The sequence below is a fragment of the Silurus aristotelis genome (genome assembly GCF_946808225.1).
Source record: "Silurus aristotelis genome assembly, chromosome: 16".
In the NCBI taxonomy this organism is placed as follows: Eukaryota; Metazoa; Chordata; class Actinopteri; order Siluriformes; family Siluridae; genus Silurus; species Silurus aristotelis.
The window spans coordinates 24,608,622-24,679,381 of NC_139589.1; the positions used below are offsets into that span (position 1 = coordinate 24,608,622).

The 70,760-nt window shown below is 38.3% G+C and overlaps 6 protein-coding genes across 11 annotated transcripts in view; 5 read left to right on the forward strand and 1 right to left on the reverse strand.

Moving 5' to 3' along the window:
- The first annotated feature begins 14,291 nt into the window (after positions 1-14,291).
- Positions 14,292-22,334, forward strand: lman1 (lectin, mannose-binding, 1). The gene is made up of 13 exons (XM_083563518.1): positions 14,292-14,616; positions 15,987-16,141; positions 16,243-16,350; positions 16,440-16,501; positions 16,868-16,967; positions 17,126-17,249; positions 17,808-17,866; positions 18,240-18,372; positions 19,134-19,321; positions 19,414-19,484; positions 21,088-21,244; positions 21,545-21,669; positions 21,878-22,334. The coding sequence occupies exons 1-13, from the start codon at positions 14,307-14,309 to the stop codon at positions 21,912-21,914; spliced, it is 1,629 nt and encodes a 542-aa protein (XP_083419644.1). The 5' UTR covers positions 14,292-14,306; the 3' UTR covers positions 21,915-22,334.
- A 1,378-nt stretch (positions 22,335-23,712) lies between these two features.
- On the forward strand, positions 23,713-26,235 carry cplx4a (complexin 4a). The gene is made up of 3 exons (XM_083563557.1): positions 23,713-24,594; positions 25,378-25,465; positions 25,832-26,235. The coding sequence occupies exons 1-3, from the start codon at positions 24,431-24,433 to the stop codon at positions 26,057-26,059; spliced, it is 480 nt and encodes a 159-aa protein (XP_083419683.1). The 5' UTR covers positions 23,713-24,430; the 3' UTR covers positions 26,060-26,235.
- Positions 26,236-30,888: 4,653 nt separating this feature from the next.
- Positions 30,889-33,211, forward strand: rx3 (retinal homeobox gene 3). Its single transcript, XM_083565415.1, has 3 exons — positions 30,889-31,228; positions 32,196-32,431; positions 32,608-33,211. Exons 1-3 carry the CDS (start codon positions 31,102-31,104, stop codon positions 32,992-32,994), a joined length of 750 nt encoding a protein of 249 aa, XP_083421541.1. The 5' UTR covers positions 30,889-31,101; the 3' UTR covers positions 32,995-33,211.
- Positions 33,212-35,775: 2,564 nt separating this feature from the next.
- grp (gastrin-releasing peptide) lies at positions 35,776-41,319 on the reverse strand. Its single transcript, XM_083564278.1, has 3 exons — positions 41,118-41,319; positions 36,868-37,115; positions 35,776-36,097 (listed from the first exon to the last, which is right to left on the reverse strand). Exons 1-3 carry the CDS (start codon positions 41,257-41,259, stop codon positions 36,044-36,046), a joined length of 444 nt encoding a protein of 147 aa, XP_083420404.1. The 5' UTR covers positions 41,260-41,319; the 3' UTR covers positions 35,776-36,043.
- Positions 41,320-47,532: 6,213 nt separating this feature from the next.
- On the forward strand, positions 47,533-67,018 carry znf532 (zinc finger protein 532). Of its 6 annotated transcripts, XM_083563922.1 has the most exons (10): positions 52,017-52,366; positions 52,488-52,752; positions 55,509-57,804; positions 57,965-58,146; positions 59,607-59,783; positions 61,082-61,244; positions 61,503-61,817; positions 63,055-63,167; positions 63,839-63,980; positions 64,538-65,710. In XM_083563922.1, the coding sequence occupies exons 3-10, from the start codon at positions 55,534-55,536 to the stop codon at positions 65,054-65,056; spliced, it is 3,882 nt and encodes a 1,293-aa protein (XP_083420048.1). In that variant the 5' UTR covers positions 52,017-52,366; positions 52,488-52,752; positions 55,509-55,533; the 3' UTR covers positions 65,057-65,710. The 6 variants fall into 6 exon arrangements, with proteins under 6 accessions (XP_083420049.1, XP_083420048.1, XP_083420047.1 ...); XM_083563923.1 differs by lacking the exons at positions 52,017-52,366; positions 52,488-52,752 and adding an exon at positions 47,533-48,143; XM_083563921.1 differs by lacking the exon at positions 52,488-52,752.
- Positions 67,019-68,110: 1,092 nt separating this feature from the next.
- The window catches only part of oacyl (O-acyltransferase like), a gene marked incomplete at its 5' end in the record, with an annotated part of 7,642 nt that continues 4,992 nt past the window's right edge, over positions 68,111-70,760 (forward strand). The window contains 5 exons of the mRNA XM_083565410.1: positions 68,111-68,309; positions 69,413-69,546; positions 69,767-69,845; positions 70,243-70,378; positions 70,537-70,760. Of these exons, the coding sequence (XP_083421536.1) occupies positions 68,111-68,309; positions 69,413-69,546; positions 69,767-69,845; positions 70,243-70,378; positions 70,537-70,760 (772 nt within the window). The remainder of the gene's footprint in view (positions 68,310-69,412; positions 69,547-69,766; positions 69,846-70,242; positions 70,379-70,536) is intronic.

Here is a 70,760-nt window from a genome sequence, read left to right on the forward strand (position 1 = left end):
GATTTATTCAGTGATGATGGAAAGATTCTGAACAATTGGGATGTAAAGCAAGTAGCCAGAATGTGACCTTTATGCAAAATCATAAATTTACAAATTACTGGGAGTTTAATTACATTGAATTAACAATTATTTTCAGATTTTATTGTATATAATAGATCTGATTCTGACTGTGGAATGTTGGAGCGTGATGGTGGTCTGATGTTCCTTTCTCCTTTCTCCATATTACATACACACACACACACACTCACACACTCATACACACACACACACACACACACACACACACACACACACATTCCCACTGTCCTATAAGTCTTTTGCTTGTCCTGTAAATTATTTGCCCTTTTCATCACCTGTTCTGTTCCTTCCTTCATCTCCAGCATGTTCATCTCGACAGCGTGATGTGTGTTTGACCTTCTGCAGCTCAGCACTGACCTTCAGTATTTTCGCTGCATGACTTATGAGTTCCAAAAAATGTGAACATGTGAAAATTATTAAGACCAAAGAAAGCAAGAGAGAAGAATCATGAGGGTCAGAGTATCACTTTCCTATAATCATCATCATCATCATCATCATCATCATCATAATAATAATAATAATAATAATAATAATAATCTCCATGCAAACTTCTATTTACATTTATTTATTAAAACCTGCCTAATATTGTGTAGCTCCTTCTCCTCGTGCCTCCAAAACACCTTTGACTCATAGAGACCTGGACTCCACAACATCTCTGAAGGAGTGAGTGCAGATCCTTTAAGTCCTGTAGGTTCTGCGGTGAAGCCTCCATGGATCGGACTTGTTTGTCCTGCACATCCCAGGGCTACTCGATCGGCCTGAGATCTGATGAGTCTAAACCCTGAACCCTTCATCATGTTCCTTGAACCGTTCCTGAATAATGTGTTGCAGTGTGGATGTGCAGATCCATATCCTGCTGAAAGAGGACACTGAAATCATGAAGGGGTGTTCTGTGGTTTGGTAGGTGGAACGTAACATCAAAGTGACATCCACATGCTCACCTCCAGCACCAGGACTCCAGGTTTCTGAGCAGATCATCACCCAGAGCATCTCGTTTTCTTCCCATAGTGCATCCTGGTGCATCTCTTTCCTGGTAAGCCATGCCCACACACACACACACACACATGCACACATTCACACACACACACACACACACACACACACACACACACACACACACACACACACACACACACACACACACACACACACACACATGGCCATCCACATAATGAAAAGAAAATGACATTAATCAGACCAGACCACTTTCAACATGGGCTCTCTGAAACACATAAACACCACTTATTTTCAACATCCAGCATTGAAGAAAAAAAAAAACACTAGTTGATTTCCTAAATTTTTTCCTTCTTCCTCCACATTGTTTCACGCTCAGATGATCTCGATCCTGCAGAAATGAGGCGTGAGTCTCCTCAAAAATGCAGAATTCGTCTGAAAACCTTTTTTTCTTTTCCACTGGCTGTGATTTCTGCATGAGGGGAAAAGGCAACATTTTCATTTCCGTTATACAAACATGGGTGTGATTAGGATGAAAAAGAAACTGAACACACAGGATAAAAACGTGTGTTTGTGTGTGTGTGTGTGTGTGTGTGTGTGTGTGTGTGTGTGTGTGTGTGTGTGTGTGTGTGTGTGTGTGTGTGTGTGTGTGTGTGTGTGTGTTACACTTAATACTCGGTTTGGTGTAAAAACTCGCCTCACCACTTACAGTGTCCTCAATTTTACCTCAGAATTATTGGCACACTGAAACATTAAAAAAATTTAATAAAATTACACATCTTGATAAATGAGGGTGGAAAAAACAACCACTTCATTTGGCTATTCAAGGAAGATGGTAATTAATAAACAAACTAACAAATCATTTCTACTCATTCGATTTCTCGCGAGAAATTTGACAAAAAAATACTGTTAGAAGAAAACTAAATAAATCCTAATAGAAATATTTATAATATTTTTAACAATATTACTTTCAAATATTGTAAATGTATGTATTTCTTTATTTTTTGTAAAATTGTTATTAATATTAATTATTATTATTATTATTACACCATTATTCATATATTATTAATAATAATAAATAAGTTTGTGATTCGTTGTAACCGCTAGGTGGCAGCAACTACAGGCGATTTCTGCAACACATTAGGATTGGGAGAGGTTTGATTTCTGACCACAAGGTGGCAGCAAATGTCACCTTGAAAAAAAGTAAAAAAATATATATATATATATATTCTACTTAACACAGTAAAATAAAAAAAAAAGAATGAAATCTCACTTTAAACATGTGAAAATTTTAATGTAAAATTATGTTAAGCGATTTTTAAGAATAAAAAGAATAAAATAATTGTATTCAATTGTTATGAATAACATCACAGCTTCAATTGATCTAATCCTCTCATATCATACTAATTTATCCACAATTATATATTATATAATTATATAAATATAAATAAATATATATATATATATATGTATATATATATATATATATATATATATATATATATATATATATATATATATATATATATATATATATATATATATTTATTTATTTTATTATTTTTTTTTTTTATTCATTAAAAAGAATATATTATATTCAGCATATATTATAATCCTAAAATAATAATTAATGATGTGGAACGTCGAGTAAACTTCTGCTCTCATGTACATTATAGCAGCTAAAAACACTCCCTTGCTGGACTTTTCTTTTCTCTTTCTTGAAGTAACAAGAAAATAAAATGCAGCTTGTGAAGTCATTAAAAAAAGGGTAAGTCTGCTGTTGTGAACATGTCCTGATGTTACACCTCTACATCTGACTGTTCCAAAGTGCTACCCTAAAATGATAAGGCATTCGATAGAGTGTGTTGATGTTATATTAGTAATAAAACCTGAAGAAGTTAATCTCAGATTAATGAGTTACACAAACTCTTTATCCACAATTGAATATGCTGCTAATTCTGCGTTTTGAGCCTGTAATTAGCGTGATTTAGTCCGAGCTTGTAATTAGTGCTGTATGGAGTTGAGACGAGGTTAATGTGGTGTGAAAAAGGGGTGTGGGATTAGCGTCTTTTAGCTCAATCTCTGCTTTCACTGTTCAACACAAACACACAGTGTTGTAACACAAACAGCGCAGGCCGGTCTTATCCCGATCCCTGCTGTTTGGACGGATTTCTGAATGAAGGACTTCGGCTTTGCAGCGGCCCTCGGGGGCGTCTCACTCAGTGGGGTGGGCAGGGGAAGTGTGGGGGGGGGGTGTCAGGAGGAACGAGGACACAACACTCACTTTCAATCGCCCCTGCTGATCCAGGATAATGGATAATGAGGGACACTCCAGAGAGAGTGTTTGACCTCTGACCCCTGAGGTGAGGTCGCTCGATGTGTCGACCTGCTGCGAGTATCAGCTCGTGATAAAATAGTAGTGTGAACTCCAAAAGAATATGAGGACAAATCATTTGTAGAAATGATTGACACCTGATGCACACATTAAAGAATCCGTGATGTGGTAAAAACGCGGATCTGAAGTAGCCACTCTGTAAACCCGTGTTGAGCAGAAATGTATCCCAGATCAAAACATTTAATTTTAATACCATGTGTCATAATTATTGCCCTCCAACACCTTCAAAAGAGCTTTTTCTGTGGTTAGAAAAGCTGCTATAGTTTGTATAACCACTCTTTACACACGTGTTGAACAGAAAAGCATCTCAGAAAAAGCGTCTTGACGACAAAACTTGGAAAAAATATATATATATATACATATATACATCAAACTAATATAAATGCTGTCAGTTATAATTTGTAAAATTTTTACAGTAATTCCCCGTTACGCCCATTACACCTTCACCCCGGACTACTTTCCGTTTTCTTTCCGTTTGCTTTCTTTTTGTTTTCATCAGCTATTCATTAAGAAGTTAAGTCTCACAGCGAGGAGGAAATGTGACATTTAAATGACAAAGGAGATGCAAATGCTGCCTTTCTGCTTGTACACAATGCTTTCTATTGAGAGCTAATGGATTACTTAGTGTGAGAATAACACTACAAATTAGCCAGGGCAAATATTTGGCCAGCCAATTATACGACCACAGGCAGAGAAGAAACCATAAAGCCAATGGTGGATTTTTTTTTTTTTTTTTCAGGAAAATGAGGGATATTGGAGCGTAGCGTTAAATGTTCTGTTTATATGTGATGGTTTTCTAGAAGCCCTTTTTCTGACCTTACAACATGTTTTTCACAATCGTAACCCCACCAGGATGTGACTTCCTGTTTACAAATGGACGACGAATGTAACAGCACCAAATAATGATGACGTGACAACGTGAAAAATTACACATCATTCAAAAATTCTTTCTTCAAACAAAAATGTTTACTTTTAACGAGAATGAATGAATAACCGCGCTTTACATATGAGTTAAACAGAAAAGCATCTCAGAACAATCACAAGATATTAACACTAATACGTAATCACACACGTCAGAGTTTTTGACACCTGAAACAAAGACTTTAAAGGTGCTTCGGTCAGGGAATTACCTCAATTAACCACTGTTTACAGATGTGCTGTTTACAGATGTGCTGAGCAGAAAAACATTTTGTTCAAACTTGTGAAAATTTTATCCAACTTTTGTCAAAGTTGATGTTAGAAGCAGAAAAATGGGTCAGAGCGTCTCCAACATCCTGGTGGAATGTTCCTGGTCTGCAGTGGTCAGTAATTATCAAAAGTGCTCCAAGGAAGGAACAGTGTGGTCATATTGTTATTCCTGATCGGTGTTTAGCATAAATGAGAACATTATGTCTTCAAAAAAAGACATGACATGCGATAGAGAATGTTGGACAGGAAGGACAGAGCATTTATTCTTCATGCAAAGGAACTCAAAGGCAGGTGTCTAATCTCTTCCCAAAATCAAAGCTCTATCTGCCCTCTTCTGCATTGATGAGCTCAGAGACGGACGCCATCAGTGTGATCCACAAGTGAAACTGTTGATGCCTGGAGTCACAAACTGTCTTAGGGACAGAATGGGGAGTCTATTAAAGTATTAATGTCACATTTCGGTCATGTAAGTCGCTAATCTGGATCTTCATAAGAAACTTTTTATCTAACTTGAATCTAATCTAATTTACTCTAATCTAATCTAATCTAATCTAATCTAATCTAATCTAATATGAATATATAACTTCAAAACCTCCAAACCGGGTTTCTTATAAACCTTGTTTTATTATAATCGAGTGTGTGTTTTAACCTGACAGGGTTCCACACACAAAGGACCACCAGTGTGTGTGTGTGAGTGTGTGTGTGTGTGTGTGTGTGTGTGTGTGTGTGTGTGTGTGTGTGTGTGTGTGTGTGTGTGTGTGTGTGTGTGTTTCAGAGAAAAAAACCTTAGAGAGAGAGCGAATGTATTGAAACATTAGACTGGAGTGGTCCAACACAGTCCTGTGTGAAGCCTTTTCTCACTATTCATCCTCAATAAAGTGCATTCAGAAGTGTCCTCTCTCTCTCTCTCTCTCTCTCTCTCTCTCTCTCTCTCTCTCTCTCTCTCTCTCTCTTTCTCTCTCTCTCGCTCCCTTTCTCTCTCTCTCTCTCTCTCTCTCTCTCTCTCTCTCTCTCTCTCTCTCTCTCTCTCTTTTTTCTCTTTCTCGTTTATAACCACGGCAAAAAACTAAGGACCCGAAAAAACAATACAAAAAGGATTTCTTTATCTGGACGAGTGCTCACCTCTGTGCTCCTAACTCGCTTTTCAGATACCTGCAGGCAAGAGAAAGAGGGAAAGTTGAGAGAAAGCCAGAAACAAAGGGATATCCTCAACTTTCCTCCGTCACCCCCTCTTTCCCTCCATCCCCTTCATCGTGCTGGAAGAGGACTCTTTTATTCATCCAAAGCCTCTTATTAACTTTGCTCATGATGTCTCGCTCTATAAAGAAAAAAGCCACCAATTAGTCGCTCATCAGCTCCAATTAAAGAAAACAAAAACAAGGAGCAAAAAAAACTCGGCTCTGTAAGAAGCTGAAAGATTCAGAATGAATTTGAGAAGACGATAAAATACAACCTTCGGATGATATTACATATGTAAATGCATGTGTAAATATAGATGCTTCTAATATGAGATTAAAAAGGGGCTGCAAGATTTTCTTTCACTTCTGCTGTCTGTCTGTCTGTCTGATATTGTCAAATCAATCAAGAAGCTTTTATTGTCATTTCAACCATATATATAGTTGATACTGTACACAGTGAAACGAGACAACGTTTCTCCAGAACCCTGGAGCTACAAAAACAACATAGAGCTACATAACAGGACACAGAGCTACATAACAGGACACAGAGCTACATAACAAGACACAGAGCTACATCACACAACATAGAGCTACATAACAGGACACAGAGCTACATCACACAACATAGAGCTACATAACAGGACACAGAGCTACATAACACAACATAGAGCTACATCACACAACATAGAGCTACATAACACACAGAGATACATAACACAACACAGAGCTACATAACAGGACACAGAGCTACATAACAAGACACGGAGCTACATCACACAACATAGAGCTACATAACAGGACACAGAGCTACATAACACAACATAGAGCTACATCACACAACATAGAGCTACATAACACACAGAGATACATAACACAACACAGAACTACATAACAGGACACAGAGCTACATAACAAGACACAGAGCTACATCACACAACATAGAGCTACATAACAGGAGACAGAGCTACATCACACAACATAGAGCTACATAACAGGACACAGAGCTACATAACACAACATAGAGCTACATCACACAACATAGAGCTACATAACACACAGAGATACATAACACAACACAGAGCTACATAACAGGACGCAGAGCTACATAACACAACACAGAGCTACATCACACAACATAGAGCTACATAACACACAGAGATACATAACACAACACAGAGCTACATAACAGGACACAGAGCTACATAACAAGACACAGAGCTACATCACACAACATAGAGCTACATAACAGGACACAGAGCTACATACAGAACACAGAGTTAAGGACTAAAGTAAGTGTCCTCACCACATAAAGTGCTGTATACTGTATACAAAAGTGCACTTGTAAATATAAACACAAAACGTAAACACAAAAAGTTGTGCAAAACAGCAACAGCAGCAATCAAGTAGATGTACAAAACAGCATGTGAACATTTATAATATAGTTATAATAAAATAATAATATATAATGAGTGGTGCTGAAGACATGGATGTGTGTAAATACAAATGAGTATCGAGTGTGTGTTTGAGTTCAGATTTGGAGCAGATCAGTAACACAGTTGAGTGTGTGTGTGTGTGTGTGTGTGTGTGTGTGTGTGTGTGTGTGTGTGTGTGTGTGTGTGTGTGTGTGTGTTTCAGTTCCAGTTCAGTTCTGTATGTTGTGGAGTCTGATGGCTTAAGTGAAAAAACTGTAGCACAGTCTGGATGTGAGGCCCGAATGCCTCAGAACCTCTTTCCTGATGGTAGGAGAGTGAAAAGTGTGTATGTGCTGGATGATGTTTGTGAGGGGTGTGTGAGGGGTGTGTTTGTGTGTGTGAGAGATGTGTTTAGGGGTGTGTGGGGTCATACACAATGCAATTAGCTTTGCAGATGCAGCATGTGGTGTAAATGTCCATGATAGAGAGAAGAGAAACTCCAGTAATCTTCTTGGACATCCTCACTATCCTCTGTAGGATCCGGTGTCTGTTCCTCTTTGGATATCAGTATATTAAATGTCTGTCTATCTCTCTGTCTGTTTGATTCTTCACTGGTCTTTGTCTCATATTATCTGTCTTTCCAACAATTGATTCTGCTCTTTAGTAAGGTTGAATTCTTGCAGTTTGTCTGTCTGTTTCTGTATCACTCTCTCACTGTCTGTCTCAGTATCACTCTCAAACTGCCTGTCTGTCTCTGTAGTACTCTCTCAAAGTCTTGCATCACTGTCTATCTGTCTGTTTTCTTTTCTGTTCTGGCACAGAGGTGGTGGAATGAACTTCCCCTAGATGTCCAAACAACTGAGTCACTGCCAATCTTCAATCGACGGGTGAAGACCTTCCTCTTCCTGAAACACATGAACTAGCACTTTTTTCTCTGTTAGTTTTGTCTTCATGTAAAACAAATATTAAGCACCTTTCTTTGTTTCTTTCTTTCTTTCTTTCTTTCTTTCTTTCTTTCTTTCTTTCTTTCTTTCTTTCTTTGTATCACCTTCTCACTATCTGTCTGTCTACTTTTGTCCGATCTATCTCCAGATCCATCTGTTTTACAGTCTTTATGACTGTCTTTCTCTGTCTGTCAGTCTTTCTGTTGCCGTGTCTCTCACTTTCTTTCAGTCTGTCTCTCTCAAATAGTCAAATAGTTTGTGGTTCTCTTTTAGTATAATCCTCACTGTTCCGTAATTACATGTAGAAAATGTTTTTTTTTCTGTCAGAGAGAGGGGTGTTCAGGAACGGCTAATTTGCCGCTCGCTCTTAATCCCTTTAAGGGCATTTGATTAACACCTGATTTCCAGCAGGGGCTGTGGGTGGAGCCAGATGACCCTCGCTAATAAAATTACCTCATTAATGTATTTATTTGTTCACAGTAACTCGTTGAGCGTTAGTCTGATGCTGTTTGAGCAGAGAGGAGGGAAGAGGGGGGCATCTGCTTTCACTTGTTTTGTTCACTCCTTAGTGAGCAGGTCTAAATAATGAGGGCCACAGCCTGGGAGATAGAATTAGGAACGAGGGCCACTTCAACAAATATTCAAGCTCTTTTAAACCTGGCCCTTGTACACCAATCACTTGTCCATTAATTACTTCCAGATGGGATTTTGTAGAAATTTTCTTGCCAAACAACACACACACACACACACACACACACACACACTATTTACAACCTCTTCCTGTGATAAGGACAGGCTTCAGTCTTTTGTCTGTTCTTTTTGTCATCATACGTTAATTACGACACAGGCCCGGGTTAGCTTTATCCTACAAAGTGGCGATGTTCAGACAGACGCCATGTAAATAACGCTGTTTCTGTCCTCATTTGTTTATAAATTGTGATTAAAAAGGTCAAATTTGAATGGCCCAATGTCCCGTTTACCCCAAACGCAGTCGCTAAGCTTTCTTTGATTTGGCACTGATTATAAAACATCAAACTCAAGTCAGACGTCTCATTAATAGCAGAAATTAATCAGTAGGTATGGATGTAGTAACTGATTTTTAAAAAGCGATTAAATTACTTATTAAATTACTTACTCTCCAAACCTGGTGTCTGACAACAAACTCTAACTTTAACTTTATTAGACACAATAAAGGGTTAAACTGAAATCAGTTTGACCTTTATATTGTCTATTAAAGTTAAAGTCTATTAAAGTTTCCCATAACAAAATGTAGCCTATTGTTTATTTGTCTTATACAATAGCGATTTACTAATGAATCATTTTTTTATTAAAGAGTGATGTCATAGTTTTTATTCATCTAGAGTTATAATTAAAGTTGGGGACTGGCCAGAAAACCAAGTCAGTTCCTCCTGTAAAAAAAAGAACTAGTGTTCTTCACTAGTTGGAGATTGGGCAGGCTGTCCCATGATAGATATGTCTAAATGTTGGAAAGAATGAAAGCACACTTTTTTAATACATAAAGACATAAAACAAACATTAAAGTAAGTGTTAATTCATGTGTTTTAAAAAAAGAGGAAGGTTTACACCCGTCTTTTGATGATTGGAAGTGACTCAACTGTTCAGACATCTAGGGGAAGTTCATTCCATCACCTCGATGACAGAACAGAAAAGAGTCTTGATATATACCTACTTCTTCCCCTGAGAGACAGGTTTCACTCAGTCAAGCAGGGAAGATCTGCTAGAAGATCTGAGGCAGCATGGTGCAGTGCAAGTAGTGAGCAGAGCTTTGAGGTAAGAACGTGGCGGTCCATTTTTTGGCTTTGTAGGCATCAGTGCTTTGAATCTGATGTTTAAATGTAGCTACAGGAAGCCAGTGTAGAGAAGAAAAAGACAAGAGCGTGTCACATGAGGAACATGTGAGGAAAAAAACTGTTGATTGTCCATTGTTACCTCAAGGTTGTGAGCAGTGGCTGAAGAAGAGAACAGAGAGCTGCATAGGGACCAAAAGCTACATAAATGTGTCTGAAAAACTATCAAAGATCAGGTGTTTCCACACTTTTCACAGACATCATTTATTCCTCTCGCAATGTTTGCTGTTAAACTGACACTAAACTGTATGTTGGTAATAAGACGATACCACCAAGTGCCAATCAAAACAAGTTGAAAAGAATAAGTTCTACCCAAATTGGCAGCTTGCTGCATGTTTGACCAGTTTTTATTTGCTCATAAATAAAAAGGAACAACTGATAACACAAAATGTAGTTGAGTGAAAAGTAAAATATTTGACTTGCAAATGTAGTAAAGTTAAAGTCTCTCTATTTACATATACATTTACATTTGCGGCATTTAGCAGACGCCCTTGTCCAGAGCAACGTACAAAAGTGCTTTGAGTCTCTGGGAATGAATAAAATATATTATAGTGTAATAAAATATAGTGTAGTATAGTATAGTAAAAAATAATATAATATAGTATAGTGTAGTATAGTATAGTATAATATAATATAGTATAGTATAGTATGATATAATATAGTATAGTACAGTGTAGTATGATATAATATAGTATAGTATTGTATGATATAATATAGTATAGTATAATAAAGTATAATAAAGTATAATATAGTATAGTATAGTATAGTATAATAAAGTATAGTATAGTATGATATAGTATAGTATAGTATGATATAATATAGTATAGTACAGTGTAGTATGATATAATATAGTATAGTATTCCATCCATCCATTTTCTCCCGCTTATCCGTAATTCGGGTCGCGGGGGCAGCAGTCTAAGCAGGCATACCCCACCTTCGACTGCTGCCCAATCCACACAGCACCGTCCCTTACGGTCCCTCCTGCAGGTGGTGAGCCCACGGGAAGTAGTATAGTATTGTATGATATAATATAGTATAGTATAATAAAGTATAGTATAGTATAGTATAGTATAGTATAGTATAGTATAGTATAGTATAGTATAATAAAGTATAGTATAGTATGATATAGTATAGTATGATATAATATAGTATATTAAAGTATAGTATAGTATGATATAATATAGTATGATATAGTATAGTATAGTATAATATAGTATAGTACAGTGTAGTATGATATAATATAGTATAGTATAGTATGATATAGTATAGTATAGTATAGTATAGTATAGTATAGTATAGTATAATATAGTATAGTACAGTGTAGTATGATATAATATAGTATAGTATGATATAGTATAGTATAGTATAGTATAGTATAGTATAGTATAGTATAGTATAGTATAGTGTAGTATGATATAGTATAGTGTAGTATAGTGTAGTATGATATAGTATAGTATAGTGTAGTATGATATAGTATAGTGTAGTGTAGTATAGTATAGTATAGTATTATATAGTATAGTACAGTGTAGTATGATATTATATAGTATAGTATAGTATAGTGTTGTATAGTATGATATAGTATAGTGTAGTGTAGTATGATATAGTATAGTGTAGTGTAGTATAGTATAGTATAGTATAGTATTATATAGTATAGTACAGTGTAGTATGATATTATATAGTATAGTATAGTATAGTATGATATAGTATAGTATAGTATAGTATAGTATAGTATAGTATAGTATAGTATAGCATAGCATAGTATAGTATAATATGGTATAGTACAGTGTAGTATGATATAATATAGTATGATATAGTATGATATAGTATAGTATAATATAGTATAGTACAGTGTAGTATGATATAATATAGTATAGTATGGTATAGTATAGTATAGTATAGTATAGTGAGTATGATAGAGTATAGTGTAGTATAGTGTAGTATGATATAATATAGTATAGTATGATATAGTATAGTATAGTATAGTATAGTATAGTATAGTATAGTATAGTGTAGTATGATAGAGTATAGTGTAGTATAGTGTAGTATGATATAGTATAGTATAGTATGGTGTTGTATAGTATAATATACTATAGTACAGTGTAGTATGATATAATATAGTATAGAATGATATAGTATGATATAGTATATTAAAGTATAGTATAGTATGATATAATATAGTATGATATAGTATAGTATAGTATGATATAATATAGTATAGTACAGTGTAGTATGATATAATATAGTATAGTATTGTATGATATAATATAGTATAGTATAATAAAGTATAATAAAGTATAATATAGTATAGTATAGTATAGTATAGTATAATAAAGTATAGTATAGTATGATATAGTATAGTATGATATAATATAGCATATTAAAGTATAGTATAGTATGATATAATATAGTATGATATAGTATAGTATAGTATGATATAATATAGTATAGTACAGTGTAGTATGATATAATATAGTATAGTATTGTATGATATAATATAGTATAGTATAATAAAGTATAATAAAGTATAATATAGTATAGTATAGTATAGTATAATAAAGTATAGTATAGTATGATATAGTATAGTATGATATAATATAGTATATTAAAGTATAGTATAGTATGATATAATATAGTATGATATAGTATAGTATAGTATAATATAGTATAGTACAGTGTAGTATGATATAATATAGTATAGTATAGTATGATATAGTATAGTATAATATAGTATAGTACAGTGTAGTATGATATAATATAGTATAGTATGATATAGTATAGTATAGTATAGTATAGTATAGTATAGTATAATATAGTATAGTACAGTGTAGTATGATATAATATAGTATAGTATGATATAGTATAGTATAGTATAGTATAGTGTAGTATGATATAGTATAGTGTAGTATAGTGTAGTATGATATAGTATAGTATAGTATAGTATAGTGTTGTATAGTATGATATAGTATAGTGTAGTGTAGTATGATATAGTATAGTGTAGTGTAGTATAGTATAGTATAGTATAGTATTATATAGTATAGTACAGTGTAGTATGATATTATATAGTATAGTATAGTATGATATAGTATAGTATAGTATAGTATAGTATAGCATAGTATAGTATAATATGGTATAGTACAGTGTAGTATGATATAATATAGTATGATATAGTATGATATAGTATAGTATAATATAGTATAGTACAGTGTAGTATGATATAATATAGTATAGTATGGTATAGTATAGTATAGTATAGTGTAGTATGATAGAGTATAGTGTAGTATAGTGTAGTATGGTATAATATAGTATAGTATGATATAGTATGATATAGTATAGTATAGTATAGTATAGTATAGTATAGTATAGTATAGTATAGTATAGTATAGTATAGTATAGTGTAGTATGATAGAGTATAGTGTAGTATAGTGTAGTATGATATAGTATAGTATAGTATGGTGTTGTATAGTATAATATACTATAGTACAGTGTAGTATGATATAATATAGTATAGTATGATATAGTATGATATAGTATAGTATAGTGTAGTATGATAAAGTATAGTGTAGTATGATATAGTATAGTATAGTGTTGTATAGTATGATGTAGTGTAGTATGATATAGTATAGTATAGTGTTGTATAGTATGATATAGTATAGTATAGTATAGTATAGTATAGTATAGTATAGTATAGTGTTGTATAGTATGATATAGTATAGTATAGTGTAGTATAGTGTAGTATGATATAATATAGTATAGTATAGTGTAGTATAGTGTTGTATGATATAGTATAGTATGATAAAGTATAGTATAGTATAGTATAGTATAGTATAGTATAGTATAGTATAGTATAGTATAGTATGATAAAGTATAGTGTAGTATAGTATAGTATAGTATAGTGTTGTATAGTATGATATAGTATAGTATAGTATAGTATGATAAAGTATAGTGTAGTATAGTGTAGTATGATATAGTATAGTATAGTATAGTGTTGTATAGTATGATATAGTATAGTATAGTGTAGTATAGTGTAGTATAGTGTAGTATGATATAATATAGTATAGTATAGTTTAGTGTAGTATAGTGTTGTATGATATAGTATAGTATAGTATAGTGTTGTATAGTATGATATAGTATAGTATAGTATAGTATAGTATAGTATAGTATAGTATAGTATAGTATAGTATAATATAGTATATGGGATTGTCATTGTGCAGAAAAACCGCTTTTTTATACACAATTTATTCCGATCTGGTTTTTATCGCTTTGTACACGTAACCGTTCGACGGGGTTGAATGCGCGCGCTCGCCTCCGACCAATCACAGAGCGCCCTGTTGGCCCTTTCGAGTGCTTCCCGTCATGCCTTGCGCGCGGCGGCGATTCGTCAGCAGCCAAACGGGTCCGAAAAGATGGCGGTGTCCATGGCGAAGCTCCAGGCTGCACAGCAGTGTCTGCTGCTCGTTTCTGTCCTGTTCCATTGCTCGGCTCGGGGTGGAGCAGCGGGCGAGGAGGCGCCGCATCGCCGCTTCGAGTATAAGCACAGCTTTAAAGGTCCTCACCTGACTCAGAGCGACGGAATGATCCCGTTCTGGGTTCACACGGGCAGTAAGTTCAGCTCTTCTGGTCGGTCTAACTTTATCATGGCTGCTCTTCAGGAAGCAATGCATTCTCTCTTTTCGTCTCTTTCCAAACTGAGTCAGTTTCCTCCAAAACGGTCATCTTTCATGCTTGAGAACTTTCAAAAACAACTGAGCTGAGACTCAGTCAGGAAAGGATGCTGGACAGTTGTTAGCAGTGCGCATGCGCAGTAAGTTTAACAAAACTTAGCTCAAGTTCATCCTGAGTTCATTTTCTGCCTTTTTTATATTTAAAAGTTATAAGATATGACTGAAAAAGTAAGCTTTATAAATGGATTTAATAACAGCTTTCTTTTCCTTGTCAGGTGTCACAAATTCAATCACAGCACAGCACACACACACACACACACACACACACACACACACACACACACACACACACACAAAACAAATATAAAGATTTGTAAACATTGCTAATCTGTAAATCTGTGAGTCGAACGTGAGTGGAAGAAAAAGCACCGGGTTAAACATTTCAGTTTTACGGTCGTCCCCTGAAAGTGAATATATATTTTTTTATTGATTTAATTTTGTTAATAAACAGAGGTCATCCTGACCGTTACTGTTCGTTTTATCTCTCGCTCGCTTATCAGAGCTTCGTTCCCAGCTCAGGGTCAGTATTTGAGTTTTAATTTCTTTTTTTTTCTCAGATTAGTGAAGAGTTAAAAGCAGAGACGGCGTTCCTGTGGGGTAAAGGTCTTTGTTGCGACATGTTCGTATAAAGCTGAGTGCAAATCTCAGAATCGCTGGCTCGTCTCGACTCGTCTCGATTTGTACTACACTGTCGGGTTTGATGTCGTATCTGAGAGTTCAATGTTCCTAAATGTTCATGTCTAATGATCTAACCAAAGGTGACAGAGGTAGGGGGGGATAAGCTCTCAGAGACGATATAGTGAAGAAACCTCAGAAGGAACCATCCCAGGTCCTCATATAGACACAGAATATTCATTTATTAGATCTCCATCATGGTTGAGGTGCTGAACTGTTCACTGATGGAGACTCGAGAGCAAAACTGTTGTACAGTTTCTTCATGGGTACTGAGTGGAAACAATCACAGTAATCTTATGGATCTTTGACCTGTGGATGTGCAGAACTTTTTAAACCATCATTAACAAGCCCTCAGTCAGTCATGTGACTCAGTTAGGAGAAGAGGAGAAGAAAGAGAACATGTGGAGGTCTTGTGTTTTTGACGTGCGTTTGTCTCGTGTGTGTGTATTCGTCTTGTGTGCTTGAGTTTATCGCGTGTGCGGATGTTTGTCTGTCGTGTGTGTGTTTGTCATGTATTTGTTGCCACGTTTGTTTGCATCTGTGTTTGCATTTCATCCTCCTCCTGATTTTCAGATGCGATCCCGAGCGCTGATCAGGTCCGGATCACACCGTCTCTGCGCAGCCAGAAGGGCTCAGTCTGGACCAAAACTCCGGTGAACTTCGAGCACTGGGAGGCCGAGGTGGCTTTCCGCATCTCCGGCCGAGGAAGAACCGGAGCTGATGGACTGGTGAGGAAAAACACACGATGCACTGAGGGATTTGAGTTGTGGTGTGTGTTTGTTTGTGTGTGTGTGTGTGTGTTATAAAGCTGTGTGTGTTTTTTGTGTAGGCCATATGGTACACAGAGAATCAGGGTCTGGATGGTCCAGTATATGGAGCTGCTGATTATTGGAACGGTGTGGGAATTTTCTTCGACTCCTTCGATAATGACGGGAGGGTAATTACAAATTATTTATAATCAATACTGATTGATTTTTCCTGTAACATCACCATGTGTTTTCGCTTAATGCTATTTTCTCATTTTAGAAAAATAATCCAGCCATCATCGTTGTGGGAAACAACGGTAAACTGACCTATGACCATCAGAAGTAAGTACACAGCAGAGGAAGTGTGTGTGTGTGTGTGTGTGTGTGTGTGTGTGTGTGTGTGTGTGTGTGTGTGTGTTTGTTGTGTCTGTGTCAACACTCTCCTTCCCACATCACCTACATTCTTTAGCACTGATTAATTACATAACAGTCCGAGTAAATAGAGTTAAATAAACCTCGCTCAGATTTCCTACAGTCGTCACTCAGACGTTCTTAGACGTTCCTCAGATCTCGCTCAACTTTTGCTTAGACTTCCCTCACAGTTCATCCGATTCTCCATCGAACCTCACCAGGACTTCCCTCAGACCTCAACATTTAAATTTTTCGTCTTTGTTTATTTGATTTTATAATTTCCTTTTCTCCACACAGCGACGGTTCGACTCAGGCCCTGGGGACCTGTCTTCGGGATTTCAGGAATAAACCATATCCCGTCCGAGCCAAAATCACCTACTACAAGAAAACCTTAACGGTAATGATGTGAAACTGACCTCAGGTCAGAGGTGATTAATTACTCTGCGGTGCCTCTTGTAGGCGTGGCCTAGTTACTGATTCTGATTCTGATTCTGATATATGGTTGTAGTTAGAGATCTGGAAAACTCTTGTGTTCTTGTGGAATGTGTGTTCCAGTTGTGGATTAATTACGGATTCACGCCAGGGAAAGACGATTATGAATTCTGTGCCAAAGTGGAAAATATGATCATTCCATCCACAGGATATTTCGGCATCTCGGCTGCTACAGGAGGACTCGCAGGTCTGAGAAATTCAGTATTCATACATTTCTGTAAAATTAAAAGAAATTATATTTATAAATATATAATTACAAATTAAAAAAGATATATTTTTGAAAGCTGTTTACTGGAGTCATTTTTGTCTTTTTTTTTTTTTTTTTACCTTTTTATTTTGTATTTGAACCTCTAAATAATTTTTTTAATTATAAGACCTTAGATATTTTTTTTACTTTTAATCCTTATTTTATTTTATATAAAATATTTTTTTTATATAATCTTTCTTGTGCATCATATTAAATTTGCTTCTAAATTTAAACTTTTATTAATTTATTTACTTTTAAACATATATATTATGTAATACTCTCGTTTTAATAAATGATTAGTTATTATTTTACTATTTTCTTTTTCTTTTTTTTATTTATTTTACTCTTTATTTCACATTTCTTTGTGTATCATTTAAAAAATCTTTATGTATATCAGTGACTTTTGTGTGTGTGTTTGTGTGTGTGTGTTCACTGCCCATCTTTTTTATTTAGTTATTTAATTATTATATACAATTTGTTTTTGTGTATTTGCTCCAGATGATCATGATGTTTTGTCGTTCCTGCTGTTCCGATTAACTGAGCCTGGACAAAACCTGGTACGCTTTCAGTTTCTCACTCTCTCTCTCTCTCTCTCTCTCTCTCTCTCTCTCTCTCTCTCTCTCTCACACACACACACACTGTGCTCGGTTCTTGTCCACACACACTTCAGTGACGGAAAAAACTCTCGGTCCTTATTTCATAAGTGCTCACCAATTACTCCATTCCTTTGTATGCTGTAATTGGAGTGTGTGTGTGTGTGTGTGTGTGTGTGTGTGTGTGTGTGTGTGTGTGTGTGTGTGTGTGTGTGTGTGTGTGTGTGTGTGTGTGTGTGTGTGTGTGTGTGTGTGTGTGTGTGTGTGTGTGTGTGTGTGGTGTTCTAGGCCTCCCGTGAGCTTTGAATGTGTGTTTTGTTTCCTTTTTTTTGCGAAGCCTCCACCTGAACAAGAGATTCCCAAAGAGGAGCAGGACAAGTACCAGGAGGAATTTCAGAATTTCCAACAAGAGCTGGACAAAAAGAAAGAAGAGTTTCAGAAGGAGCACCCTGACGTCCACGGGCAGCCCAGTGAGAGAGAGACACACACACACACATTAACAGAAGCCTCTCACTGAGGACCTGATGGACAAATTAGAGAAAAATTAGGAACGTAAGCTTCAATAGTGGCACAGACCCCTTTGGGTCAAAACACACACACACACCATGTATTTGCTTTTGTCTTCTCTTCTTTAATGCGTCTTTATGATGTGCTCTTTCATTTATTTCAGGTATTTAAATAATAAATAAATTGGATAAAAAAATGTTTAATTAAAACAATTAAAGACGAGATAAAATATGTGCACCGTGACCAGAGCAAAGTTTAACATTAAACTATAGGATAAGAATAAATTATAAATGTTCATTAATATTATCATTCTTTTTTTATGACACAAATAGTAAAAAAAAATGCAATGTGTTTGTTTCAAACAGTTATTCCATGGATTTTGTGGAAGTTAAGGCTAAGGCACGATCTAGAGTCATAAAACTTACAGCAGAGAAAGTAAACTTTAGGATGTTGCAAAGAATAAAGAGAAATGCAAATTCCAGCAAAAAATGACTGGTGTCAATGCTGTTAAATGTCATATGGATAAACGTCATAGTGGCGTATCCACACACACTAAAGTGAGAGAGACATAAATAATCGTTGTTTGAAGTTAAATAAGTCCAAAGACAAGCAAAATGCACTCGAGACAAAACAGGATTTTTATTCAAGGGCAACATCGCCCTTTTTTTTTTTTTTTCTCTTTTTTTAAGTCTGAGATGTTTATGTGAGTTCTCCTGCTCCTCAGTGGAGGATCTCTATGAGAGCGTGAGCGACCGCGAGGTCCGTCAGGTGTTCGAGGGCCAGAATCGAATCCACCTGGAGATCAAACAGCTGAACCGGCAGCTGGCCATGATTCTGGACGAGCAGCGCCGCTACGTCTCCATCGTCAGCGAGGAGATCTCTAAACGCACAGGAAACACCCAGTCGGGGCAGGTAGGGACCGGATTACACTCGGGGGGGGGGGGGCCTGATGTCACACAATCTACAAGTCGGATAGTGAATTGTGGAGTTAAATGTTTGTCCAGGGTCCGAGTCAGGAATTGGACACGATCATGACGAATCAGCAGGAAGTCCTGCGCAGTCTGAACGAGTTGAGGTAAACTTCACAGCAAGATCTACACAATCCATATACAATTCACGACACCAGTTACCCAAAACACGCTTAACGCATAAGTAAACATTCAACATGGAAGGAGTCTCCAATCCAGGACGCATCGTCCTCTATCCAGGACGATGCGTCCGCCATTGGACCACGTCTTGTCTCCACCTAATACAGGCTTCTGATTGCTCTGATTTTTTGGGTTTTATTTCTGAGATGATGAAGAAGATAAGGAGGAGGAACTGCTTTGTCCCATTGCTGATGGTTGTGAGTTCAAATCCCAATAGTTTTAAAGATTTCTCTGATAAATTCCTTCCACCGCACCATTAGTTCCTGTTTAAAAGGAAGTTTGTAAGGAAGGTAAACTGTACGTAGCTGTAGTGATCTTGATCTGAGAACATCGTGCGTTGAAACTCCGCACAGATCTCGCTCGTCACTACACTTCAGCAGGGAGTCTCAGTGTGGAGGTTTCTGCTCTTTTTGGGTTAATCCACTTCATATTGTTCGAATTATGCTGCACATTTTTCTCTGATCTGGTCTAGATTAGCAAAATAATCTGTAAAGACAAGCTTCTAATGCCGGATTAATCTCCTGACTCAGGCTTTTGTTTCATATGTAGGTCATTTACAGCAAACGCAGATGAGATATAAGGTTTATTATGTCTGATTTGAGGAAAGTTATGGGATTTAATCCTCATCTGATCTTCTATGAATTTTGACATGCTGTTCGTCTTCTCATCCCTGAAGAACAACATAAATCTCTCACACCGGAGCCTCTTTTTATAACAGCTTTATACGATGTGCGTCTGCTGTTCAATTTCCTGGGCTGTTGCTATGGAAACGTATTCTAAGGAGCATGTTGATACACGCGTTGAAACTAATCAACAGCTTCTGACCAACCACAATTCAGGTTTTTTTTTTTTTTTTTTTTTTTTTTTTTTTTAATCTATCAGAAAGATTTAACAATATGAAGCGGTCATTTCCAGAGGTTCTCCAATCACTACTTATTGTTTTGTTTTGTCTTATTATTTAATTAATTATTTATCGCCGCTCGCATGTTACAACTCTGAAAACCTTTCGCTTTTCTTCGCCTTTTTTTTTTTAAATGATGCTAAATGAAAGCGAGTCTCCTCTTTACATCTCGCTCATTTAGTTGTAATTGTGTGCAATATGTTTAATCGGGAGAACACGGTCTTCCGGGGGATTAATTTAGTCGTCTCATTTAAAGGTGGATTGTGGGAATATTGTGACGAGTTGATTGGGTGAAGGATTAGAGGATTAAAGAAGGAAAAACATGCTGTAATATTTGCATTTTATTTAGATGTGAACAATTTCGCTTTGTGGTGTATTGAGGTTTGGGAGTTTAAGGTTGTGTTGCAGTTCCTGTGTTTTGAAGCTTTTCTATTTATCACTTGTATAAGGGGTCAAAGTGCATTAGAATGAACCTCTACATTAAATCATTAGTCAACAGATTTAGGATCCTACGTAAACTCTACATACATACGTTGATCATCTTATTCTGCGACTCCAATGTTCTCTGAATTGTTTCTACACAAGATGAATATGCAGCGATATTTAATATTGTTGTGTGTGTTTAATAGAAACAGCGTTTCAGCGTCGGTGCAGCAGCTGAGTGCAGCGCAACAGGGAAACACCGGCGCTTTGGGCGCGTACGAGTCGATCCAACACTTTAACGATATCAAGGAGCATCTTCACGTCGTCAAGAGGAACGTGGAGAACATCATCCAGAGGAATGCGGTGAGTTCACACTACACACTGATTCATACACACGGTGAGAAGGAGCAGGAAAAATACTTATGTAGAATAATTCATGGATATTAGAAATGTAGTAAATAAAAATAAAACATTTTGAATGCAGAATATTTCTGTACATATCCATGCATTTATATTTCTCTCCTTTTTCCACATGCTGTTGTATTTTTTTTTTTTTTTTTATCATTAATTATTGTTATTGTTTTTTTTTTTATCCTTAATTTTGCATGTTGTATGATGTCATCCTGAGTCTTTTATATGTTCTGTTCATGTTTTCCTCTGCAGGCTCCACCAGCTGAGAAGCAGAAGTGTCCCGATCCTCCTCCTCCTCCTCCCTGCCTATCCACTGTGCACTTCGTCGTCTTCATCGTCGTCCAGACGCTGCTGTTTTTTGGATACGTCATGTACAAGTGAGTTTTTTTCTGCGAACAAACACGTTTCCTCGACAAATAAATGCAGGCAAGAGTGGCAAAATTGATGTTGCAGAAATGATAAAACAAAATTAAATTTTAATGTGAGTAATTCTTGTGTAGTAGGTAAATTCTCTCTCTCTCTCTCTCTCTCTCTCTCTCTCTCTCTCTCTCTCTCTCTCTCTCTCTCCGTCTCTCCGTCTCTCAGAAGCCAGCAAGAAGCAGCAGCAAAGAAGTTTTTTTGATGAATTTTGCCGAGCTCAGCACGAGTCATCTAGTTTTGATGGGAAATCGGCGTTGTCGTTGTTCTAAGTTATTCTACTTGAAAACCTGAAGTATTTTTTTTAATTTGATCAGAATTGTACAGGGTGTAAATGAGTGATTTTTTTTATTTTATTTTTTTTTTGGTTTAAAGTCCCTTTAATTTCATGTATTAATATATTTGGTTTAGTGTTTAATGAATTTCTACTTCAGTCTGCCTGCCTTCAGGAAATTAACCACTGGCCCTCGGAGATGTCGCTCTGCTTTTTTATCACAAGTTGTTTAGAGGAGAAAAATGCTGTCTATTCCTGAAGCCTTGTAGCCAAACTGCCAAAAACAAAACAAAACATGGATTTCTTTTTTTTTTTTTCCTGAGCAATTTACATAAACAGAATACAAACCCATGTGTGTTCTTGTTATTTATTGCTCTTGTGACCTCTATGACCTTGACATGACTAAGTTTATTTCTTTCTTTAGATTATAAAACATTTATAAATGTATTGATTACTTTTTCTGTTTAAACCCACACATGGTACTGTTACACAACAGCTCTGTTCTGTTCCACATTCTAAATAGTAGGAAAGTGTTGATTAATTCTCCATAACGCAGCTTGTATAGTAATTCGTTAGCGTTTCCACGGTAACAGTAGCGTGTATATTCAGGGTGTCTCACTGTTCTCACATTTGAACCCAAGCACTGTATGTTCAAAAGTATTGGGACACCCGACTTTCCCACCCATATGTGGTTCTTCCCCGAACTGTTACTACAAAGATGAAGACCCACAATTGTATCGGATGTTTTTGGATTTGGTAACATGAAACTTTCCCTCCACTTGTACTAGGAGACCCACACCTGTTCCAGCGTGACAATGCCCCTGTGCACAAAGCCTGCTCCATGAAGATCTGATTTACATGGGATGGGGTGTAAACTTTACTACTACAGAGTTCCAACACTATTGAACACCTTTGGGTTGAATGTAAACACTGACTGCACCCCCTGGACTCCTCACCTACAAATGAATCTTCACAAAATCTAGTGAAACATCTTCCCAGAAGAGTGGAGCTCATTATTACAGCACATGGGGCTCAAAAAGATGCAAATACTAATCTTATGCTCGGGGGTCCACAAACTTTTGTGTGAATAGTGTTTGCAGTGTTTCCTTCAGAGTGTTGTGGAGAATGTTGGTCAGTCTCAGTGCCAGGTGACCGAGGGGATTTGTTTTCAGGTTAAGCTCTCAGATTTTTCTTGCACAGAAATAGTCAATAGAAATTGGCCTCATTCTCTCCTGCATGCGTTAGTTTGTGTTTTCTTTCAAATATAATGAATTTCTACAAAATTCGGTGACACCGTGGGATGTCTCACTGTCTCTATTTTGTGGTCTCTCCCTTGTATGTTATTTTCCTGGTGCTAAATGAAAAAAGAGGTTCCTGGTGAGGGATTTGTGTAAATGCTGATGATCACACCCCCTCGTCCTGCTTCTTTCACTCTCTGACTTCAGCACATTGTGCTAAGGATTAAGAGACACTTTCCCTGCCTCTGTGACACTCCTCTTCTCCTCGTCCTCATCTGCCGGTGTGGGATTCACTTAACGATTCAAACCAGCAGACAGCAGAGAGGTGGAAATCCTCACTGCAGGAGGCTCTACAAATATACACCCTGACACAAGTCCTGAGTCCATCAGCTGCTCAGAGCCGTGACATTTTAAAACAAGTCACCAGAGTGATAAAAAAACACAAGTGTGTAACCTGGAATTAATTGTAATAGGGATAGATTTCCAAACATAACCCCAGGATTTGAATTGAAGTATAATAAAAATGGTGCCGGTTCCTGTTACAGGTGCATTTTTTCGATTTCCCCGTCTGGTTCCATGATCTGGTCCTTAATCTCTTAAAAGAAAGATGTTTGAGCTCTGGAGATGATCTGCATCTTGTGTTGTCTTGAGCATGTTTCAATCTGATTAGCAGCGATTCTGATTTCTGAAATCCAGTGATGAACCTGAAAGAAAAACTGCAAAAAATCTATTTTATCTATTTGGACATTTCGGGGTTAATATCTGTGGTCAGATGGACGAGTCTGTGAGCTTTACTGCTGTACTGTTGGAAGAGAAAACCCCAGGACCATCTGCCGAACAAGAGCTGTAGATTAATCCAGATTACAGCCCCTCTCTCTCTCTCTCTCTCTCTCTCTCTCTCTCTCTCTCTCTCTCTCTCTCTCTCTCTCTCTCTCTCTCTCTCTCTCTCTCTCTCTCTCTCTCTCTCTCTCTCTCTCTCTCTCTCTCTCTCTCTCTCTCTCTCTCTCTCTCTCTCTCTCTCTCTCTCTCTCTCTCTCTCTCTCTCTCTCTCTCTCTCTCTCTCTCTCTCTCTCTCTCTCTCTCTCTCTCTCTCTCTCATTCCTCACCCCTGTCCTTGACAGAAGCTAGATTGATAACCTGGTTTGAAGCTGGTTTGAAGAACTTTCCCCAAACGAAACAAGGAACTAAGACGCTCAGGCCCAGAGGAAAATGGCATTTCTCATTAAGAGCATGGTGGGAAACCCGCTGAAAGGGATGGGACTCGGAGGAGGAGAGGAGAAATCCGAGGCAGAGACTCCGAAGGACCCGGCAGCAGCGGCTGGAATGACCAGAGAGGAATATGAGGAGTACCAGAAACAGCTGGTGGAGGAGAAGTGAGTTGATATTCTGTTACATTGACGTCAATACGTCATAAATCTATAAATGAATCAATAATTGTAACTGCAGACTGCAAGTAACTGCAAGTTGTAACTGCAAGTTGTAAAACATTAAAATCCTGTTCATCACATCTCCTGTGTTTTATATTCATATAAACTAAAACGGAAAATGAAGGCAAATGCGAATGGTTTTGCTGAAGGTCAGATTATTATACAACAGACCGTGTAAACACCATGACATAATCCCGTCCTCGCTAATCCTCCCCTGAGCCGAGGCCATCAGTCAGCAATCATGTTACATTCAGTCCGATCTTTAGTTACCAATAAAACCCTTGGTGTTGCGCTGGAACAGGAAAATAATGAACAATCAGGTTGTGTGATGACGTTCCATGTTGTACATTGTGCATGTTGAACACACTTGAACATCAATTTACTGATCATTACAGTCCTTTTTTATTTTTTAACGGCACGCTGTATTTTTTATCTATTTATACTTACAATACATTTTGTGGAACATTCACAAAACACATTCCTGTGGTGTTTTTTTTATTTCTCTCTCTTGTGGTGTTAAAAAGAAAAAATGCAAAACGTGAACTTCTGTTCCATCAGTTCAATTCTGTCTCTGGAGACTCCTTTAATCAAATAATTCATTACTTACCTATAAAACAGATCACCAACAAATACTGTCCAGGTCTTTCTAAGCTCTTGTAAGATGCATATTTTTTTAGAAGAGTTCACCGTATGATTCCAAATCTGACATGACCTTGTTATGACCTTCAGGATGGAACGAGACGCTGATTTCCTGCACAGAAAAGCCGAGAGGGCGAATCTCAGGGTTTGTCTTCGTGAGAAATACAGACTGCCAAAGGTAAGAAACATCATGAACTTTTCCTGTTTGCTTCCTTAATTGTTTTTTACCTGCTTCCTGGATCTTTTAGCTCCGCCTTCTTCACACCCATTCATTTAATCATGCTGAAGCAGGTTTGAGTCTCCTAGTTCAAGTAAAGCGAAAATTTTATGCTGCATCCAAAGCGTCTGATGCAATTGCATGTCTCCATCTTTGTGTTAAGAAGCACAAACGGCTGGAAAAGCCAAGCGTCCCAATACTTTTGTCGGCCATGTTGATTTTGACCTCACCTGCTGAAGTCTTTGCTGAACGCTTTAGTGTTTCATTCTGGCCACTTTCCTTTTTTTATCTTCTCTTATTAACCCTTTACCTCCTCCTTGTTGTCAGAGTGAGCAGGACGAAAACATGATCCAGATTGCCGGTGACGATGTGGACGTTCCCGAGGAGCTTTTGAAGATGGTGGATGAGGATGCGACGGAGGAGGAAGAGAAGGACTCCATCCTTGGCCAGATGCAGAACCTGCAGAACATGGACATGGAGCAGATCAGGGAGAAAGCAACGGCCACATTTAATGAGATGAAGAGCAAGGCTGAAGAGAAGTGCTGCGTCATGTGACCGTCCTGACATGATGCGACACTCCAGAGAAATACGAGCTCGATTATTTATTGATTATTAAATTACATGAATTTAATTATTTAATGTGTTACAATAATTAATATTATATATTACTGTATTTTATATAAAAGTATGTGGAGCTTAATTAGAGCTGAATTCAGCATTATGAACTAAAACATGCTGAAATGTATTCATTCATACTTGTGCTTTTAATAATAATAATAATAATAATAATAATAATAATAATAATAATAATAATAATAATAATTTTGTTTAAAGGCACCTTTCAAAACTGTTAAAATTCATCAAGAAGAAGCGAATCTGAACAGATGAGTTTTGAGGCATGATTTAAAAGTGATCAGACAGAGAAGAGGTGGAGAAGGTGGAGGAGTTCAGGTACCTGGGGTCAACAGTGTAAAGTAATGGAGAGTGTATTAGAGAAGTGAAGAAAAGAGTGCAGGCAGGGTGGAGTGGGTGGAGAAGAGTGATAGCAGGAGTGATTTGTGATAGAAGAGTATCTGTGAGAGTGAAAGGGAAAGTTTATAGGACTGTGGTGAGACCTGAGATGTTGTATGGATTAGAGACAGTGGCATTGAGTAAAAGACAGGAGGTGGAACTGGAGGTAGCAGAGCTGAAGATGTTGAGATGTTCGTTGGGAGTGATGACGATGGACAGAATTAGAAATGAGTTTATTAGAGGGACAGCGCATGTAGGACGTTTTGGAGTCAAGGTGAGGGAGGTGAGATTGAGATGGTTTGGAAATGTGCAGAAGAGGGACATGGGGTATATCAGTAGGAGAATGCTGAGGATGGAGACACCAGGAAGGAAGAAAAGAAGAAAACCAAGGAGGAGGTTTATGGATGTGGTGAGGGAAGACATGCAGGTAGTTGGTGTGAAAGAGGCAGATATAGAGGACAGGGGGGGATGGAGACGGATGATCCGCTGTGGAGACCCCTAATGGGAGAAGCCAAAAGAAGAAGAAGAAGAAGAAGAAGAAGATGAAGAAGAAGAAGAAAAAGAAGAGAAGATGTGATCACATTCAGTTTTATTCTCTAAAACCCTATACAGAAATCTGATATATAGCAGTATATGCAAAGCAAATATATTGCACACATGTTCATGTTTGGATTTCACAGATATAGAAATATATGTCAGATAATTTTACATATATTCCACATATATTTAAAAAATTACCAAAATGGCCATTTTTCTATATGTAACATATATGTTTCCAAATACACGACACGTGTGTAGAATACACGTCCGTATATGGGTAAAGGAAGTTTTATCTTGTATTTATAATACACACACACACACACACACACACACACACACACACACACACACAAATATGTGTTTTTGACAATGTTTCTATTAAATAAATGGTCAAAACATTTAAAACCTGTGTGCCAGGGAACAACAAGGAACCAAATCCAACATTAAACATAATGTAACATAACTGTAACATTGCAACATTATACAGTAAATACACGTTTTTAAAGTAACATCGTGAGATCATTGCATGGAAAAGCAATACATTTTCACTTTCTCCTGATCTGGAAGTTGAAACACTGCATTTGAGTTATTTTTCCAGTCAAAAACGTTGGAATAAAGTCACTCCCAAAACTCACATAACACATAAGTCAAGAAAAGAGAGAAAGCGATAGACATCGAACCTTTAACAAAGAAATTACATGAGTAAAGTAAGTTAAATTAATTTTTTTTTTTTAAAAAGGAAAAAACAAACAAACAACAACAACAAAAAACGTAGTTTAGTGAATGTCCCAAACTGAAGTCAAAAATGCAAAAATGTGGAATGATGTAACACAGATGAGGTTTCTAATAAAGTTACAACTCTGTTTCACTTCATCTACACAATTTCTTTTAACATCAAATCAAACCTTTAAATGTACATTAAAACGTTATCTGTAAAACGTGATGCATGCGGTCAGTCGACAGAACAACTTATAATGATCATAGTCACTATAAATACTTTATTTTATTTTTTTATTTATGCATTTATGTAAATTCCACATTAACATATTTGTGACACTGGTTTCACATAGTAACTAATTCCATTACTCAACATCAGGTATCTCACATATTACTGTGTACTTTCATGTGAACGGTGTTACACAATATATTAAAGTATATGTATGTATGTATGTATGTATGTATGTATGTATGTATGTATGTATGTATGTATGTATGTATGTATCTCGTACTCTATGTAAAAAATCATTTAGTTCCACGATCTGCACACACACTCGCACTACATAACACAGCAATGTAAAATGTTTATGTTAAAAAAATCCACATCTAAAATATGCACATTTCTTTTGAATTATTTTACATATCGAGAGATTTGTTTTATACAAAATACATTCCTGTAATGATGATTTAAATCAATTTATGTGATATTAACCTCACAGCTGAGATTTCTGGGGTGGCACTTGGGGTGGCAAGGGTCATTTTGGGGTAGCAGGTGTCTGGTGTGCTTATTGACGGCAAATCCTATTATTAATGAATATATTACACAACATGGGGTCTTGTCACCTGCCAAGACTCAACCAATGATCATGTAGTGAATTCTCTTTTTGTCTGCAGTCTGGTACATAAGTACCAATTGGGCATCATCATCATCATCATCATCATCATCATCATCATCAGCAGCAGCAGCAGCAGCATGTTTCTTAAAGGATTGAAGTTTCCAGTTAATATATCAGAGCCATTAATTAGAAGATGATGCAAAGTTTGTACTCATGATATTTTCAAAATCAAGAAATTGATTTGAATGATATATATTTATTATATTATAATAAATTGATTGTCAATAAGAACAAACAAGAGAATATCTGATATTTCCTAAACTTTTTTTTTAACTAGCAGGACAGAAATAAATACTCTATTAGTATTATGGATGTTCCATAGACATTTTATTGGAAATTTAAAAAAAGAAAGAGAAAAAAAATATTATCTACTTTAAATAATTCAAAAAAATCATTTAAGAAACTAATCACAGTATTTATTATAATAAAATTATTGTTGCTTGCTAATTATTATCTCGTTAACTATTAACCACAGATTTATTAATTGATGAAATTGACCACACATCAGTCTGGAGAAGAAGAAAAATATCCGTCAGTTAGATTTCAGGAGGATCAATGACGCAAAAAGAAATGCACAGAAAAAAGTTACAGTATCAAATCTTCTGCTTTTCCTCCCACCATTGTGTGTTTTTCTCTTTTCACTGAAGAGAATAAACACCGAGAAGCTGAAGGAGTCTAATGGAGCGTTATGAGCTGGAATAAGGAAATCCTAGCAGTGGGAATAAAGCGTGTGGTTTTGTCCTGAAGGAGGCTTTAATCCGCTTTAACCCTCTGCGCTGCAGCTCCGACATGTGAAGGAAACTTCAATTCTTCAGATGAAGTGTCGCGTGAATCGCAGGTTTCAGGACAGAAACTAAACCCGTCGTTAGGAGCGCGCGGAAGGAGGATTAGCGGCCTCCAGCTTCCTAATTAACGCCTTCATTAAAGCGCTTTTAATTGTCCTCTAAAACCCGATTGTTGCCACACACATGCAAACTGAGTTCCTGCCGGTGAAAAACTAATATATAGTTTTAAAAAGTTCGAAAATAAATTTAATTATTTTACATACTGAATAATATAATTGAGAAATTAAGCTAAATGCAAATATAAAAAATTATAATTTAAAAATACATATTTAAATAATAACATGTCCATGTGCAGAAAAATTTAATACATTCTTAAAACAATTTTTTAAACCTGTAATTAACGAAGACGTATAACGACATAAAGATATAAATGTGTTTAAAATATGTATAAATATATTTCATATATTCAGATACATATTTTTTTCTTATTTTACATTTTTTTTAATTTCATTACATTTAAGTAAATACATACACACGCGTTATCCATATTAAATTAAATGTTAGATATTAAATGTTATCCATATATTATAATAATAATAATAATAATAATAATAATAATAATAATAATAATAATAATAATAATAATAATAATAATTATTATTATTATTATTATTATTATTATTATTATTATTATTATATTGTACTAACTTGCTACACACATTTATTTCTGCTCAAATCAAAAAGTCAAGAACTTCAACTGCTGTTTAAAAAAGAAAAGGATTAATAGCGTTTATCAAAATGTTGAGAGTTTATTTTAATTATTTTTGTCGTTTAATATCAACTTTTGACTTAACTTTTTTATTTAGACTAATTTACTTTATTTCTTTATTTAATTACAACAAATGTTTAGTTATTGAGCTGAAACACAGTGAAATACATAATATGTATTAAATTTCATAGTGCTCATATTTAACATATAAAATCTGAGTAATAATAATGATTATTAATAAGATAACACAATAATACGATGAATTCTTCTTTTTATTGTAATAATAATAATAATAATAATAATAATAATAATAATAATAATAATAATAATAGTAGTAGTAGAAATTTTTTTTTTTATAGAAATGAATAGATCAGTGTGAAAGTTTGTTCTCGGAGTTAGTGATGACTTTGGTGATGAATAATGAAGGAATTTGTTTTGGGGATTTCGGGAAGCTCGTGCACGAGGATCTGAGCGCGTCCGTGTCTTCTTTCGACACTAAAAGGATTAAATAGTCTCAGGAGACTGGGGGTAAACTGGGGGCGGGGGAGGGGGTTGGTTGGGGTGGTGGGTTGATGGGAGGAGTTGGTGCAAATACAGAAGTTCCACCCTCCGACGTGTGCGGTGGTGATGGAGGGATGGAGGGCTGGATAGATCCTGCTGAGGAGGTCGGATATAAAACCCCAGCAGAAAGAGGAGAAACACCTGACACTGGAGTTACTGCAGCACATCTCCAAACACGGAAATAGACCCACCATTATCCTGACTTTTCTGACCGTCTAACTTCCATCAGATTTTTTTACCCAGACTTTACTTTTATTTTTTTTAGCTTGGACAGGTTTGCAAGAGTTTTTTTGTTTATTTCCTGGTTTTCTGAATTCCATGCGTTTCCTGGAATCAAGAAGGATGGAGGAGCGACTTTTAGGAAATCAGAGCAGAGTTCACAGCATCGAGGCCATTTTAGGCTTCAGAGAGGAGCAGAGCAGCGTGAAGATGCCGAGGATTGACAGTAAGTGTTTCATTTCACTCCTGAGCTGCGTGTAAACAGACTCCAGTAATTATATATAATAAATCACGAGATAATATATAATAATAATAAAAAAAATGTAATGTAACAGTAATAATAATAATCATGACCATGTTTAATGTCTTTTAAGGAAACAGTAAAAAAGAGTAAAACTTTGAGTCTGTTTAAATTTTATAGTTTATTTTATTTTATGAGTCTTAAAGTAAATTAGCAACAATATAATAATAATAATAATAATAATAATAATAATAATAATAATAATAATAATAATAATATCCTGTAAAAAAAAAAAGTTTTTAACAGTTCAGTGGGAAAAAAAACAAAATAAATACAAACCTGTGATTCTTCCTATCCGAACGGAACGGATGAATTTTCTTCGTTTTTTATTATTATTATTATTATTATTATTATTATTATTATTATTATTATTACACAACCCTTACTAAAATAGTTTTCAAAAACAACTTTTTGTTACTTTATTTTATTTTGTCACTTTTAAATGTTTCCAATCTAAAACTCCACATCAGGCTGTAGAAATAACGAGACAAAAAATATACACCGGACATTTGTTGCTATTTGTTAATTGTAGATAATAGAAATAATAGAAATTGGTTGGATTTTTATATGATATTTGAACATCATGTGAGGCAGTAAATATTTAAAAGTAAATAAAAGTTTTTGTTAATTCGGTAAATGTATATTACTGTAGTCAACATTCAGTGTGTCATGTGGCATTCAGTGCTGAAATCAGGAAATGATTTTGTATTAATTGACTAAAGTAAAAAAGAAAAAAACTTTCATGGCTGTTTGTTAAAATATTCGAATTTTGCAACAGATATAATCAATCATTCCACGAGTTCTTCTTCTTCCTATTATTATTATTATTATTATTATTATTATTATTATTGATCGCACGAATCCTGATTCTGACCTGTCTGCTTGCTCTCAGGTGTCCACTGTGACGTCAGATCCGGCAACCCGGTGAGCTCCGAATTACCGGAAGACGGAGACGGAAAGCTATCAGACGAAGAGCGCGCAAAAAAGAAGCACCGTCGCAACCGGACCACGTTCACGACGTTCCAGCTGCACGAGCTGGAAAGAGCGTTCGAGAAATCTCGCTACCCGGACGCGTGCAGCAGAGAGGAGCTCGCGCTGAAAGTTAACCTGCCGGAAGTGCGCGTGCAGGTGATGGATGGATGGATGGATGGATGTTAAAACCTTTATATTGGATTTGATTTTTATATCCATGTGCATTTGAATTATTTTTGCTCCAGCTGCAAAGCTCTAATGAAGGATGGAGTTGTTTATTATTGGGTTGGAGACATGTAGTAATTGTTGTTATTGTGGTCTTTCCCTCGTAGGTGTGGTTCCAAAACCGTCGAGCTAAGTGGCGTCGTCAGGAGAAGCTGGAGTTGAGCTCCATCAGCCCCATTAAGCTGCAAGACTCATCTGTTCTCTCCTTCCCCAGATCTCCTGGTCTGGAACCCTGGTTGGCACCAGCATGTGTCTCGTCCTCAACATCTCCGCTGCACTCCTTCCCACCCTTTATCACGTCTCCATCCGGTTACGTTCCTCCTTCGTTCCTCGGAACAATTGGAGCTCCTCCTCCTTCTCCTTCTGTTCCCTTTCATTGCTCAGGCTTTATGGACACCTTGTCTTTGGAGGGCTCAGACCCTCGCAACTCCAGCATTGCTTCACTCAGGATGAAGGCCAAGGAGCACGTTCAGGCCATGGGGAAGACCTGGTAGAGAAAAGAGAAAAATGGACTGGTCCAGCAACCACAGATCAACTGTACTTCCTGTCGACACTGTGAAAGAGAAGCAGGTGTGGAAATAACACATCTAAAAGCCTTCATGAGATCTCTGTGTACATAAAGAAACCCAGGGGAGAATTTCAAACCCTGGAATAGATGTGTTTGTTCGTGGCGTAAACGAGCTATAAAACAATAAACAAATCAGTATTTTTCATCTTTTTATAGCAACTTTTTACACACTGAAGAACCTCAACAAACTTAAAAAATGATAATCACAGACTGTAAAAAAAAATCTAAATATTATAATAATTTAATATGAATACATTAATATTCATTTTATTATATAATGTTAGCAATTATATAATGTGATATAATAAATAGAAAAGATCCAATAAAATATCACAAATCACACAAAGTCAAGTCAAATAAAAAGAAGTCCGGGTTCTAAAGAGCACCTAGAGCCCAAACTTGTGGAACCCTAAATCAGTGTTTCTGCAAAAATAAAAATAAAAGTTTTTTGGGGCTAAAATCCTTAAATTAACTGAAACACACTTAAAGGAAAATGTGAGGGATATATATTTTTTTTAACAATAGGGATTTTGGCTAAAAAATTATAAATATGGTTATTATTCGGCATGTTTTATGTCATGTTTTTTTTTTTTTTTTACAAGTAAATAAATAAAACAAATACAAAAGTTTTTACATCATGTAGAATAATTGCATACGTTATGTAAAATATAAAAAAAAAATTGTATTTAACAAAAAGTTGCCAAAAAGAACTTAAAAAAAAGGAAATAAATCACGTTTCTGTTAAACTGTGCAAATGTAGGACAATCTATTTATTCTTCTCCTCTGACACTGTGTGAACTGTGAAGCTTATGGTTTGATCAGGATGTAAATAAAATGGGGTTTTTTTGTAGATATTTGAGTCTATTTTCATTTTTGCACAACATGTAAGGTGATAATCCAGCTCTAAGTATGAGTGTTCCAGGATGTGGAGGTGAAGCATTATAACGGTGTAAAGTCTAGAGGAAAGTAAAAACCAGTGCATTCACTTAGAACGATGATTTTACTGCCTGAAAAAAGCAATTGTGTGTTTAACGCTCTATACGCACGCCTTCCAGCCAATCACAATTCAGCATTCACACTGACCATGTTTCCCTAAACCCCTTAGAGTTGCACTGGTTTTTACTTCCCTCTAATGGTCAGTCTTGGAAAATCAAAAACAACGACAAAGCCGTGTTGTAGATTTACTTTACCGCCCTCTAGCGGTCACACATTCACCTGCAGCATTCTTTTTCTCCACAATTAGTTTTTTTTTTTAAAAAGGACACTTCTACAAATAAGCAAATCTAAATAAACTGAAATTATTTATTTTCTATTTATGATTATTGCATTATTCGGTTTATCCCTTGAATTGTTTCATTCAACTGTAGGACAACATGTGATCATGTTACACTCTGAAATTGCGGCTTAACGTTAATAATAATAATAATAATAATGAATTTGTTAACAGCAGTGAGTGGAAATGAAAGACTTGGACACAGAGCGAGCTGAAGAGTGAAGGCCTGCACAAACAGGACAAACTTTAAACCACATTAAAAAACCCTCATGCTCTAACGAACACGTCTCATTTTTTACTTAAATTGGCTCATTGACGTTGGGATGACAGACAGATGAAAGAATAATTATGACTCGTCTTTTGATGACTTTTCTCTATCTGACATGGTTTTTCTCGCGTCTTCCATTAGGGAAGTGACTGTCCGACATCTCGACAAGCAACAACGTACATTCATAGAGAACAAAAGTGGACATTGATTTATTATCATGTTTTTGAGGTATAGTTTTGATGTAACTTAAATTGATAAAAAAAACCCCAAAAAACTGATGTTTCTTTCCAGAATAAATAGTTTCTTGATATGGATAGAACAGATTTGCTGTTATTTTAGCACCAGAATCTAAACACATTGTTGGTTACTTTCCTCAGGGTTTAATTCCACCATACATGGTGACTCATTCACTGGATTTACTGGATTCACTGGAAACTCTCATCACTGAAACAACAAAAGAGCACTAGGACCCAGATATTAACACAAAAGGATGTGAGACCAAATTTCTGCTGACATTGTTTGTTTGGCTGAAATTAATGGGACACCTGAATTTTACAGCCACATGTCCTTCTTTCCCAAACTATCAGCACACAGTTGGAGGCACACAATTGAGTTCCTGCACTTAAACTAGGAGACCTGAACCTGTTCCAGCATGATGATGCCCCTGTGCACACAGCCAGTGGAAGAGGTCCTGCTATAGAACACCTTTGAGAAGATAGAGATGCCTCCTCACCGCATCTTCACCAGCACCTGACTTTATTAACACCCTTATGGCTGAAGGAATATCCACAAATATCTATTCAAACATTTTTTCATTAGAGTGGAGCCGATTGTCCCAGCAAATGGAGAATAAATGTGGAATGGGAAGCTCAAAATAGGGGCACATACCAATTTTATTCTCAGGTGTCCACAAACATTTAGCCATATAGTGCATGTGGACCAAAATAGACCTGATTTCTCAGATACAGGAACAGTGTGAATGTAAAAAATAAAAATAAAAACAGGTCTCTTTTTATTTCATGGGGTTCAGTTCTCAACTCTGAGGTGAACAGAAACATCTCACACTGAGGTGTTTTATAATGATGTGAAGCTGCTCAGGGGTGTGTAAATCAGTGTCAGTAATTCACACCAGGTTTATTTCAGTTTGTTTCAGTAATCAGGATTTATTGAGTACATGTGAGGAAACATCAGTCACACAAACAGCTCAGAAGAACAGGAGTATATACTGTACGCATTTCTGTAAAACAACACCAGAGAATTGGATTAACTTACAAAAAAGAAATGAAAGTTATCTGTGAGTGATGTGCAGAATGAACACACTGTGAGATGAAGGAGTTTATTTTCCTACAGAGTTGACTGTTAGGCAGCGCCGCTGCTTCTCAGCCGCTTCCAACTGCAGGATCCAGATCAATCACCTGGCGTAAGTGTTGTCTTTCAGCTGGCGTCTGCATCCCTCGTGTTTAATGCCAGTAGCAAAATCCTTGCTGCCTGGATCAGGAAACATTAATAAATGAGAAGATTTTAAAATGGAATTTTTATTATTATTATTATTATTATTATTATTATTATTATTATTATTATTATTATTATTATTATTATTGCAACAATTTCTTTATTATTATTATATATAAAAATTTACTACAACCTGTTTTTCTAATTCGCTACCTAACTTATACAAATTGGCCACAAGGGGGAGCACTTATCATCACGTCACTGTATACAATATAGAGTTCGCTGTCGTACTAAAATGACCGACCGTGATAGTCATGTTTGGTGGCTAAACGTACTTGGGGTCAACGTCTGTTAAAATACAAACACAAGAATTGCTGTTAAACAGAATAAGAATAAAAATGTTTGTTGTTAGACATTCTTTTATCTGTTTCTCACACATTTTACTCTAATGACTAAAATCTTCTCCAAATTCATCCAGAATAAAAAAAGAAGGCCGGTATTGACAATGTTGCATACTGCAGCCTTCTTCTGAGGGAAACAGAGGATATTTTTTTTTAAGTACACAATGTAGAGGTGTGGAATAAATCAGCTAATTTAGCACCAAGAGCTCCCCCTTGTGGTCAAACTTCGGACTGCTAGAAGTGAAGAAATGACGGAAATGGCTTCCTATGCTAATTTACTTGAGCTAGCATGTATCATTTTTCAGTTAATTGATGGTTTGTGCCGATGTGTGACTATTGATATATGAAATCATCGCTCACAGAAACTCATTTGGACACGTTTTAATGAACTATAAATATGTAAACATCATAAGCCACCTGGTCTCTCTGCTCTGCCCACCGCCTCCTCAGCATCGACCAACGCTCTTGTCTGTCCCTCTCATCTTCTGTCTCTCTGATCGGTCCAGCCAAAGCCTTGAAAAGAGCCTTCAGGACAGACAGTGATGGCTGTGTTTGTGTGTCTGATTCGGCTGTTAGAAAATAAGCCTGAGCATCGACATCACGCTCGTCCGAGTTCAGCATCTCATCTACGCTCTTCTTCCCCATCAGGTGTCCTGTAGACAACAACCATAGACTGTAAGAGGACACCAAATTAAAGCTTTGTCCACTGAAGCTCTAAATGCTGGATGAAAGAAGAAGGAATGGTTGTAGACCACAGCAAAGTGGGTTTGTCTGGTCATATTTAATTTTTTTTAGAAGGTTTATGGTGCAACTACTCATGAATGAGAGCACGGTTGCTAGGCAACCAGAAAACACTGTGAGTAAATGTAAACTTGTTTATCCTAGCTATTCTCTGAAGCTAATGTCTCAGCCACTCTGTATGCAATGCAAATCTACTTAATTGCTGCTGTTGCTGTTTTGCACAACTTTTTGTGTTAACATTTTGTGTTTATATTTACAAGTGCAGTTTTTTTTATAATTCTCTTTTTTGCACGTTGTACTGTATAACACATTATACAGCAGGTTAACTGTTGGTGCTTTTGTGTGTTTTGTGTATTTTTACAAGTCTAGTCTTGTCTGGTTGCACTCGGTTGAATACGATGCATTAAATGTGGCTGTACAACTTACTTTAGTCCTTAACTCTGTGTTGTGTTATGTATCTATGTGTTGTGTTATGTAGCTCTGTGTTGTGTTATGTATCTCTGTGTTGTGTGATGTATCTCTGTGTTGTGTGATGTATCTCTGTGTTGTGTTATGTATATCTGTGTTGTGTTATGTAGCTGTGTGTTGTGTGATGTATCTCTGTGTTGTGTTATGTAGCTCTGTGTTGTGTTATGTATCTCTGTGTTGTGTTATGTAGCTGTGTGTTGTGTGATTTATCTCTGTGTTGTGTTATGTAGCTCTGTGTTGTGTGATGTATCTCTGTGTTGTGTTAATGTAGCTCTGTGTTGTGTTATGTAGCTCTGTGTTGTGTGATGTATCTCTGTGTTGTGTTAATGTAGCTCTGCGTTGTGTTATGTAGCTCTGTGTTGTGTTATGTAGCTGTGTGTTGTGTGATTTATCTCTGTGTTGTGTTATGTAGCTCTGTGTTGTGTTATGTAGCTGTGTGTTGTGTGATTTATCTCTGTGTTGTGTTATGTAGCTCTGTGTTGTGTTATGTAGCTCTGTGTTGTGTTATGTATCTCTGTGTTGTGTTATGTAGCTCTGTGTTGTGTTATGTAGCTCTGTGTTGTTTTAATGTAGCTCTATGTTGTGTTATGTAGTTCTGTGTTGTGTTGTGTTATGTAGCTCTGTGTTGTTTTAATGTAGCTCTATGTTGTGTTATGTAGTTCTGTGTTGTGTTGTGTTATGTAGCTCTGTGTTGTGTTATGTAGCTGTGTGTTGTGTTATGTAGCTTTGTGTTGTGTTATGTATCTCTGTGTTGTGTTATGTATCTCTGTGTTGTGTTATGTAGCTGTGTGTTGTGTGATGTATCTCTGTGTTGTGTTAATGGATCTCTGTGTTGTGTTATGTAGCTCTGTGTTGTTTTAATGTAGCTGTGTGTTGTGTTATGTAGTTCTGTGTTGTATTATGTAGCTCTGTGTTGTGTTATGGTGTTGTTTTAATGTAGCTCTGTGTTGTGTTATGTATCTCTGTGTTGTGTTATGTAGCTCTGTGTTGTGTTATGTAGCTGTGTGTTGTGTTATGTAGCTGTGTGTTGTGTGATGTATCTCTGTGTTGTGTTATGTAGCTGTGTGTTGTGTGATTTATCTCTGTGTTGTGTTATGTAGCTCTGTGTTGTGTTATGTAGCTCTGTGTTGTGTTATGTAGCTGTGTGTTGTGTGATGTAGCTCTGTGTTGTGTTATGTAGCTCTGTGTTGTGTTATGTAGCTCTGTGTTGTGTGATTTATCTCTGTGTTGTGTTATGTAGCTCTGTGTTGTGTTATGTAGCTCTGTGTTGTGTTATGTAGCTGTGTGTTGTGTGATGTAGCTCTGTGTTGTGTTATGTAGCTGTGTGTTGTGTGATGTAGCTCTGTGTTGTGTAATGTATCTCTGTGTTGTGTTATGTAGCTCTGTGTTGTGTTATGTAGCTGTGTGTTGTGTGATGTAGCTCTGTGTTGTGTGATGTAGCTCTGTGTTGTGTTATGTAGCTGTGTGTTGTGTGATGTAGCTCTGTGTTGTGTGATGTATCTCTGTGTTGTGTTATGTAGCTCTGTGTTGTGTTATGTAGCTGTGTGTTGTGTGATGTAGCTCTGTGTTGTGTTATGTAGCTCTGTGTTGTGTTATGTAGCTGTGTGTTGTGTGATGTAGCTCTGTGTTGTGTGATGTAGCTCTGTGTTGTGTTATGTAGCTGTGTGTTGTGTGATGTAGCTCTGTGTTGTGTTATGTAGCTCTGTGTTGTGTTATGTAGCTCTGTGTTGTGTTATGTAGCTGTGTGTTGTGTGATGTAGCTCTGTGTTGTGTTATGTAGCTCTGTGTTGTGTTATGTAGCTCTGTGTTGTGTGATGTAGCTCTGTGTTTTGTTATGTAGCTCTGTGTTGTGTGATGTAGCTCTGTGTTGTGTTATGTAGCTCTGTGTTGTGTTATGTAGCTCTGTGTTGTGTGATGTAGCTCTGTGTTTTGTTATGTAGCTCTGTGTTGTTTTATGTAGCTCTGTGTTGTGTTTGCAAGGTTACGATCTTGTCGCTCATCAGTACTTCAGGACAGACTGAATTTAGATCTACTGCATGTGGAATTACAGCATGACTTTAATCACACGGAATTTTCATGTAGGAAATCTGAAAGAAAAGTCAATGCCACTGACATCTTACATGAAAAAAAAACCAAACGTTTAGAAAATGGAAACAAAAAACCTTAAATGTTAAATGTTTTTATGTCTTTATCTTTATCTCTGAGGTGTCAAAGCCTCTAATGAGTGTTTATAAAGACATTATGCTATAATTTGTCCTTTGAGCACTATTATCCATCACAAACCAACAAACAGTACACGAGCAAACATTTAATCTGTGCAATTATTTAGTGGCACCATGGCGTTTAATTACAGCAAAACCCGTCATCTGGAAATAAACAAACTGGAAGTACTTTATTGTGCGTGTGCACGTGTGTGTGTTATTATTATTATTATTATGATGATTATTATTATTAACTAGTTAACAAGGAATTAATTTATTATTATTATCACTATTTTGGTGTTCTGTTGTTTATAATGTTTTATGGTGCAACTTTGAAATGCAAGAACTTTCCTACAAAATGCCAAAGCAATAAAACTTAAAGCTCAGACTTTACAATTACAGAAGCAGAAATTATAGTGAGATCCCACAAATCATTAAAAGCACTGATCCTGATAATGTGAACTTTTTAAAGTTTGTTTACTGCAACGTCATCAATGCTTTCAGTAATTCAGCATCAGATTATGAAAAGATGTAAATGTGTGTTTCTCTGTATAATCCCATGATTTCTACACTCCATGATTGACCTTTAAGAGTTGTAAAGGTGAATCTCCAGACACACTTCTAAATAAGCATGTGTGGTGTGAGGTTACTTAAGTCTCTTATTGCAGCTCGTCACACATCCTGGATCTTCCTGACTGCTTTATGCCGATGCTCGAATTCTGTATTCTCGCATATGAAATCCAAAAGATTTCCAAAGCAGGTTTATTCCAGAATCTCATCCTAATTTCTGCTCCTGTAATTGTAAAGTCCGAGCTGGTGCTCCTTCTTTATTATATACAGTCTGTATTATTGCACTCAGCTCAGCTCCTGATAAATACTGATTTATATTCATTGCTGCTGAAACATTTCTATAGAAGAAGATGATGAACACAGGGATTCCCTTGATTCAAGGTTTCCTCAGGTGTTCCTAATCTTTTGTCTTTAAAACAAAAGAAAACCAATCATAACTTTATTTTAACATTTTTTATTCGCAGGTGCCTCAAAAAAAAAAAATAATCTATGCACTATTAGTTTATATAGAGCATCTCTAATCCCCTGACCGCATTTCAGTGTAAAAACTTTTAGACTTTTAGACTTAATTCAACACTTTATACAGAAAATAAATACAGCATGCTGCTGTCACGGTGGATCTGCATTACTAACACACTCTTATTATGTTAAGGTAAAGAAAGTCGTCCTGCTCACCCACAGCCCAGTGGTTTCCTCTGGCGTAAACTAATTTGCCGCTTTGTGCTTCGTTGTGCAGTTGGGCATCACAACCGAGGAAACACTGCAATAATGCCGCCGACATCGACATCACCAGTCTGTATCTCCACGGGATGCACATGCTGATGAAGTGTGACTTCTACTACTCTTTCTGTGCGCTGAAGTGGAGTGTGTGTGTGTGTGTGTGTGTGTTTCAGAAAATCAGTGCATTTATACCAAAGCAGGACACAAAGCAGGTGAGCAGCCTGAAAGCCTGATGACGCCTGAATGAGTGAAGTGTCAATCAACACACTGAAAAAAAAAACGTTTTCAGCATTCATGGCAAAATGTCAAAGACTTAATATGGTGATTATATCATCATGGCCAGCCCCTGATGCCCCCACCCCTCCGCCATCCACCCCTCCGCCATTTACCTCCTCCCTCACCCTAATGACCAATGAACCTTTCATACTGATGGAACTGATATATGGTGGTTATTTTTAATTCAGCTCTGTTGTCAGGTTTTATTCTGCAATCTACACAATGTGCCACCATTCCTTTTCTCTCATCCCTCATTTCTTTGTTTCCTTCATTTCTTTATTCTTTCTATCCACAGTCAATTTTCAAATGTCCTTCTTTTCTAATCGCCTCGAAATTCACACATTTGGTTCAATGAAATCATTCAGTGTGAAATCCAAGTGTCACAAGATCTCATTATAAACTGATATAGTGAGATACCCATACTTTAAATGTTATTAAATGCATTGTTTATTGTATATTGTTCAATCGTGAAGAAACCATGTATCAGGCATCATACTCATAGGAGGATGAGTGTCTCTGAAGAAACTAGAGAGATCCATAACCATAGACCTGAGATTCCACAAAACTGGGTTAAATTCCCATCTGGAGTTTGGGTAAAGGAATGGGTGGACATGTGGACAAGTTCTCTGTTCTTCTAAGACCACATATAACTAACAAACCATGACACAACATCAAGCTGAGAACAGCATCCTCATTGTGAAACACAGTGGTGGTAGCATCATGTCGTCAGGATTTAATCACAATCTGATGAATGAGGACAAATTGATTTAGGGCTTCAGAACTTTGTTAGCTCTTATTAGAACGAAATAATTAGTGTAACGAATTATTGTAGAAAATCACTTAATGCACAAAACTGACCAGCTGAGAAAAAAGTTCTGAACATGAATGATGGGTTTTGTGCATTAGGTGGTTTTACTCTCTCTCTCTCTCTCTCTCTCTCTCTCTCTCTCTCTCTCTCTCTCTCTCTCTCTCTCTCTCTCTCTCTCCCTCTCTCTCTCCCTCTCTCCCTCTCTCTCTCTCTCTCTCTTACTCTCTCTCTCTCTCGTTCTCTCTCTCTCTTACTCTCTCTCTCTCTCTCCCTCTCTCCCTCTCTCTCTCTTACTCTCTCTCTCTCTCTTTCTCTCTCTCTCTCTCTCCTACTCTCTCTCTCTCTCTCTCTCTTACTCTCTCTCTCTTTCTCTCTCTCTCCTACTTTCTCTCTCTCTCTTACTCTCTCTCTCTCTCTCTCTCTCTCTCTCTCTCTCTCTCTCTCTCTCTCTCTCTCTTACTCTCTCTCTCTCTCTCTCTCTCTCTCTTACTCTCTCTTTCTCTATCTCTCATTCTACCTGTTTCTTTATTTTTGTCATTGTTTCCCCTCCCTCTCTCTATCTCTTTCTTTCTTTCTTTCTTTCTTTCTTTCTTTCTTTCTTTCTTTCTTTCTTTCTTTCTTTCTTTCTTTCTTTCTTTTTCTCCCTCAATAACACTCTCAACTCTGACTGAGTGGAATAACAGAAGTCAAGAGAACAAACATGAATGTAGCTAAAGACTAAATTATAATATTATATGAATTATTTAAATTCTTTGTTATGAAGGTGATGTATGAATTCTTTGTTATGAAGGTGATCAGGTGTGTCCTGGTGGTGAAACATTGGGAAGTCCCTTAAACGAAGCAGTACAGAAGCGGCCTGTTCTGTGTTTCTGTCGCACTTATCAGCTCTGAGTGTTTCTGTTGCTAGGATTCTCCCGTCTTTCACTCAGTGTGGAAACAATAGTGTAACAGATGAAGAAGCGAATCGAATCAGAGAAAGCAAACATCGTCGCTCAGGTTGATGAAAAGATATTACACACTCGGATAAGTCACAGAAATATCCCTATTGTCATCACGGCGCACTTCAGGGAAGTTGGAGTGGAGCTGATGGAAAAACAAACCCACACACAAAAGCAGCCGATTAGGTGAGCGTTCATCCCTGAAGACCCGACACACACTCCGCCTTTATCCTCCTCTAATACCATCAGAAGCACTTAATTATAACTCACACACACACACACACACACACACACACACACACATAAACATACCTTATTGGAGAGGCAGGTAACCTTTTGTTGGGGATTCCTCAAAGGCATAGTTTTTAAAGTAACAAAAAATATCACACACACACACACACACACACACACACACACACACACACACACACACACACACACACACACACACACTTTGACATGGTTTGTTCATTTAAAATTACATTTCAAGATGTATAATTTTCCTTTTCTTTCTTTCTTTCTTTCTTTCTTTCTTTCTTTCTTTCTTTCTTTCTTTCTTTCTTTCTTTCTTTCTTTTTTTCTCTGTCTCTCTGTTTCTTTATTTCTGTCTCTCTCTCTTTCTATCCCCACCTCTCTCTGTCTCTCTGTCTCTCTGTCTCTCTGTCTCTCTCTCTCTCTGTCTGTCTGTCTGTCTGTCTGTCTGTCTGTCTGTCTGTCTCTCCACCACCCTGACTTGCTCCCAGTACATTTAGTGTAATTCCCATTATATCCACTAGATGGCGGTCGTTACCTCAAAGTCTAGTTTGTGCCAAGACTCATTCATACCTTAAACTATTTTTCTTCTCCTTATTAATAATTATGTAGATATTTATAATACAGTTTAATCAGCTGATACAAGCAGAAATATAGTCACATTTAAGTTTCATTTTAATGTTGTGTTTGAATTTTTTTATTATAATTAAGGCCTAAAGGAAGGCATTTCAGTACAACTCCAGAATACTGTAATACACTCCAGAGCTTTACATATGAATGTTCCTCACTGCAATGCACGTCTAAAATTAGACACACAAACAGGATATATTTTCAAAGCAGTCTGTATTGCAGTGATGTATGAGGCAGGAGTCTGATATTACCCTGAACCTGAGGCTTAAAGAGCAAGTTCTCTGAGTCTCTACATTAAAAAGAAAATGTATATAAATTATGAAAAGGTCAGGCATTATAAGACACTAGATGTAAACTAAAGAACATTGTGGAGGACGTGCCCAAGGTTGCATGTCACTAAAGATCCTGTCAAAAACAAAGCTTTCTTGCAAAAAGAACTCAGATTATTAGGCTGAAACATATACCTGTCTGTGACAATCGTAGCTAGGATGGGGATTTCGGGGGATTTGACAGAAAGAGAAGAAGCACAGGGGGATTGTATGTCGTGTTAATAAGGTCTGTATCACTTTATCTTTCTATTCTGTGTTACATTAAAGTAACAAATAGAGTTTATTTCGTGGGATTAATATATAGTGATTTTATAGCCAACCATGTCACTAAAGCGAGAGAGAGAGAGAGAGAGAGAGAGAGAGAGAGAGAGAGAGAGAGAGAGAGAGAGAGAGAGAGAGAGAGATGTGATCTGTGATCTTAAGTGGGTTTCATGATGTTGTATAAACCAGTGTGTATGTGGTTAACCATTTAATTCAGTATTTTGTCAAGCACAAAGTAGCATATCTAATGCACTCAGGAATTCCCATAATGGGGGTCTTCTATTTATGTGCCTTGATAAATATTATTTAGATGATGTGGAGAGTATGGAGTAGAGTGTAAGAGAAGGGTATAGGGAATGGGGAGAAGGGAGGAGAGTGTAAGGAGTATGGAGTAGAGTGTAGGAAGAAGGAAGTATGGAAAAGGTTGTAAGGAGTATGGAGTAGAGTGTAGGGAGTATGGAATATGGAATATGGAGTAGGGTGTAGGAAGTGCAAGAAGGGTGTATGAATAGGGTCTAGGGTGTGGGGAATATGGAGAAGGGAGGAGGGTGTATGGTGTAAGGTGTAAGGAGTGGGGAATAGGGAGAAGGGAGTAGAGTGTATGGTGTAAGGAGTGGGGAATAGGGAGAAGGGAGTAGAGTGTATGGTGTAAGGAGTGGGGAATAGGGAGAAGGGAGTAGAGTGTAGGGTGTATGGAGTGGGGAATAGGGAGAAGGGAGGAGGGTGTAGGGTGTAGGGTGTAAGGAGTGGGGAATAGGGAGAAGGAAGGAGGGTGTATGGTGTAGGGTGTAAGGAGTGGGGAATAGGGAGAAGGGAGGAGGGTGTAGGGTGTAAGGAGTGGGGAATAGGAAGAAGGAAGGAGGGTGTATAGAGTAGGGTGTAAGGAGTGGGGAATAGGGAGAAGGGAGGAGGGTGTAGGGTGTATGGAGTGGGGAATAGGGAGAAGGGAGTAGAGTGTAGGGTGTAAGGAGTGGGGAATAGGGAGAAGGAAAGAGGGTGTATGGTGTAGGGTGTAAGGAGTGGGGAATAGGGAGAAGGGAGGAGGGTGTATGGTGTATGGTGTAAGGAGTGGGGAATAGGGAGAAGGGAGTAGAGTGTAGGGTGTAAGGAGTGGGGAATAGGGAGAAGGGAGGAGGGTGTATGGTGTAGGGTGTAAGGAGTGGGGAATAGGGAGAAGGAAGGAGGGTGTATGGTGTATGGAGTGGGGAATAGGGAGAAGGAAGGAGGGTGTATGGTGTATGGAGTGGGGAATAGGGAGAAGGAAGGAGGGTGTATGGTGTAAGGAGTGGGAAATAGGGAATAGGGAGAAGGAAGGAGGGTGTATGGTGTATGGTGTAGGGTGTAAGGAGTGGGGAATAGGGAGAAGGGAGGAGGGTGTAGGGTGTAAGGAGTGGGGAATAGGAAGAAGGAAGGAGGGTGTATGGAGTAGGGTGTAAGGAGTGGGGAATAGGGAGAAGGGAGGAGGGTGTAGGGTGTATGGAGTGGGGAATAGGGAGAAGGGAGTAGAGTGTAGGGTGTAAGGAGTGGGGAATAGGGAGAAGGAAAGAGGGTGTATGGTGTAGGGTGTAAGGAGTGGGGAATAGGGAGAAGGGAGGAGGGTGTATGGTGTAAGGAGTGGGGAATAGGGAGAAGGGAGTAGAGTGTAGGGTGTAAGGAGTGGGGAATAGGGAGAAGGGAGGAGGGTGTAAGGTGTAGGGTGTAAGGAGTGGGGAATAGGGAGAAGGAAAGAGGGTGTATGGTGTAGGGTGTAAGGAGTGGGGAATAGGGAGGAGGGAGGAGGGTGTATGGTGTATGGTGTAAGGAGTGGGGAATAGGGAGAAGGGAGTAGAGTGTAGGGTGTAAGGAGTGGGGAATAGGGAGAAGGAAAGAGGGTGTATGGTGTAGGGTGTAAGGAGTGGGGAATAGGGAGAAGGGAGGAGGGTGTATGGTGTAGGGTGTAAGGAGTGGGAAATAGGGAGAAGGAAGGAGGGTGTATGGTGTATGGAGTGGGGAATAGGGAGAAGGAAGGAGGGTGTATGGTGTAAGGAGTGGGGAATAGGGAGAAGGAAGGAGGGTGTAGGGTGTAAGGAGTGGGGAATAGGGAATAGGGAGAAGGAAGGAGGGTGTATGGTGTAAGGAGTGGGGAATAGGGAATAGGGAGAAGGAAGGAGGGTGTAGGGTGTAAGGAGTGGGGAATAGGGAGAAGGAAGGAGGGTGTATGGTGTAAGGAGTGGGGAATAGGGAGAAGGAAGGAGGGTGTATGGTATAGGGAGAAGGAAGGAGGGTGTAGGGTGTATGGAGTAGTATGTATAGTAGTATGTTTGTTGTATATGGAGTCATATTGAACATACCCCATACATGTAGGGTATAAGCTGTAGGCAGTAGTGAGTATAGTGTAGTGTGTATGAACTCATTTTCAACATGGTAAAAAACAGTAAAAAATTTATTGAATTTTGAAAAACGGCGAACATAGTTGCAGAATCAGAAGCGTAATACAGCTTTAAGGTGTTTAAACATCCTGTTAGTTTCCGATAAAGCGATTATTTCGCCAGGGAAAAAAATCAGTCCAACAAATAGATATTTGTAAACAAATTGGTTTGCGGTACTTCCGGGTTCGTCGCTCGCTTCCGGTCAGCTGCGGACTGGAGTGCGCGGTGGCTTATGGGTAAGAGAAACGCATAGAAATATATTCATTAAAGCAAAATAAATATATGAATTTACTGTTTTATTCGCAGAATATTAACATTTCGTTTCAAGTCGGGTTTCCTTTTTATTTCAACGTTTTCAATGCAACACGAACACAAAGTTATTAGATTTTAGAAGCAGGATTTATATCTCGGTATAAATAAACTGTAAATAAAAATAAAACGCAGTTTATTTGTTATTATTGTGTGTTTTATTCTTGTTATTGGTGAACTGCGGAGCGAAAGGGATTGTGGGTAAGCCCCCCTTTGGGACTGCTGGAAGATTTTCCAGATCGCAGTGAAAACAGAAGGATGAACAGATGAAATAATTCGGCGTGTGCACAGAAGAAACCTGATTTCCGAGGATGGTGTGGTGACATGAGCAGAAAGTGGTTTTCTTTGAGCTTTTTAACGCGAAAAACGCATCAATAGGATGCACTTGGGGAGTCACGTGACTGCTGGGACATGCTGGGGGTGGGCAGCATCAGCATCATCATCATCATCACCAGGAGCAGCATCATCCTCTCCTGCAGTGTCTCTCAATGCCTTTTACAATGAGAAAGCAAAATGTGTCCATCACCAAAGCCTTTTTTGTTTGTTTTCTCTAGATTGCATTTTGTTGCATAAAATGCACTGATTGTTTTTTCCCCTGCTTTTTATCTTCCATGCACATCATTTAGTCCTGCTGTGGTGATGAATGGTGCAGCAGGAATCATGGCTGGCCTTCTTGCCACAGCCATTTATCTTTTTTTTTTGCTTGCCATCTAAGGAAGAGAGTTCTCCCATCTGAACAAAAAAAAGCCCTGCTTTACACTAGCGCTCAGGTAGGTCACGGTCTGTCTCCTGTTTGCTCTTTGATTTAGATTTTTTCTTTTTTTAATCAGATTTTACATTCTGAAGTTGTCAAGTTACACACGGCCTGAGATTACATAATAGACTGTTTTTGTGCTATATCTCACACACACATGCACAAAAACCATTTTCATATGCATTTCAGTTTTGGAATGAGATTAGACATTAAGATCGTGAGTGAATGGGTTTATTCTTTTATTCTGTAGAGGTTAGAGGTTACTAACTCGCTTTTGATTGGCCGAGGGATCTCAGATGCCTGCGCTCTGTTCATGTGTATTTACTGATACAAAAACAGCTTTGTAAGAACATCCATCCAGGGTTGATGTATTGTTGATGTAATGTATTATGGAGTTTCCTCTGCAGATGTGTCATATCCACTATTCAGCCCTATTTGGATGGGGTTACTTTTGCATGATGGTTTAATTGGTGTGTACTTATATAAGTTCAGTCCTGTCCCAGTTCATTATGCTGAGTTTAACAGAATCACTGCATGTGGAAAGAACAGAACCTAATAACACAGTTTGTGTATTAACTTCAGGTGGTTTACTGTAGGAAAGACTTACAGTATATTGTATATTATATTGTATTATTACAACACACCAAGGCAGCATTTTTATTTAAAAACTTGTGTGGATGAGAAGACTGAGACGACGTGTAGTGTGAATGAGACGACCCACGTAGTGTGACTGAGACGACGTATAGGTTGAATGAGTCAACGTGTACTGTCTGAATGAGACGACGTGTAGTGTGACTGAGACGACGTGTAGTGTGAATGAGACGACCAACGTAGTGTGACTGAGACGACGTGTAGTTTGAATGAGACTACGTGTAATGTGAATGAGACTACGTGTAGTGTGAATGAGACGACGTATAGTGTGAATGAGACGACGTATAGTGTGAATGAGACGACGTATAGTGTGAATGAGACGACGTGTAGTGTAATTGAGACAACGTGTAGTGTAAATAAGACTACGTGTAGTGTGAATGAGACGATGTGTAGTGTGAATGTGACGACGTATAGTGTGGATGAGATGACCCACGTAGTGTGACTGAGACGACGTGTAGTGTGAATGAGACTACGTGTAGTGTGACTGAGACAACGTGTAGTTTAAATGAGACGACGTGTAGTGTGAATGAGACGACGTATAGTGTGAATGAGACGAAGTGTAGTGTGATTGAGACAACGTGTAGTGTAAATGAGACAACGTGTAGTGTGAATGAGACGATGTGTAGTGTGAATGAGACGACGTATAGTGTGGATGAGATGACCCACGTAGTGTGACTGAGACGACGTGTAGTGTGACTGAGACTACGTGTAGTGTGACTGAGACTACGTGTAGTGTGACTGAGACGACCCACGTAGTGTGAATGAGACGACGTAGTGTGAATGAGACGACGTGTAGTGTGAATAAAACGACGTGTAGTGTGAATGAGACGACGTGTAGTGTGAATGAAACGATGTATAATGTGGATTTTTAACACGTATTTTTAATCACGTAAAGGAATCAACTCGAAACAAATGCTGTTGTCCTGCAGTTTGACATCGGTTATAAAGATCAAACCCGTGAGAGAAATAAAGCAGACTAAAGCTTCTATAGGGACAGAAGCGTTTTCAGAGGTTTCGGTGTGAGATGAGTGACTTTTGGAAATCGTTTGAAGTTTTCAGATGGCTACCCAAGGAAATGGATGTATTTAGCTGCTAGCTGAAGCTGATGAAAGCCCTATTTGGGCAGGATTTGTTTGACATGGTGAATTCAGGATCCCATCTGTTGATAAACATTCCCCTGAACATCCTGTGGGAAAAGAAGGTTTGGTGATTTTTCATGAGATTCTTATAATCTTTTTATATTCTTATAACTGAGAGACTTTGTTCGAGCTCAGGATGTAAATGCACAGACTTTTTTTCTTTTTGCTCTTTTTTTTTTCTTCTGATCACAGGTTCAGGAAGTGTGCGTTAACTTCGCGATGATGATTCTCATCCCGTCACGTCGATGATGAGGTTTTTGAGCTGAATAGCTCAGTGTGTGTGTGTGTGTGTGTGTGTGTGTGTGTGTATGTGTGTGTGTGTGTGTGTGTGTGAAGTCAAAGCTTAGACGCTGAAAAGTCATCAAAGTGTGTAAGGTCAGAGGTCACAGTGCAAGAGCTCTTCCTCGGCGCAGCTGCTGTCTGAGAGATTAGAGCGATAGGAGAGCCCTGAGTGTCATCTGATGCCTCGAACTGATCCGATACAAACCAAAAATAGCTCAATGACATCACACACACCACCATGCACATCATACTGCAAAATGGACATAGTAAAACAAACGGCGTTCTGAACGGGTGGTTTGTCCTGGATACAGACTGATCTGTGTTTGTTCGTTCACTTGTTTATTGATTGAAGATTGGAGCAATGGGACAGTTTATTAGAGCACTGATCTAGAATTCTCTAGATGGTTCAAAAAAGTTTTAGTGCTCATTGCCATAGAATACATGCAATATCTAGGAAAGGGGTTCCTTCTGTTATACAGTGACTGCCTGCAGAGCATCCTGAGCTCAAGTCAGCACCATCCTGATCTCCTTCAGCAGCACCATTGCACAACTGATCCTGGAAAAGGAAGCTCTGAGGTTAAAATGTCTGACTTCTGATTAGAAGGTGGTGAGTTCAAATCCCAGCACCATCAAGCTGCCACTCTGTGACCCTGAGCTCAGTTTATAAATGAGATCATTGTTCACGTATAGAAATATGACAGCCAGCCAATCAGAGACCAGCATCTGTTCAATGGTTGCGTTTATTAGCTATGATTTGTGTTGTTATGTCCAGAATTTCAGGTTATTTGTTAAAAGGTACATTTTAAAATCTGAAGTATTAAGCAAATGTGTTTAGACCAGGCGTCATCAACGTCTTCTAGAAAAAAGCATATCATTATATATATATTTCAATTTTAGGGCGTGGCTGTGAAGGTTAGTTTAAGTTTAAGATTAATATGAGCGTTACTTAGATGAGGTTCTGAGGTCTGGATGTCAAGGAGGCCCTGGTTCTAGATTCAGTTCATCAGAAATGTGTTCACTTGGGTTTTTCCACATCAACCCTAACATCAATAACCATGTTTTCATTGAGCTCACTTAATGTGCACAAGAGCGTCATTATTCTGGAGCAGGGTTCTGGTGTTTTAGTTTCAAAGGAAGATGTACAGAGACGTTCTAGACTATTGTGTGCTTCAGACTTTGTGGTAACCGTTAAGGGAAGAAACACATATGAGTGATAATCAGGGGTGCACATATTTTAAGCCTTAAAGTGCAAAAAAAAAAAAATCCCCCAGTATCCAATCAGCTCCTTGTTTCATGAGATTATTCCGTGTGGTTCAATTAAAATGAAATATGCATTTAATTATTGTCACTTTTGTTTTATCAGATTGTACATGATCACAATCTCATCTTTAAAAAGAAAAAAACAGAAAATATATTATTAAACGTTTTGCTTCAACATTTCAGGAATCGATTCTGGTGTTAAATTCGTCATCATCGTCATTATTAAATTTTTTTTTCTCATGGTCTCTGACTCACGTTACACTCAAATCCCTGACTGCAATGACTGACGTGTGATTATATATTATTATCCAGCACCTTGTTAAACATCGAGACCAGGCCCTGATTACACACACACTCAGACACACACCACCCCTGCTGCAGAGCATCCCAGCCACCATGATGTCGGGCCTTTGTTCTTTTTTTTTCCTTTGAAATTCCTCCGAAGGTACACGAGATCCTATCTCCTAATCCTTTCGTCCTTTTTTTTGTTTATTTCTAACCTCTCCTATCGCCCCCTTTAGCTCTCTGGCTTCCGCAGCTGGTTGCATTTGCAAGCCAGTACTGTCTCTTCTGACACACACACACACACACACACACACACACACACACACACACACACATGTAGACAAAAGGCCAGAGCTGCCTGTCGAACACTGCCCCCTTTTTCCTTTGCATCTGCGAAGACACCGGGTGACCCACAGGACAGGAGGAAGAGAAGAAATGAAAAAATTTAAATAATAAATCACAGACACTTACACACACACACACACACACACACACACACACACACACAGAGGTACACACATACAGAAACAGAATGAGGCCTGGATGGATCGGGATGCTGCATTTGCATGGATCATGGGATCACAGACGATTCCCAGTAGACGTGGGAGCAAAGAGATTTAGGGTAGGCACCGGTTTGTGCATGTTTGCACTGGTGTGTGTGTGTGTGTGTGTGTGTGTGTGTGTGTGTGTGTGTGTGTGTGTGTGTGTGTGTGTTTATGGCCTTTTGTTTCTCTCTCCCTCAGTTAGAGAAGACATGATGCTTGGGTTGCCCAGGACTAAAGGACAAGACAGCTGACATTTTTTTTTCTTTTAATCTCTTTTTTCACTCCTGGAGAAGACAAGAGGAAAGAGAGGAAGCAGGGACATGGGATAAAGGGAGAGGAGCATGAACCGGAGAGTGTGAGAGAGTGAGTGAGGGGGGGAGGTAAAGCAGGAAAACGGAAAAGCAAAACCGGTGCTGCAGAATGGGGGTAGAAACAGAGAGGCAAGAATCAAAAACGAGGCCAGGTACCGAGCCGTGTTTACTGTTTCCTACTCCTGCTTCATCTGCTTTTTTTTTATTTCTCAGGAAACACACAGGGAGACACAGAAAGAGAGAGCGAGAGAGAGAGAGAGAGAGAGAGAGAGAGAGCGCATGATGCTTGTTTTTTTTTTTTCTCCGGCTTCCATTTCCATCTTAATGCCATCCATCCATCCCTCCATCCCCGAGCCTGGTGTGTGCATGTTCACTTTCCACGAGCGTTCATGTCTCTTTTTCAGGCCTAGTCCTTTCTTCAGAGGAGCGCTTGAGGTCTCGGGCCATGAAAACTCTACCAGTGTTTAATGTAGATGACGTCAGGGATGACTTTTACTCGCTTTTGCCTGTATTTCATCGTTTATTTTGCAAGCAATTGTGAGTAACCCTGTCTACAGGTCACACCGGGATCATCCAAACTCCAGGTTTTAATGACATCTGAAATAAAAAAAATCTGACCTAACATGACTATCTTGACAGGAATGTTCCAGTTCTGATGGAAACGTGTGTGTGTGTGTGTGTGTGTGTGTGTGTGTGTGTGTGTGTGTGTGTGTATGTGTGTCCGTCCTGCGAGGCTGCACTGCAGCACACACATAATGTGAGGGGACCAGAACCGGTTGAAACTGGTTTAAGGCAGATGAGGAACAATGCAGTCACTGTGCTACAGGGCAGATCGCAAGGAAAAGAAAAAAGGGAGCAAAAGGAGCTCTAATGCACGTTAGCAGGGTCACGTCAGGGTATTACATGCTTCTCCTTCTCATCACAGGCTTCTCCTGCGTGGTCCAGATAGGGCCTGATAGTGAAGCAGGCGCGATGGAGAAGGAAAAAGTCACACTGCAGCTTCGCAGCTTTTCGGTTCGGGTCACAGTATGACGGTGTCACGGTATCGGCGTGGTGGCACGGCCCGAGCCGCTCGCTGTGTGTCAGGCGTAACGTGACCCATGAGCGCTGCGAGGGAAAGTGGGATTTTTTCAGTGGAGAGAGAGAGCGAGAGAGGAAGAAAAGAATGAAGGAAGGAGGGAGGGAGGTGTTTAGTGGTGGCAGAGGGTGAGAGAGTGGTGTGTTTGAGGGGGAGGAAGGAAGGAAAGAAGGATGAAAGGAGGTTGTTTTGCAGTAAAAATGGTCGGAAACGAGGGTGAGGAGTGCTTCATTTGCATGCTTTCACTACTACTGTGTGTGTGTGTTTGTGTGTGTGTGTGTGTGTGTGTGTGTGTGTGTGTGTGTGTGTGTGTGTGTGTGTGTGTGTGTATCAGGTTTTGTTGCTTTATGTGATTTTTCTGCTAGCTTTGCTTGCTGGACCAAATTCGAGGCCTTGTTGTAAGCCTTTCTTTTCCCCATCCTAACGTCCATTTTGGCAGTTTCTGTAACTTGTTTTCGAGTGTGGATGAAAGTCTGCATGGAGGAGAAGGAGAAGGTGGAGAAGAAGGAAAAGGAGAAGGTGAAGGAGGAGTAGGAGGAGGGAGAAGGCCATTTTGGCCCTGCCTGTGCAGAACGTGCAGATGTTAATAACAGTAATGGAGGACAGGCTGCAGTCAGATCACACATTACAATCCAGGCAGAAGCAGTAGGATTAGCGCTGGTGGCTATACTCACTAGCCTATCCTCATCTTCCTGGATTCTCCATACCATGAACTTTACTGTTTCACAGCACGGCTTTTGGGGGATGTTTGGACAAATCTGCTTCTGTACTCTCACGATAAATTTAAAACAATCCAGTTTCATCTTTATTTATAGTCCATCAATAAAAGACACCAGATTATTGGTTTTAATAGGCAAGAAAACAAATTCCGTGATAAGAAAATACAACAGGGTGGTATGATGAACCGTTTACCACCCAAAGATTTGTAAATAGCAACAGCTTTATTCCACTGAGAGTTTTTCCAACAATCTATTAATATTTATGTACAAAGTTATGGAACATCCACGAAACAAATTAGATCCTGTTCTCACTTTAATGATAGAAGCTATAAAGATTACATGCGTCTCTTTATTTCCTGAAGGTAACAACCAAGTTATTCGAAGTTAATTAACAAGAAACCATGACGTGTGAACTTCTCCATCCTCAAGATGGTGGGAAACATACAAGTTAAACAGCATTTACCTCTGAGTGTTATAAAGCGCTGACATTGGAGACTCCTTCTCATCACAGGTGAACAGCCATGATGAAGAAGGGAAAATTACACATTTGCAGCTTCTATGTTTGTGTCACGATATCACGGTATCACGGTATCGGTGTGGTTGCACGGGCCTTCCATCCATGAATATTTAAAAACCTCTCCTTACAGAACTATTAGTTTATTTTTCTAAAGCGTGTGTAAGGTGGACTCTCTGTCAACAAGCTGTTACTATAGAAACGATTCATATAATGCAATAAAAATCTGGGAATTTAAGATGAGAAACTGTCAAAGCTGCAAGAAAATTAATTACCACCTTCTGACCAATCACGATCCAGAATTCAACAGTGTTATAATACAAGCAATACATCAAACGCCCAAAGCTAATGTAGATGGTGTCATGATTGCAGTGTGATTGATGTCTTTTTTTTTCCAGCATATAAAACCCTTTTAATAGCAGTAAAATATCTGTAGTTCTGCATAATTCAGTTTTCCATCAAAATAAACTTGAACATGATGGCTTAATGTTTGTATATATTTTTTATATTTAAGGTAATTTCTAAGGCAAGGACTAATTGTTTTGCCGGAATAAAATATTAACATTACTTTTGTTCTGTATTTTTTTTTTTCAAAAGGGTTTTAGCTCATTTTCTTAAGACCATGGGCGACATGAAAACCCCAGACTTTGATGATCTACTAGCGGCCTTTGACATTCCTGATATGGTCGACCCCAAGGCCGCGATCGAATCCGGCCACGATGACCACGAGGGGCATCTCAAACAAAACGCCCACCATGATGATGACTCTCATGTGCCCTCGACGCCAGATGTTGGAGTAAGCGTTATAGTAAAGAATGTTCGTAACATTGATGCCAATGAACACTCACTTTCAGACAAAGATATCCATTCTTCAGTCGGAAACGGAATGCACAACGGATTTATGACCATGTCGCCTAACAACAGGTTTAGCAAAGATGGCAACAAGCTTCAAAAAAGTGGAAATCGTGGAACCGAAGTGACTGGTTCTAGGTATAACCAGTTCAGTCCTATTTCCAGTGCTGATGAGTTTGATGATGATGACAAGATTGAAGTCGATGACCCTTTGGACAGGCAAAACAATTTACCTTCTTTCAGACCAAATCCACTTACAGGACTTAGCTCGAAGCAAGAGGAGCTTTCCTCTAACCTTTTAGCCAATGGTCCAACTAAGATGGGAACTAATGGCAATTATAACCATTTAAGAGCTGGAAACACCAATACCAATGGTACTTTAGGAAATCCAAATGCCTACAATCCTCCAAAACTAAGAAAAACAGAAGAACATCTCAAAGAGGTACTTAATGGCCAAGATCGAAAGGAAGCAAGAGAACCAGCTGTTGGGTTAAGTATGACCAACCTGTCTCAAGCTAAGGTTAAATCTTCTGCCAAGCTATCATCCTGCATTGCTGCTATTGCTGCCCTTAGTGCAAAAAAGACCAGCATAGACTTGACAGCTGCCGAACACACTGTCAATAACCAGGATTCTCCGAAAGAGGCAAAGGAGAGTCCAAAGATGACAGAAAAGATCCCAGAGCAAGAGTCAGCCCTAGAGCTTGCCAAGAAAATGCTTTCCAAACAACCTGAGAGTCCCTGTAGTGTTACCAGTGAGAACAGCAGCAAAGGGTCTCCATCATCCTCTGCCGGATCCACCCCTGTCATTCCTAAAGTGCGCATTAAAACCATCAAGACGTCTTCAGGTCAGATTAAGAGGACTGTTACTAGGGTTCTGCCGGAGTTTGATTCTGAAGGTCTAAAGAAGGGATTTGACTCTGGATCTATCGTTGTATCTTCATTCCTGTCTTCTCCTTCATCAAATTCTGTTTTGTCATCTACTACTCGAACAGCACTCCCTACCACAGTGGTGGCGACTTCCGGAGGTTCAACAATCGAAGTCACAAAGCAAATGACTATCAAGCCTGTCGCGACTGCCTTTCTACCAGTGTCTGCAGTAAAAACCGCTGGCTCCCAGGTAATCAACTTGAAACTGGCCAACAATACAACAGTAAAAGCCACAGTTATACCTGCTGCATCTGTTCAAAGTGCCAGCAGTGCCATTCTCAAAGCTGCCAATGCTATTCAGCAACAAACCGTTGTGGTACCCGCTTCCAGCCTTGCCAACACCAAACTTGTGCCAAAGACTGTCCATCTTACCAACCTGAACCTCCTTCCCCAACCTGCTTCAGCCTCCGACTTCCACCAGGTTCTGTCTAAACCTCAGCAACCCATGAAGCAAGCCATGATGGCCAGCCAACCTTCTAAGAAAGTGTCACGTGTGCAAGTTCTGGCCAGTTCCCAGAGTTCAGTGGTCGAGGCCTTCAACAAGGTCCTGAGCAGCATCAACCCTGTGCCGGTGTATGTTCCTAATCTTTGCCCTCCTTCCTCAGCATGTATTTCGTTACCATCCCGTGGTTATAAATGCCTTGAATGTGGTGACTCCTTTGCTCTTGAGAAAAGTCTAACTCAGCATTATGACAGAAGAAGTGTTCGTATTGAGGTCACGTGCAACCACTGCTCCAAGAACTTGGTCTTCTACAACAAGTGCAGCCTCCTATCCCATGCCAGAGGACATAAAGACAAAGGTGTAGTCATGCAATGTTCCCATCTTATCTTAAAGCCCATCCCTGCTGATCAGATGATCTTGACTCCATCTGTGACCTCCAGTGCCCCCATTTCAACAACAGGGCACAGTTCTTCTGCAGGAAATCAGGGCAAAACTGAAACCACAGTGATCTCTGCACCTTCTTCGGCTCCTGTAGTTGCTGCCATGCCCCTAGACGAAGACACTTCGCGAGTGTGTCGATCGAACCTGAAGTGCTTGGAGTGTAACGAGGTGTTTCAAGACGAGTCATGTCTGGCCATGCACTATCAACAGGCTGCCGAGTCAAGTTCGCAAGTACGTTAGATCCGCTCTTATGTCTTCCTTAAAGCTTTTATATCAAATTCAGCCAGACGTAAATGTGCATGCAATTCAGTATGATACACAACACAACAACGTAATCTCTATGCATAGCACTTATGTTCATTACAAGATTTTTATTTCCCTTCTGCTGCAGAAAACCTGCACCATTTGCCAAATGCTGCTGCCAAACCAGTGCAGCTTTGCCTCCCATCAGCGAATCCATCAGCACAAGTCTCCGTACATCTGCCCAGAGTGTGGCGCCATCTGTCGATCCGTCCATTTCCAATCCCATGTCACCAAGAACTGCCTGCACTACACACGTCGAGTGGGCTACCGGTCAGTCCTTACATCAGCTCACGTGACCGTTTCTTCATTATTTAATCACTTCATATTGTTGTCTGGTCACAAAAGCTTTTTTTTTTCTCTTCTTGTACATTCGATCACTGTAAAGAGGTAGAGGTAGTGAGCAAGTGTTTAACTTTTGACCACCACCATCTGCCGTAGCGTTGGCAGGTCTGATGTTTCTCCATGCTGGAGGTAGATCTTTTTTTTGTTTGGTTTCGGTTCGAGTTTATTCATTCTTGAGTGTATTCTCTTATTCCTTCATCATACATGGGTGATATTTATTTATATATATATATATATATATATATATATATATATATATATATATATATATATATATATATATATATATATATATATATATATAACTGATCAGGCATAACAGCATGAACTTTTTCAGCAGTTTGAGCTACAGAACCCTGTCCCAGGTTCACCACTGTTCCTTCTTGGAGCACTTTTGATAGATACTGACCACTGCAGACCAAAAACATCCCACAAGAGCTGCAGTTTTGGAAATTCTCTGACAATTTGTCAAACTCACTCAACTCCTCACACTCGCCCATTTTTCCTGCTTCTAACATCAACTTTGAGGACAAAATGTTCACTTGCTGTCTAACAGATTTTCCACCCAGTGAACATTTTGTCCTCACAGATGATGTTATAAGCAAAAAAAATGGGCGAGCGTGGGATGTTCCTGGTCTGAGGTGGTCAGTATCAAAAGTCCTCCAAGAAGGAACAGTGGTGAACCTGGGACAGGGTCCTGTAGCTCAAACTGCTGAAAAAGTTCATGCTGATGGGTCACGACTGTTTTAGCAGCAAAAGGGAACCAACACAATATTAGGCCATAAAGTGATGCCTGATTCATGTAATATCTATTTTTTAAATATTACAATATTGCATAATTGCTATAGTTTTTACCGTAGTTCCAGATTCTGATTGGTCAGAAGGAGTTTTGGTTTGTTTGTTAAAGATGCATTAGATCTAATACTGTATGTTGTCGTTGCTATAGTAACAGCTCGTTCAAGAAGGACCATTTTGGCATACAGTCTGCATAAACGGATTAAAAATGGACAATTGTTCTGTAAGGGCATGTTTATTTAGAATTTATGGAAGGAGTCTCCAGTGTCAGGGCTTTGTAACAGTGTGAGGAAAATCTCTAAAGCTTCGTGATATCATTTTTAGAACTTTCTGTTTTATTAGCAAAATCAGGATATCTAAGATTAATCTCCTCATCACTCCATCCTGTTGTTGATTGTTTTCCTATAACAGAACGTCCATTATTCCTTTCTAATTTTTCTGCATGAGATCAGGAGTTGAAACTCTTACAGACCTGGCAGCCACGTTCATGCTTCACATTGTTACGGTCATCTCGTTGATATGAAGTCAAATCACAGCACTTCTCTGAAGGCATAAAGGTCCAGTCCTTTTGTCTTTCTTCTGTTTATCCTCAGATGTGTCCACTGTAGCGTGATCTTTGCTGACGTTGCCGCTCTCAAGTCACACACCCAGGGTTCCCACTGTGAAATCTTCTACAAATGCCCTATCTGCCCCATGGCCTTCAAATCTGCCCCGGGTACTCACTCCCACGCCTACACTCAGCATCCGGGGGTAAAGATCGGAGAGCCTAAGTGAGTCTCGGGTTTATTGTGTATGCATTCATTTTCAGAAAAAGATTAACGTAAATGCTGATTTATAAATAAAAGGTTTGCTTAAAACTTGGTTTAAAATAAATAGAGTACAGATTTAAAGTTTATTTAAATAAGCGAGACCAGTCGGCTCTTTTACCCCCACTGCCGTGTTTTGTTGTCCAAACAGTGACAGAGTAGAAACCAAATCCTCCACAGTGTCTTGTAGATTTGTTTATTTTTCTCCACAGTAATCAGCAAGCACTCGCTAATGAAAAGAGCAGGTGGCTTCTTTGTGGTTCGGGCGTGACGGTCAGGAACTGTAATCGCACCTCGACTGAACGAGGCTTATTAAAGACCTGTGAAACGTGTATTGACTCTCGATGTAACTGCTGAGTGAACGTCTTTCAATACTTCCATTATTATATTCCTCTGTATAACAGATGTGACTGTGATTGAAGCATATCCGGTCCGACCGTATTTGTTCACACTTCATCGTATCCATTCTGTAGCGCTAGCTTTGTTTAACGTTCTGTTGTTGCGTTACGAGTCTTCTGTTAAGCGACATTTCGCACGTACGCAACTGTTTTCTCAAACAGTGCAGGAATAACAGAAACTTTCATTATTATTTGTTATATAATTACCAAGCGCTGAATTAACGTCCTAATAATAACCCGGTCCTGCAGCCGAGAACTGACTGAAATAAAATTAATTGAATTGAATTAAACATTTAAAACAGTCTTTAATAATTAATAATGCTGAAATTTATTCTTTATTACAGTTCCACTAATATGATTAATATAAATTAAACTGACAGTAAGAATTTAACATTTATGGAAGGAGTCTCCAGTATCAGAGGTAAAGAGGCAACTTTTTACCAACATCCCAGAATATTAAACATAAAACATTAAAATAATATAATTAATAATTAACTGCAGGGACTCAATTAGTAATTTTTATGCTGTCGTATATTAGGAATTTACTATTTACAATTAGTAGTTATGGGGATTTTACGTCATTATTTTGCTGTATGATAAAAATGAAATAAGATGCAAACATTTATGGAAGGAGTCTCCAGTATCAGAGCTCCAGCTGTCAATTTTCTTTTGCATTTTATTGACTTTTCTCCTGTAGCATAACTTGGACATTCCAGAACAATGAACATAACCAAAACCTGACAAACATTAAATAAAGAAAAAATAAATAAAACAACACATAATGCTGATTATTTTCCTGTAAAAGCGTGGCATGATGTTTAATCATTAACAAATCTAACATAATAACATAACATTTTTTTGTAGGTTGATCTACAAATGCTCCATGTGTGATACCGTCTTCACGCAACAGATTCTTCTATACACACACTTTGACCAGCACCTTTCCAGTCAGAAAGTGTCTGTCTTCAAGTGTCCAGACTGCTCCATGCACTACGCCCAGAAGCAGCTCATGCTGGATCACATTAAGGTGATGATGAAGATTTTCTGGACACCAAAAACATTTATGGCATTTGGCAGATGCACTTATCCAGAGTGACTTACAAATTAGCATTGAAGCTGGCTGAAGAAGCCCACAGTGGTAAATTGGTGGTGCTGGGATTTGAACTCATGACCTTCCGGGCCAAGGTCTAATGCTAAAGCACTGAGCTACAACCTCTCTACTAATAGATCTTATTTTGCAGATCATTTACAAACTGTGTCCTAATCCTCTGTTCTTTCTTTACAGTCCACACACGGGACACTGAAGAGCATCGACGGTCCCCCGAACCTCGGCATTCATCTCCCACTCAGCAGCAAGCCCATCAACTCCCTGACCCCCAACTCCAACAGCAAAGACTTGTCTCCTCTAAACAGTCAGGACAAAATGGACAAGAAGCCGTCGTCTCCTGTGAAGAAAAGCGCTAACGGGACCACCATCCACACTAAGGGTGTCTCGTCGTCTGTCTCGTCCTCGTGTCCTGGGTGGACGTGTAAGGAGTGTGACCGTCTCTTCACACAAAGAGAAGTCTTCATCGCTCATATGAAGAGAGAACATGGGAAGGTAACGAGGAAATCTGTGGAATTTCTTATTTAATAATCAGTAAAATAATCTACACTATTGTGGCAAAAGTATTTGGACACCTGACTTTTCCTGCGATATCTGCTTCCACTTCAAACTGTTAAAAATTGAAAGCAGGAGCATGACATTTTTTTCTTAAACTAGAAGACCCAAACCTGTTCCCATGACAATGCACAAAGCCAGCTCCATGACAATATGCTTTCCATGGGATGGAGTGGAAGACCTTCTTCTATAGAGCTCCAAACCTACTGAACAATGAGTGTGACTGCACCCCAGGCCTCCCCACCTCACCTCAACTCACCTCACCTCACCTCACCTTACCTCCATCAGTACCTGACTTTACTAACACCCTTGAGGCTGAATGAATCTCCACAAATTTTCACAAAGTCTAGTAGAACATCTTTCCACAACAGTGGAGTTTATTCTAACAGGACATGAGGACGGAATGCAGAATGGGAAGCACATACCAATCTATGGTCAGGTGTCCACAAACGTTTGTCCATATAATGTAGATTAATTTGGTATAATTAATAGGAATAGTACGAGAAGTTTCATCTTCACCTCTGATTGTTACAGTACACTGACACTGGAGACTCCTTCTATAAACGCACCATTAGCACATTTCTCTTCTGCAGAATACTTTCACACACGTTCCTTAACTTCTACATCACTGTGCACATTGTGTGCAGCTCAAACATGTCACACAGATTGTCGGGGCGGTTATATAACGGATCGGCGCGTGTAATTTGCGGCAATCAAAAATCAACAGTGATAAGAGGAAACACGTGACAACAATTCGCTTTGATTCGTCCCGCTGAACCTGGATGTCAAGTGGACGCCATGAGGAAATAATGGCTTCTAAATGAACAGTTCAGGAGGATAATACGAGGCCTTTAAAGGGAAATAACCCACTTTGCCCTGGGATTAAGCGAGTCGTGACGCGGGGGCTGATGAGTTTTAACGCGCGGCGAGGCGGTCGTAGCGCAGACGTCGTCTGGGGGAGGGGCTGAACAGCGGGGAAGGGTTATTGTTGTCACGAAAACAAATTCACAAGTGTTTTTATAAACGATACAAAGGCAAGCGATTAAAGCCGTACCTACTGTGAACATTAATCAGACGTATTATTTCCATGTTTTGTTTTGTACAATTGTCCTTTTGTTAGCGTAATCCATGTTTTAAACGAAACTTTTCCTTTTTTCTCTTTTCTTTCTCTCTGCAGCAACTGAAGAAACATCCGTGTCGACAGTGTGACAAGTCGTTCAGTTCTTCACACAGTCTCTGCAGACACAATCGGATCAAACACAAAGGCGTTCGGAAAGTTCACTCCTGTCCGTGAGTACTGACGAATTAGTACATTTTTCAATTCATCAAATTGGACAAAAATAAAAAGCAGAATGGGCAAAAGTATTGGGACACGTGACTTTTTCAATCACGTTGTTTTTTTTCATACTATTAGTGCAAAGTTGGAGGCACACAATTGTAGAGAATGCTTTGGTTAAAATTTTCCCCTTAATCAAACCAGGAGACCCATTTCAGTTCCAGCATGACAATGCTCCTGTGCACAAAGCCAGCTCCATGATGATCTACTTTCCATAGAACATCTTCTGCTATTGAGCTCCAACCCTATTCAACACCTTTTAGGATTTTTAGAGTCCAAAATCAAAACCAGTGATTTGTACTGGATGTAAAAGATCAACACAATGAGTCTGCTGGTTTAGGTTGACGGAAATTAATTAGTTCATGGATTTTATTTTAGTTACATTTCACTTTGAGACGATTTTGGAGACTAATTGCTATTACTAAGATTATAATTATGAGGCCTTGGGGTCTTATGGGGTCTTTAATTCAGTTTTGGGAAGAAAGTGATAAAGCAAGTCGTAAAACACAACGATGATGATGATGATGGTGACGGATAGTTATGATGATGTTTTGTAGTAACTGTAACACTGTAACACTCATACTCTTTAATAAACGGAGGCTTGTGTGCTGATTTCCTCCCGTAGCCACTGCCCCGACTCCAAATGCACTTTTACCAAGAGGCTGCTGCTGGAGAAACACATCCAGCTGATGCACGGCATTAAAGATGTGGAGAGGAAAGTGGGGATGGAGTCCAGCAGCACAGAGGAGTGCACTGTTAAAGACCAGGTGATTACAGAAGCAGATACAACAAACCTGCCTTTCCCTTTTACCTTCCTGTTATTATTATTATTATTATTATTATTATTATTGCGAACAGTATTATTCTATTCACAGTGTTTCTGCCTAAATTATTAATTTCTATAATAATAATAATAATAATAATAATAAGAAGAAGAAGAATCATAATAATAATAATCATAATACATATATAATTCATTGATATAACTTATACATATAAAGCCTTTATTACTCTCATTATTTCTCCACGTAACCTCACCTTCAGTGGGAAGAATTAAAACTGAAAAAATAAAACTGTAATGTTGGAAATTCATTAAAATGCTCACGTTTGTTCGTTTTCCCGCCATATTTCCTCTTAAAAAGAAAAAAAAATAGACTTTGTGACAAAGTTTTGCTGTTTTGATTAAAGTTTTGTTTTGTGCAGATTTATAGTTTTAGATTCAGATTATAAGTCTAATAATTAAGATGTGCGTAACCCGACTCTGAATATGCAGAACTTTCCATAACTGTTAGACTCTGAACAATGTCCTTGTTTGTGTGAGCAGGTACGGCGTCCCAAACGAAAGCTGAACTCTGACGGTGAGGACGCCGAAGAAGAAGAGGAAGAAGAGGAGGTGGAAGAAGTTGCAGAAAAGGAAGAGGTTCGACGTAAGGGGATACCTGGCCGGAAGCGTACGTCCTCCTCGTGCCCTCAGCCCTTAAAGAAGCTGAAGGTGAGCGTTGTAAAGACTCAACGGTGCGCCGTGTGCAGCTTCTCCACCACCGAGCTGCCGCTTTTCCAGAAGCATCTCCCGTCGCACAAGACGGACGGCTCGTCGCACCAGTGCACCGAGTGCGGCCTGTGCTACACGTCGCGCCACTCGCTCGCGCGACACCTCTTCATCGTGCACAAGATGAAGGAGCCTCCGAGCGCCGAGCAGCAGGAGAACGCTCCGAACGTTCCGGACACGCAGTGCAGGGTGTGCGGAAAAACATTCGACACCGAGCCGGCGTTAAACACACACATGCGCACTCACGGCATGGCCTTCATCAAATCCAAGAGACTGCGCGTAGCCGAGAAGTGAGACAGAACCACGCCAGAACTGCGTTCGAGACCCAACCGACCTCCAGACAGATTGAGATAAAATGCAGAAAAAAACAGGGAAAGTTCCAGGAAAAAAAGAGCACGGCCTTAAATATGCACACGTTGTTGTTTATTGTTGAAATGTGAAAACGCGGACCACGGAGACCCGGTTCTGCGTCTCGCTTCTGCGTCTCACTTCTGCGTCTCGGTTCGCCACACGTACATCCTCCATCTCTATGAATACACATATATATGAGAAATGTATAAATATAAATAAGCACACTTGTGTGTTGGGGGATATGTAATATATTGAAAGTGGAACTACGTGTAATTTAAATATCTACGAGAAACACATTTTGTACACTTTATGATAGATGTTTGTATGGATGTTCTGATAGATCTTTTATACGGCAGAAGTTTTATTTTCTATTCTATTAGACCCCGTCTCGTCGCCCTCTTTCTGCAGCTCAGAAAACTCAGAATTGGCTTAAAGGACGTTGTAGACAGACGTGTACGGTATTTGCAAAGCTTGTGTCTAAGTCATCAGTCACCTCGTGAAAGACGTTTTTCACATTTCAGAAAATATCTCAGAAAATTCGGATTGTCACCTGAATACCTCCTGCTGTACAATTCAGCCTTCAGAATTTAGACCAACGCCCCATGCCCAAGTAGAGCCTCTTTCAATAAAAATAGCATAATAAATCATCATTGCAGGCAAAGTTCTGTTTTAAACTGGATCTACACCCTTCCTCTTAAAATTATTATTAATGTTCTTTCTGTCTGTGTGAGAGATGTAGATCATTTTATTTCAACAAATTTCAAACCTCCAATTTGTGTTCATTTAAAAGGCTAAAGGTGTGAAGGATAAACTAAACCAGCACTCGTCTCTTTCGCCACACTAATAGAAAGCATTCATAATTTCATCTAAAAGTAGTGATTGGTCTCAAAATCACGAAAAATATTTCTTATCTGACATCAATCAAATATCGCCCTCAAATGATGATGTTTTACAGCCAGAACATATATTTCAATACGGCATGTTGTGGTTACATAAAACTATCCGAAAATTTAACCCAACTAACATTAGAGACCATATCACAAGGGCACAATTTTTATAACAAGCTCCGCCCACTGTTTTTACATCAGACGTGTGAATTCTGCAGTGTGTGAAGATATTTCAGTATTAATTCCTCACTGTGTGTGTAACTCAACTCTGAATACCCTCAACCAGACACCAAAAACATTTCATTACATTTCTCTTTGTTTCTTTTGGTCCCAGTTGATTTTCAAGACCTTTCAGATTTGTATTTATTATTAACACAATACAGATAATGATTTCGTATTAAGGGGTTTTTCCCCCCTGCTTTTTTTCAGTTTTTTCTCTGATTTTATTTCCTTTATTTTTTTATTAATGTCTTTTTTTTTTAATTGTTTGCTTTAATCAGGACCTTCTGAAATACAGACGCAGGGCAAAACACTGCATTGATGGTATGTTTTAGTACTTTTTCTGTTCTGCCCTGCTGTTTTCCGCACATTTCTTCTTTGCTCGGCTGCTCATCCTTTAATTTGCTTTGCAAAATTCGATTTTCAACAAGGAGAACGTGTCTAAAAACGTGAAACTGGAATGCTTTTTTCCAAGCTGTTAGCCGTTAGCTGGTGAGATACGTGAGATATTGTATAAGCAAATACTAACAATAAAAAAAATCCTTTATTCCTGAGATACATTTGTTCAGGATTCACACACAAGACACAGGTTTGATGTATTTTTTTGTTGTTTGTTTTGTTTTTTTACTTTTTTGGATAAATGAACATTCGTGAGAAGCCGTTTGTTTGTGCATGAGAGATGTTTTACGATGGTCGTTTCTTAGGCTGTCTTGCTGCTGTTCTGTAGAATCGTCCGATGTTTGTGTAAAAAAACACATAAATAGTTATTGTCAATAAACAATACGAAATACAAACTGTCTCCTGGCATCATCAAGCATGTACAGATAGCACAGATTGTTATCGTTCACATGGTCAAGCGGTTGATGGAATTACATTTATTTTTTGTTAAAGATCATTTTATTTATGTTTATTGTTTTCATACTTAGACATAATTGATGTATTAAAGGCCCAACTTTCAATAAAACTTTCAGAAGGTACAGATAAACAAGGAGGCAGATTAGGTAATGATGCAAAAGTGATGGAGCAGATCAGGTAACCATTATGACACTAATAGAATATTTGGTTATGATAGTTATAAAGAGGATGCTGATTGGGTAACAATAATGACATGGATGGAAAGTTTGTTTTTAGCAGTTATATAAGAAATGCAGATCAGGTAACAACAATTACACAAATGGAAGTTTTAGTCACAGTTACACAGGGGATGCAAAAAGGGTAACAATAATGACAGAATGAGGTTTTGGATATTACATTTATACAGAGGATGCAAATCGTGCAACTATAATGACACTGATGGAAGGTTTTTATCACAACTGTTACAAGAGGGATGCAGATCAGGTAACAACAATGGCACAAATGGAAGTTTTGGTCCCAACAGTTACACAAGGGATGCAGATCAGGTAGCAACAATGGCATATAATGGAAAGTTTGATTTTCACAGTTACACAGGGGATGCAGATCAGGTGACTGTAATGGAACAAATAGATGTTTTAGTTCAAACATTTGCAGAGGAAATGCAGATCAGGTAACAACTGTGGCACAAATGGAAGTTTTGGCCTCAGACGTACCACACAAGGGTTACAGATCAGGTAACGACAGTGACATGGACGACTTGGTTGTGTATTAAATAAGAGCTCCTGACTAGTGGAAGGAAATAGAAGTCCACTAGATGTTAATGTGTTTGACCAAATTTGATGAAAGTATTTCTTGTTAAATATATAGATAATATTGCAGGTCATTGGAGTTCATTTCAGACTGAATTCATAAACATGCCTTGAAAACACAGGTGTAACCGAATCACTGACCTTTGTTTCCGTGAAACATCGATTTGCACGCAGAATTGAAAGATCTCCAGCCTTCTGTAATCACATCTCCTGTCCTTGTTATTTAAATGTGCCCCATCATAGCCAGCCTGAATGTGAAGATGCTGCAGGTCAGAAAGACCACCGTCCTGTCAACCCTCTGCCTCTTCCTCTGCTCCTGCATGTGGACTGCATGTGGACTCAACATCAGCACCAGATGTGCTCAGGATGCTCTGATGTTTCTTACAGAATTGAACAGGAGTCAACCAGAGAAATATGCAGTGCTGAGTAAGTCATTGTCTCATCTATAACCTGCTATAATGTCCTTATGATGGTTATTACATGATAAATGAACTGGTGAGAGGGTTTTCTTCTAAAAAGAAGAATTTTAGACATTATTAGTGCTTATTGGTCAGTCTAACAATATATTAATATTTATTTATTCAAGTTTTTTAGTATTAAGTCACAATATATCAGGTGTCCAACCCATGTAAAGCAGATTTTCATGAAGCTGGCTTTGATGCCTTCAGCTTTGTGTTAACAGTTCAGAAAGACTTACATATAGCTGGAAAAGTCGGGTGTCCCAATACTGTGCCACACAGTATGTATAATTAAGCAAATGGATATTATTGCAATATTTTTTTTTTATTAATCTCACGTCTACTTTTAGATATTATCACAACTTTCAAGCTTGAAACTGTGGCACTGTTTCCATCACAGTGTGACTCTATTTTCTTTAGAATAGCACAATTTAGTTTCTGTACTACAACATTATGCATTTTCATCCATTTAAACTTACATTAAATGTTGTAGTGTTAGAATGACAACGTTACTGAGTCGTTTCTAAATCCCTTAACGTTACTGAATATCAGCTATAAAACAGACATTTCTCAGAGCTGTGGTGTGAAATTAAATGAGCGAAAGTGTCTTGAATACTGTGAATAATCTGATTTATTTAGGAATATCATAAAGAGAAATCTTCGATACATTCGACTAAATTCCAGATACAGAAAAATCTGTACTTACTGAAATACACAAACTAAACAACTCAAATTCCTTCCTTTTATTATGTCTATATTCTGTCTAATCCAATAGTACTTCAATATTATCTACCATAAAATCTATACATGTAGTTATTTCCTAATAATTACTGTATCATATAAATGTAACCGTGAATGGATAATTAATAAATAAATAAATAAATAAATAAATAAATAAATAAATAAATAAATAAATAAAACTATGATACCCTCAACTTATTTCTGAAATATAAGAGGAATAAAACACTGCTGGAAAATTATCTTGTATGTGTGTGTGTGTGTGTGTGTGTGTGTGTGTGTGTGTGTGTGTGTGTGTGTGTGTGTGTGTGTGTGTGTGTGTGTGTGTGTCAGTGTACGATGCACTGGGGAAGATGGGAAGCGATGTTGAAGGTGGCAATGTGAATAGAGTCGGCTCTCTGCAGGAGTGTTTGTCTGTAAAAGGCCCTGGATTTGGAGGACATTACTGCCAGGTGTTCCTCAAACAGGTATCTGCTTCAAACACATCTGGAAAAACATTTTTATATTCATTTAAAATATATATTTATTAAAAAACTTTTATACACATCTGATATTGATTGTTAAAGCTAGTGAGGCATTATTAATATCTGACCTTCGAGAGAGAAAAAACTCCATGTCGTCTTGAACTGATTACATTTGGAGTAAATGCTTTAAACTCTTTGTGTCATGTGTGGTGTTGTCATGTAGGGGGTTCTGGAGTATTTTGTAGGTGTTTGTGTGCCTGATTCCTGCAATGAAGCAGACGTCAGCGCTCTTATAGTCTATGGTGAGATATTTATTCATCCTTGAACCAAATTAACCACCAGAACATCTGTTTTTCAAGAATCAGGTGTTTCTACAGATGTGCAGGGTTACTATAGGTCAGGGTCAAGAAAGCTTGTCCCATAATCATGTCATCTGTTCAAAAAATAAATAAATTTACACCATCATTTTATAATAATGGTGGAAAATGTGGAAAAACTAAAAAGTTAACGGTGATGAAATGAGAGAAACAGCTGTTCAGTTTAAAAGGTATTTTTTTCATGTAAAAACAAATTGTTCTATGTTTTGTGGGGATTTGCCATGACAACACTGATCTGGGGTGTGTGTGTGTGTGTGTGTGTGTGTGTGTGTGTGTGTGTGTGTGTGTGTGTGTGTGTGTGTGTGTGTGTGTGTGTGTGTAGAAGATTATCTACAGGGTCGTACCCCCATCATTCCTCCTGTACCGCATCTGCTTGATTCAGAAAACACACTGAGACCTTTTATGACTCGGTGTATCAGAAATAACATGACACCTGATTTGTCTGCCGTAATGTGTCTGTAAGTAACAGCACACACACACACACACACACACACACACACACACACACACACACACACACACACACACACACACACACACATATACCCACAGAGTTTGTCCTAAACCACACAAAAGAGAACAGAAATATATTTTTGTTTTGTTTTTTTGCTCTCAGGTGTGTGTGTATCATGATGGTGGCTCTGCCTCTTGTGGTCACTGGCTGTGTAGCTGTTGTTCAGTGGAATAAAAAGAGAGAAGCAAGGTCAAAGGTCGACCCTGAGAACTACGGATCGATTCTGACCGCCTGTTCAGCCAATCAAAGCAAAGAATCCATTTTACTCCAAAACACACAAATGCAGGAGAACTACAGAGAGAGAGAGGAGGAGGGGCGAGACACTG

Excerpts from the sequence above, each read along its gene's own strand:
- cplx4a (XM_083563557.1), top strand. The coding sequence starts at position 24,431 with ATGGCATTTCTCATTAAGAGCATGGTGGGAAACCCGCTGAAAGGGATG. Across the intron at positions 24,595-25,377 it reads AAACAGCTGGTGGAGGAGAA|GATGGAACGAGACGCTGATT; the intron begins GTGAGTTGATAT and ends TATGACCTTCAG. Across the intron at positions 25,466-25,831 it reads AGAAATACAGACTGCCAAAG|AGTGAGCAGGACGAAAACAT; the intron begins GTAAGAAACATC and ends CCTTGTTGTCAG.
- grp (XM_083564278.1), bottom strand. The coding sequence starts at position 41,259 with ATGTGCATCCCGTGGAGATACAGACTGGTGATGTCGATGTCGGCGGCA. Across the intron at positions 37,116-41,117 it reads AGGAAACCACTGGGCTGTGG|GACACCTGATGGGGAAGAAG; the intron begins GTGAGCAGGACG and ends TGTTGTCTACAG. Across the intron at positions 36,098-36,867 it reads GAGACCAGGTGGCTTATGAT|GCAGCAAGGATTTTGCTACT; the intron begins GTTTACATATTT and ends TTCCTGATCCAG.
- rx3 (XM_083565415.1), top strand. The coding sequence starts at position 31,102 with ATGCGTTTCCTGGAATCAAGAAGGATGGAGGAGCGACTTTTAGGAAAT. Across the intron at positions 31,229-32,195 it reads GAAGATGCCGAGGATTGACA|GTGTCCACTGTGACGTCAGA; the intron begins GTAAGTGTTTCA and ends GCTTGCTCTCAG. Across the intron at positions 32,432-32,607 it reads TGCCGGAAGTGCGCGTGCAG|GTGTGGTTCCAAAACCGTCG; the intron begins GTGATGGATGGA and ends TTTCCCTCGTAG.
- lman1 (XM_083563518.1), top strand. The coding sequence starts at position 14,307 with ATGCGCGCGCTCGCCTCCGACCAATCACAGAGCGCCCTGTTGGCCCTT. Across the intron at positions 16,351-16,439 it reads CCTTCGATAATGACGGGAGG|AAAAATAATCCAGCCATCAT; the intron begins GTAATTACAAAT and ends TTCTCATTTTAG. Across the intron at positions 18,373-19,133 it reads TGACGTCCACGGGCAGCCCA|TGGAGGATCTCTATGAGAGC; the intron begins GTGAGAGAGAGA and ends CCTGCTCCTCAG.
- znf532 (XM_083563923.1), top strand. The coding sequence starts at position 55,534 with ATGGGCGACATGAAAACCCCAGACTTTGATGATCTACTAGCGGCCTTT. Across the intron at positions 57,805-57,964 it reads CTGCCGAGTCAAGTTCGCAA|AAAACCTGCACCATTTGCCA; the intron begins GTACGTTAGATC and ends CTTCTGCTGCAG. Across the intron at positions 58,147-59,606 it reads ACACGTCGAGTGGGCTACCG|ATGTGTCCACTGTAGCGTGA; the intron begins GTCAGTCCTTAC and ends GTTTATCCTCAG.